General features: G+C 42.3%; 1 protein-coding gene and 1 long non-coding RNA gene across 4 annotated transcripts; one reads left to right on the top strand and one right to left on the bottom strand.

Annotated features, from left to right (window-relative positions):
* Positions 1-1,569: 1,569 nt before the first annotated feature.
* Positions 1,570-9,492, bottom strand: LOC121608485. Its single transcript, XR_006006915.1, has 4 exons — positions 9,391-9,492; positions 5,412-5,487; positions 4,802-5,015; positions 1,570-2,297 (listed from the first exon to the last, which is right to left on the bottom strand). It is a non-coding gene; the product is annotated as an uncharacterized LOC121608485 (long non-coding RNA).
* Positions 9,493-12,016: 2,524 nt separating this feature from the next.
* On the top strand, positions 12,017-54,724 carry trim44 (tripartite motif containing 44). Of its 3 annotated transcripts, XM_041939776.1 has the most exons (7): positions 12,288-12,522; positions 12,798-12,925; positions 13,292-13,968; positions 15,489-15,566; positions 24,482-24,772; positions 30,999-31,021; positions 53,316-54,724. In XM_041939776.1, the coding sequence occupies exons 3-7, from the start codon at positions 13,330-13,332 to the stop codon at positions 53,398-53,400; spliced, it is 1,116 nt and encodes a 371-aa protein (XP_041795710.1). In that variant the 5' UTR covers positions 12,288-12,522; positions 12,798-12,925; positions 13,292-13,329; the 3' UTR covers positions 53,401-54,724. The 3 variants fall into 3 exon arrangements, with proteins under 3 accessions (XP_041795711.1, XP_041795710.1, XP_041795709.1); XM_041939777.1 differs by lacking the exons at positions 12,288-12,522; positions 12,798-12,925 and adding an exon at positions 12,017-12,134; XM_041939775.1 differs by lacking the exon at positions 12,798-12,925.
* Positions 54,725-55,262: the final 538 nt, after the last annotated feature.

Below are 55,262 nucleotides of genomic sequence, written 5' to 3'. Positions count from 1 at the left end.
CCACAAGGCGTTTTTATCTTGGTTTTTGGCATTTGTACTTCTCTTTTATGGCCTCTGTTGTTTCTTTTCCCACTCATTTTGAGTTGCTCTGTGAGCAAACTGCGATAGACTTGGGAGCGCGGTTTCAATATGTGTCTAACTACTCCATCAGCTAACTGGAAGTTACAGGATTCTCATTTTTAAATGTTTCTGTGTTTAAACCAATTCATGACATTAGCTTAATTAGCTAGTTTGCTACAGCTGAATGGTAAATCTGTCACCGTTCATTGTAAAGTGCATATTTTCTGTATGAGAATGCAAAGCTAGAGATTGTGAAGGACATTTTTTTTCTATTTCTAACATTGTATAGACTACAAAACTGATTGATTACTCAAAAAAAGAAAGATTATTCAGTGATGAAAACAATAGTTGCAGCTCTACATTCGACACAAATCCATGTACAGCATATAGCAGAAGACTGAAAGTGAGCCAAGGACACACACCTGGTACACAGGTTGAAACAAACCTCTGCTCACACTGACAGAGAAACAAATGGAGGGCAATGCAGTGACACTGCCGCGGCAGGGACAGACAGTTGGGTGACTTTGAGCTCGCAGGCTTAAAGAATGTGAGCTTGCTGTGCAGGAACGACAGAGTCAAGCCGGGCCATGACTCAGCCATGTTGTGTTTTTATAACCCTCAGCCTTTTAAAAAACACCCCTCTCTCTGCCATTTCTTCCCAGCTGAACTTGCCGCCGGACTGTAGTACATGCTCATGCTCCCGTCTTGTAAAAACAATAGGTGTGTGTGGGAAAACAATAGGTGTGTGTGGGTGCGTGCATGCCGTCGGCGGGCTTGTATTCCATGCTTATTCCATGATTCAAAGGCATATTATCCACACCTAAGATAGCTGACCACCAGAACTAATCCATCAGCCTTGTTGGCTGTCAACATGTTGCCCTTCATAGGTATAAGGATGCCTGAACACCCCCCTTTCTCCCTCCCTGTCCCCCCCCCACCCCTCCCAGGTGTTCCCATAACTCACCGGGCCCCAAATTCCCACTCGGGCATTCCTGAACTTCAGAGGCACATCGGCAGATGAGAGCTTGGATTTATGGCTTGCTGACGGACAGTGGAGGGGGGAGCGGAGCAGGGGTGGGAAGGTGATAGGGGCCGCTTCAAAGAGGAGGAAGAGTTTGTTGTTGTTCTCTCCTACACTCACGGGTGCACACATATGCCCAGCTCTCTCTCCCCCTCTGTGCCTCTGACAGCTGGAGCGCTCACTCGCCGGTTTACACAGTCTCACACACACATATTTTAGCTCTAATTTTTTTGCGACCTGTGTGACCAGATATAAGTGGCGGTTTGCGTCTTTGAAGTTTGCCTCTACCGCTCTCACACACTGACAGACACACAGAACTTTACCGACATGATTTAGCCTTTCATTTTTCATAATATCAAAGGTGACTCTTCAAAGATTGCCTCCAAGCTTTTTTATTGCACCTGCATAAAATATTCATCTTATTCTTAAATGCCACCTCCTCCTCTGTGTGAGCTATTAGAATCTGTTTGTCCGACTTTGCATATAACATCGTAGGTCACAGACAAATGTGCGAGTGTGTGGACGTGTGCATTTGTCCATATTTGTATATGCGTGAGTGTGTTTGCATTTTTTCGTGTGTGAGCCGTTCTCAACCAGCCAGTGTTATGCTGCAGGGACCCGCAGCGTGTGAGGCTGATGGATGTGTGGAGTGGTGTCGTTTCTCTGAGCCGGATGTGTAATGAACCCTGCTTTGCTTCCGTTACATTTGGGCTGATTGATTACAAACAAAGGCCATTTAACATGCAGGGGTGCTGCCTCTTAACAATGCAACATAGCTTCATGGATGAGATTACAAGCATAGTATAGAAAAAACACCCTGCTTGCTGCTTGCTAAATTAAAGCTGCACTGTTATCAAGCATTCCCCCGCCCATATGAGAGTAACCACCCAAGATGAGAATACAGTGTTTAGACTACACTCACTACACGCACTTTTATAGAAAAGGGCATATGGGATTGGATTTGTTGCAGCTTTAAAATGTCCAAATGGCCTCTGTTTTATTTTATTTTCTCATCCCCTCCGCCCTTCTTTTTCTAGGATAACACTCACTAAGACTTTCCTATTAGAGGCGCCCAACTTTACTCTTTGTTAAGGTGGAAAGCTGATGTAACTCGTGGCTGTTATTCCCAGTAACCAGGGCGATCCAAAAGGCTCCGGTCCTCCCGCTGCTCAATCAGACCACTGTTTGTTCACTCTCCCTTTTCTCATGGTCTGTCCTGCCAACGAAAAACCAGCCAGGCATTAATGAAAAGCAAAATCCGCATCTTCTCTCACATGGGAGTTTCAGAGGAACTTTGAAACTAAACTTTCAATGCTTTCACAGACACGCAGTATCCATCTCTGTGTGTAAATATATAGATGCATTAAAAAAAAATCCCGCTCCCATTTTGTCTCTGTGTATGCCCTCACATTGCAGGGAGCCTTCCTAACCTGCCTCATTTCAGTCATTGCAGGAGAGCTGCAAAAGCTTGATGCTAGATGTGTGTGTGTGTGCGATGTGAGTGTTGTGCTGGCCCTGAAGTGACACAGTGAGGGTATAAATAGAGCAGGCCCACAGATCACTGTGCCAGACAGAATGTGGCATCTGCTGTGCTGGGAGTGCAAAGTGTTTGAGAGCCTCTAAACTCCTCTCCATTCCTCTTCCCTCCCCTCCCAGTCTCTCATCTTTCTTCCTACTCTGTAGTCATGTCTGTCAATTCCCTTCCTCTCTCTCTCTCTTTACCTTTGTCATTTGTCTCTTTTCCCCTTCTACTATTCCCTTCCCTCTCTCTGTCTCTGTCTCTTTCCTTCAGTCTTTCCCTCCCTCTGTCTCATTTTTCTTTTAACCCCCCCACCACACACAATGCCATACATCTGCTGCCATGTGTTGAGTGTTGTGGAGCAGTCCCATTTTCAATTTACGCTATAAGATCCGATTTCTAAACACGAAGAGGGAACCGGAGGGGGGATAGAAACAAAAGGGAGGCAGAAAAAGGAAAAGGATAGTTGGCCCTGCAGTGGTTATCATCAAAGCCCCCCTTTTCATATTTACCATGGTTTACAAATTCCTCTACTGTGATGCTACACATGTTCCATGTAAAAACAATTTAATCCCTTGGGATTATGTGGTGTACTTGCAAGGCAATTTTGAGTGGGACGGGCAACTCTGTGAGCACAGGAGATAAAAGCAAAGTCATTGTGATTCTCTGTAGGTTATTTCCCACCCAGAGCCGATTATCAATCCCACTGATTTAGCGATTCATTTCCCTGCTCTCAGTACAGCCATTACAAAGTGATGGTAACCCCTCTGCCCCCTCTGTCTCACACGAAGCAACATACTGCAGAATATTATACAGGAATGCAAAGCCAAACAACATGACTCACTCAGACCTCGCACCCACACTCCCCCCTCTGCATGCGCGCCACACAAAAGTTTCATTAAGAGTGATTTCCTTCTAGCGTCATTGTACTCAGTGCGTTCATTCAGCTCCCAGTTTTTTTATTTATTTCCCAGAAGCATACCACTTAATCTCATAATCTGCTTTTGCTGTGACTAGTGTTGTATTCCATCAAAGACAGGGGACAAACAGACCGCACAAGCACACATGCACACACGCGCACGCACACACACACAGACACACACACACATACCCAGTGTCAGCCAAATTAATAAGCAGCTTAACTGTCATTAGATTTCCATTTTTAAAATGATTCATCCGTTCTTTCTCCCCTCCCCTTTTCCTTTTCATCCTGTGTCCTTATCCTCAGCCTGCCTCCACGCTCTGTGACATGTACTCTTCCACGTTTGTTTGCTGACTCGGCGCTACGCTCAGCCCCTGGCAGCCCGGTAATTGTTTTAAGAGTTGATATTGGACACTGACAGTTGGAGACTTGCAGCAAGAGAGGGAGTCAGAGGGAGGGGCTACCATCAGGAAGATGGGGAACTGTCCAACCGTCAGTCACAGAGCAGCGCCCGGTCATCTTTTCATCCTTTTGTTTGCTCGCAGGCACTGTTCTCGTCTGTGAAGTCGAAATTCAATCTTCATCCTTTCATTTGCTGTTTTTCTCTCCCCTTCACATGCCCCTACGATTTCGCCCAAACTGTTCTCTGCTTCTATCCTCCCCTCTTACCCTACTCATCCTTTTTCTCACTCCTCTCTCTCTATCCTTGTCTTGTTCTTTCTCACCACTCTGTCAGTCGCATCAGCGACACACACACACACACACACACAAAAAAGATTCTCCTCCATTTTGTTGGCCTCGGGCGTACTTGTTTGAGTGAACATTGTGTGAATTTGCCTTTAAGTCTGTAATTACCTTGGGGATTATGCCAAATGCAGTCACACTCCCTCATTGCATCATCAAGGAATAAGGTTTATGTTGCCACCTTTTTGACTGAAAGACGTGGTGATACCTTGGCACCGACGTTAGAATGTGATCAGAAGACACAAATGAAAAGACTTAGAAGGTCAGCTTCAGCGTGAAGAGGTAATGAGAGGTTTGCTTTAAAGACCCGTAGTCAGGTTTCTGTGGGAAATGTGTTTCCTATTTCTTTTTCCAAACAAAAAGTTTGTGGAAACCCTTAAATCATCATCAGCACACTCAAAATTGTCAAAGCTTGGTTGGTGTGGAAGCCAAACACAGTTTTTCTTGCCTAGTTGGAACAGGCCAGTGTTTAAGTATTCAAAGCCTCCTCTTTCTTTTTCTCCCATGCTCTGCCTATCTCACTGAACACACTCACCTTAGAGCTGTCCCTCTTTCAGTATTTTGTTAAGCTGAGTCCCGGACAATCAAGCATGAGCCCCAGAGGACGCCATGCCGGGGTCTGGAGGGTTTGAAGGTCCCTGGCACGGCTATTCATCCTGAGAATTTTCCAGGGCACATCAGTGCCAGGATGCCATACGTCAGGGGGCACAGAGGAGCATTGTGACCCGCCGCCCACGTTTATGGGCCTGCTGAGAGGGACCACAGAGGAAAACACTGAATGTCATTGTTATATAGCACCAATAATGTCCTCTGCTATGATGTCACGGCAGACAGCGGCCAGCTGCAGCCAAGCACGCATGACTGTTGAAAGAGGCCATTAATCTCAAACATTGGGTGGACGCTTGTTTGAGTTTTCTTGCATCCAATCCATATTTGATGTTAATTTCACCATATTTTTATTTACACAACCTCTTCCTCAGTCTCAACGTTTCGGAGGCTGGTCACCTAAACATGTAAGTTGTGTGCTGTCTGAGTACACACTTGTTTGCTGCTGACGAGCACAGATGTAGCAGTAAAACGAGCACATCATGAGTAAAGCCAAGACAAAATAACCGTAGACAAACCACCCATTGTGTCCTACTTACTTTTTTCTTCCTCTGAGAGAAGGGAGCATCAATCTGGATCCAACAGATCTTAACCAGATTAGAGCGGGGCTACTTCCTGAAACAGAAGATCTCCTGTTAACTCAAGACGTAAAATCCAGATTAATTGGGCTACATTTATTTGAGAACATTCCCATGTGACAAGTTAAGTAAATTCTATTGTTCAGTGAACATTTAGCAAACAAACTAAACAAAGATTCAACTCAGCAGCAAAAAGGGTTTTTATTTGATACAGAGGCGCTATGTGCTGCTTTGTGCTATATAAAGCAAAGTTTCCTGAGGTGGAAAATGTTCTTCCCCTCGCCTCTGTCATATGATGTTTGGTTGGGTTTTTCCACACTGTTTTGCATAGTCTGCCTGCTTACACAGTAAGCACCTGTGCTCTGTACTATTCTTGCGACAGTTGGTGAAGGCCAGAAACAAGAATTCACCTTCAAAGGAGACATCACCTGACTGTAGCAGTTTATTTGTGCTACCATGTATTCATATTTGGACTGCTGCCCTCTATATTCACACCTGCGACTCCTATTCCTATTACACGCCGCACTGTTCTCACAGTCCATTACCAAAAGCTCTCTTTTGGACATAAATCCAACAGTAAGTTCAAGGAGATTGAGTTTACTTTGCTTCAGCCAACAGGCGACTCCCATTGAGGACTAGAACACAGAGAGGTGTTCCCTTCCTCCTGATGTTGTTCCCAGACATGATGACTGATTTCTAAAAATGTTTTCACATTCAACATTGTCAAGAGAATAGTCTAATCAGTTAACTAAATGTTAAATATGAGGGCCTATAGATAACTCTGCACCAGGTAACATCAGACACAGCGTGGACACAACGATCGACTGGACACATTTACTTTGTCAAAAAATGTATACGAATAAAAAACCTTAGATGATTAAAAACTATTCAAAATGGACATTTGATCTGTTTGATCTGATCGCGCAGGAGGCCACCACATTAGGGAGCTAGAAGTTATGTTGGTATCAGTTTTTGTGGGTTAAGAGAAATGGAAATAAGCAGCATGAACTGAGCGAGGAGTCATTCACTACGATGAGAAAAAGAAGACTTTCTTTTTTGAAATAATGAAATAAATGTGAAACAATTTGTTTTTCTCTGTATAAATCTATACAATTGTTGTTTGATACACAGCAGATATTGTACTTTCTCTTGTCTGGAAACGTGTGTGTGCAGCAGTGATTTACTTGTTCATTCACAGTCTTGTTCTTGAAAATGATGCCATGGACAGTTTTAATTGGATAAAACTTAAAAAATAAAGTTTTTTTTTTATAAAAGCAGGGGATGAGAAGGTGCAGGTGTTTCTTGTTACCCTTTACTCTTTACATCTCCCATCCTGCTCAAGCTCAGCTACAGAATAATATATGTTAAAAACAAATTTAAAAAATCCATCAATATCACCGGCAGTTCTCTCCCATGTGTATGCAATGAATGAAATACTACTGATGTATGATACATTTGCTTCAGGAATACAAGCCCAAGTTTAATTGCTTCCTCACACTGAACTGTGCAGTGAGAATTCAAAGTCATTATATTAGCTGTGCTGGATGTTTGATTCTGAACAACGTTATTACCCTCGTCCCCTGTCACCCAATTTCTGCAGCTCTGAGCAAAAGTGGACCGCGAACCCCGCAGGAAACTACAGGTTGCACATCACAGCTCTACGACTAGTAGTGTAAGACAGTTACCGTGGATACAGAGTGTGTGTAAGAGGATCATGCAGGCAGGCAGGGGTGGGGGATATATGCCGAGGCAGTGGATTCACCGGTTCTGCTTTACGTGTTTGGTCCTACTTCATGTCTGTGTGTCCATCTCACATCAAGCTTCAGTGTCTCAGGAAAGCCTTATAGCTATGAGTTTCACTTCACTGAGACTTGAAAAATACTCAAGTGCAAAGGAGAGACGTTATTCAAGAGATATACTGTATAAAAGGACAGTGAAAAAAAAACAATGTTAAGTGTAGCCTGCAAAATCATTTTCTTTGAGAATTTAATCGCTACCTCATCACAGAAAACTGCATATTGTTCCTTAATGGTCTTTCCGTATCATCCAAGCAAAAAAAGAAATCACCACTGATGCATTTGTGGTCAAACTTAAAGTGTCATTGATAAAAAAAACACAAATTCACAATGCGTCATAATTCCATATTTCAATATTACAATTCTCCAACTACTGATTCTGTCCATTTGCCTCTAATCTTGTCCAAGGTAGAATCTAGGCTTACAAAAATAGACATGAGGCAGTGCTCTCTAGGGATTATTGATTAAATGACTTATTGATGGAGGGCTGCAACCCCAGAGCTGGCTATTGATTCTATGTTTCTAGGGAATAGAGGCGAGGGCCATAAAGAGATTTTGCAACTTATAATAGCCTTACACAGGTTAACTGAAGATTGTGTATAATGTCGTACCATTATCTGTGACAGGCTATACTGCCTGTAATGTCAGAATTTTGGCAATGCATGCGCAAACACACACTCTCACCTTTTTTATCCTTATGAGGGACTTTGACTCTATTACCACCCTAACAATCGCAACTCACAAACCCAACCCACAAACCCCATCCAGCCCTTTGCAGAAGAAAGGAACAGCAAAATGTCCTCAATTTACAAAGAAAAATAAACATCTTCATCCCAAAGGTGGAAGTTTCAAGCATGCTACAAGTGTGAAACCACACACATTTCCAGTAGACACTTGAATTTTTCAAGTCTAAACTCAGATTCACCCGACAAACAATGTGGGAAGTGGCAGTGAGTATTTCTCTTTTCAAGAGGGAGCAAAATATGTTTTTCTCTTGCTCTATAAGAGAGACAGACAAGGAGGCGACAAAGAGAGAGAGAGATTTGTTGAGATATGCCTTGGGCAGTAGATAGTAATGAGTCAGAGTTTTGTGTGATACATATAGCAATGCAATCTGGACGCACTTATGATAGAGCGTCCATTCCAAAAAAAGTCAAATAGAAGCTGCAGTATGGTCATTTAAAAATGGACGACCTTAGTTCTATGACAGACATTACAGGGTGAGAATAGGTGGAGGAAAGTAGAAATAGGACCTTTTGAACTCTCCTAAAGTGTTAAATATAATAATAAACAAATATTAATAAATAAACAATATATATAATAAATATAAATCAGTGTGTATGTATCTACTCAGATAACCGAAGACTTTGCTCTTTTACATCTTACACTGAGGTTATTTGATTTTTTTTAAGGTCTAATTCATGACCGCTATAATCAACCAAGGGGGCTCAAACACACGCTGGGGTACATTCCAGTCATATGACCCCGATTAGGAATTGGCAGGAGGCAGAAAAGCAGGCAAAATTCTACAATTTGTACAAAATGTAAACCCACATTGTGCTTCCTGGACAGATGACATACCTTCTTTCAACATGGTTAATGCCAATCCTTTTATTATAGTGTTTTTTACAAAAGTGAATTACGTACCATATTTTTTGTTAAATAAGTAAAAACAAGGTATGTATGCAGAAAACTCTCCACCAGATTCTATTAAGGAGGTTAAAGTAAATATTTGAAACATCTAGATTGCATAGATTGCAACTGCACCACAAACTACAGCCTCTAAAATGACTTTGAAGTGGAATCAACACCTCTCTCAGTATCTCATTAGAATTAGCAGAGTAAACTTTAGCTAATGCGGTCTATAAAGTGGCAACTAAGTGCATTCTGATTGGCGGCAAGCACTCTTTGTAATAATAACAGTAATGATGACAACAATTATGTAAGCAATTTCCTTTGCAGATTGAAGCATATTCATTAACTGAATGAGCTTTGACTACATATTTGTTGTCTTGAGTTGAGAATATTGTCAAATCTTGATTTTACTGTGTCTTGGATGGCAAAATGGCAAGAAAATGCTGCTCAGTAACTGTCCTACATATGAGCTCTTCTAGCACAAACTGCTTTTTTCCTTCTTCCCTCACCTGTATCTCACCGCTCACTGCCTCTGATCAGTCTTGACAGCTGTCCTTCCCCTTCCTTGCCCTACAAACACTCACGCACACAGAGAGAGACAGACAATAAACATTACTGAGCAAGTGCAGCACCAGGGGCCTATCTCACAAAGCAGGATTACTAATCTAGCTGGTTATCTACACCTGAATAAAACCAAACACATCTCTCTTTACTTCAGTTCGTGTTCCAGCTCAGTTTTGAAGGTTTTATTCAGCAAAGTTTAGTGATCCTGTTTCATGAGGCAGGCTTCAGGAATCCACAAACAACCTTGCAAAACAGCACATTGATTCTGTGTGATGTGCACAGCTATGACAGTCTGAGGGACTTATGGAAAAGTCAAGAGCATCCAGAGAATGATCCAGAGGGCCAATGAGGAGCTGGGAGACAGAATAAAATATCAGCAGATAAATGCGCCGACTTACTGATGCTGAAGGACATTTCATCTTGAGTGCAACAGCTGACCTCATGCCGATAAGACAATGTTAAAACCGAGGCATTAGGAGTAAGTGTTTTCTGTCTGCTCTGCCGTCTGCCAAAGCTTCCCTCCTCACTCTTGGCTGTCATTTCTGAGAGTTTGATGTCCTTTGTGTTGCCAAATTCCATGCACAGGCTTTTCTGAACTGCAAATACACAATTTCGGTAAACAAATTTAGTCCTACTGCATGTCAGATGTCCCCAGGCATGTTTCACCACAATGCCTGGGGAGAGATAGGGCGAATCTCAGTTCCCTTCAGTAGCCTCATATTGTATTTATGTTGAGTGCTTTTTCTAATGAACTGCAAGTCAATGAGCCTTTTAATTGTTTTCATTTTTATGTAATCTGCAAAGTGATGGTGTCTCTTAATGTCCAGAGGACTTTAATGACGTGAAGGATTTTAAAATAAGTCAGGTGCACAATTAACTTCATGTTGACCATGTAGTGTATTACAACAATAAAAGATAATTTATGGTTGGATGTGATCTTTCTGTGACGTATATGGCAAGCAAATTAGCGCTCTCAATTCCAACTTCAACTCCAATCAGTATCTTACATCTGTTATGATGAACTGCCCTCTGAAAACACAGTTTCAGTATTAATCACCACATCCGTATGGCTAAAGAGAGTCTCAAGCCAAGGCAAATAAATTAGATTTTGCCAGTGAGATATGTTTTCATTGAGTCATCCCTTCTGTTTATCGTCTTGTAATAAATCTTTTGTGGTGACAATCTTTATGAGCAATCCTCTTCAAAAGAGCTCAAAAACTTTGGCAAAAACAGCATCATCATCCATATCGAGGGGGTGCCGGGGGCTTACTTGGAATGTGGTTTATGGTTATTTATGGTGTGCCATTCAAATCAGAGTAACAGCCAACAATGATTTGCCAAATACTGCTTGTGTGAAGCCCAGCTCAATAGCCTCTTTAGATCTCTCTACAGAGAACAGCTTGTTTTTCCTCATCTCTCTGTCTCCCTTTCCAGACCTCTAATCCTGCTCCATTGTCTCTCAGTGCTGGTTTATGGAGGGTGAGGACGTGAACAGAAGGGGAAAGCAGACATCATAATTAGAAACTCGCCATTAACATCGGTGTTGAAATTCACAATTTGTTTACTCTTCCAGCTGAACCCTTTCCTCTATTCAGATAATAAATACATCTTTGTTTAGCCTTGCAGCTGTCACTCACTTTCCTGTAATTTCTTATAAATGTATTCATGGCCAACAACATGTACTTCTTTTAACACCATTTAAACACTCGCTGGAAAAATAGGATTGCATTTTGTGATATAAGCAGCACATATTGCTTTCGCACATACTGCCTAATCCCCCAAGGAAACCACTAGTCTCATCCCCAGGTCCCAGATATTGCCATTATTGTTATTACAATTATTGTTATTATTGAATTGATGATTAGTTTGACTCACAGAGATAAATCTCTGTTTTTAAAGAGAGGACAAGGTTGGATATATGTCAGTCAAAGCATCATTATTTTAGGTCTGTGAGTACAGGCAATGCTCCTGCTGTTATGTTCTATGCATTATTGTTTGGTAAAAAGCTATTTTCTGTTTTTTTTTCACATACTGACAGCACGTTTGTTCAAAATTACAATAGGTATGCACTAATGTTAATAAAACCAACAAATAAAAAAACAACATATGACTTACCAGTGCACAACATCAAGATATGTAATGTAACATGTAATTATAAACAAAAGCAAACAAAGAAAGAAAAGAAAGAAAGAAAGAAAGAAAGAAAGAGACAAGCTTACAAATCTCATGCAACTGCACACTGAACTGAGTATTGTTGATATGGTAAATTATTAAGTATTTTTCAGTTGTTCACAGTTCAGAGAAGGTGTTGAAAGGAATGTCTCAGCCAAGGCTTCAATATTAGTCACATTAGCTAATAAGATACAAATATGACAATCAGGCACTGTCTCCATGTAGTTTCTGCTGGGTTTTGTATATAACCATGGCAAATCATGTTTTGTTTAGCTTTTGAAACACACAGTAAATGAAAGAAACTGCATCGTTTGTTCGGCGTCATTTGTTTTGAAACTCAAACTAGCGTAACTCACCTGACCTGCACCCTGATTGGCTGAATCAGTTAACGTTAGCAAACTGACATTTGAGCAGCAGGGGGTTAACTTCCAGTAGTTATTATATCACCAAAACTTTAAAATAAATAACTTCACAGTCGTTCATGACTTTACTACGTATTTACAATAACGCTACAACTGTGAGTATCTTTTTTTTCTCCCCGTCTACCTGCCTCCGGTTAGGAGTTTCACTGTCTTTGTTGTGCTTGTCAAACGGGGTTTCTCTCTCCTTCCTCTGTGTGTCTCTGCCGCTCTCCTACACACGGCACGCTACAAGCAGGAAGTAGAGAAAAGGCAGACAGTCGCTGATGAAAATAAGGAAGTAAACGTCGTCGGAGCGAAGCCGGAGCCCACCTTCTGCTGAAAAGTGAAAGTGGGATCACTCGACAGCTCTGTAATAGAATTCAAGGCACAACGGCTGTGCTAAGGAAGTTAGCCGTCAAGCTAATTCCTCCACTGACTCCACGTTATCTCAAAACAAGCACTAGACAGGAAAAAAAACAGAAGGGGGGAGGAAGACACATACGAGTAAGTACACTGCGGTGAGCTGCGAACTAGTAACCCCCAGAGGGTGAGGGAAAAAATGCCTGTGCGAATGTGTGAGTCAGATACAGAGAGATGGCAGGAGGAGGGGGGGGGGGTTCTGTGCATTACAGCACTTTTTCTACCGGTTGTTGTGTCAGCAGTGGAAAAGAGTGCACAAACACAGCTCAGGAGAGGAAGGCTCAGAGGAGAAAGAGAAGGGAAGAGAAAAATAAAAGATTTCTCTTTGTGTGTGTGTTTGTGTGTGTTCTGTGTACTAGGCATGCACAGTGGTCTCTCTTCGGTCTTTCATGTTCACTCCTGCAGAGTGGACTGAAAGGACAGGGAGAGGCCCTCATGACTAAAACAGCTCGTGAAGAGTTCAGGGCCTGGTGACATACAGAAGGAGGTGAGCATGTTTGGTCGTGCCGAGGGTACAGCCGTTCATATCAGCACTTCCTGCTTGTGCGTCAGTAAACAAAAGTGAGCATGTTTGCACTCGAAGACAGTTCAGTGGCTGCAGATGGGGTCCGCCTATGTATTGCCCTTGCAAAATTATGTATTTTTTTTTGTGTGTAGCTTGTGTGATAGCATTGCTGTGGATGTTGTTTTCTGTGGACTTTGGCTCTCTCCATACATCATCTGTTGTGGGAATATTATATCAGATGGGATTAGTGTTGAGGATCTTGGACTTTCCCCTGTGCAAATATGAGAGCTGTTCACAGAAGGTCACAGCTATTAATAACCTGTCCTCACTCTGTGTGTCTCCTATTAGACTTACTCCTCTTATCCCCGGAATTATTATCAGCCACCATGGACCACAAAGGGGAACTCCTCGGAGGAGCTATGGGGCTGAAACACGAGGAGCTGCCGCAGATGGACGGGTTGTGTGATGCGTGCGAGCCTGACGAGGCCCAACCAGCCACACAAGTGTGCCACTCCTGCAGCTTTGCCTTCTGCCCCGTCCACGCTGACAGACATGCCAGCAGCACACATCACCCGCTAATGCCTTATAACCAAGAGGAGACACAAGCTAATGGACTTGGCACCGACAGAGACTCTAGAGTTGGAGGAGGAGCTGAGGATGTTGCGGGGAGGGCGGCTGGAATGTGCGCGAATCAGGGGATGGCACCGCTTGCGGTGGCAATGGCTAACGCCGATGTGAGCGGTGACGCCGGGAGAAAAGAAGGAGCGCAGAATGGTCCGCAGCTGGAGGCTGAGCTGGGTGACGGAGCTGAGGGTGCAGAAGTGGGGCAGCAGGCCATGGCTGCTGGAGAGGATGGGAGGAGGGACACTGTGACAGTAGAGAGACTGCGCTGCAAGGAGCATGGACAGGAAGGCTCCCTCTACTGTAAACCAGATGAGAAGATCATCTGTGTGGTGTGTGCCGTGCAGGGTGAGCACCGTGAGCATGAGATCATCACCCTGCATGAGGCCTATGTGTGGCAGAAGGTGAGTCACACACTCAGAAGATGACAGGTTTATATATGGTAGAGCTGCTCTGTGATTTACTGTGTGCCCTTTACTGTACTTAATCACAATGGCATGCTCCACAACATCAGCAGCTCTGTAATGTATAACATAATGTATTCAAAGCGTTGCCTATCTGGTTTGCATTTCTAATTCAATATTAAGCAGTATGCCAATAGCTGTAGGCCCTGTAGTCTTTAAGTCAACTCACTGAGGCTCTTTAAGAGCTCTGCATAATATATTAAACATAACAATGTCTTCTGATCACCCGCATTACATCATTTATAAAGTGGCTCAATTACACAGCTACATCATTTCTGTGAAACAATGTGAAATGGAAATTCAACATTATGAATAATCCCAGTGTCCATTTGTCTTGGCGCCAATTACAGCTTCACCCCTCCTCTATTCCCCAGATGGCTTTTTGCTTCAGGTGGATTTAATAGGTCCAGGGAGCCACCATTCGTTCAGTGCAGCATTGCAGTTGGTCCAGTAAGCTGGGCTAATGCCTTACTGGATTTTGAGAGTAACTCCATCATTACTCCATCACTGTGGGCTCAGATCTGCGGTGCATAGTGTTTGTGATGATTATAGTACCGTTTAGAGTCGGATGTTATCAGCGCACTGAACACATTGAGACTGTGTTATTGCACAGAGGACCAATTAACAGGCTGTGATAGTATCAGAAATGAGGATTTAGCTTTGGATTAATATTTTGAACAGTCAAGGGTTTTGTTTGTGAACATTAAAATAAACTGAATCAGGAAATCTCAGCAAGAGCCTCATTTGAAAATCGTCACTCACAGCCGGTGCTACACTATTAATGACCCTCATGATGTGCTGGCCGCAATTTCCAGAGCAAGAGTTTTTCGTCCTGTGCCCTGTGGCTGTATGTCTGAAAAGTAGAGCAGCCCACTTCACAGGCTTACTCTTACATCATGGCCACATATGGATTGATGAGAGACAAAGGGGGTCGCACACACGCACACAGCCTAAGGCCACATTATTTACTCAAAACTTAATCTAGCTTTTATCCTGCTTTTTGTGTCAGTGTATTCATGTGAAAGAATCATTTATCACTGGGAATAGTGTTATGATTTATATGTAAAAGCGTAGCCTGTGATTGCCTGTTCAACTGACAAGAGGTTAACGCCACATTGCCGTAAAGTTGTGTCAGAAGTTGCATCAGAGTAGTTCTACGATTAAAATTCCGAGTACATGAGCACAGTATCGGACCTGATATCCAATACAGGTATTGTGTAAACATCTTTTCAAAGCATCACCCTAAACATATTGTCACATTATCAATGCTCAATACCAAGTTGTTCAATGTTGTAATGTTGTTTTTGTCAATGTACACTGTCTTTCTTTCTGTAGAGTTAAGTTAATTTGGTGCCCTTCCAAATGATTAACAGCATTATGATTAACTAATAACTAGCTAACTGTTTTAAGTAGTGGTGTACTCTGTTGTGTTAACTGTGTTTTGTTTGCTCCACCTGTAGAGCAGGCAGGGTTATGACTTGCTGGGGTGTACACAGCAGATGGCTGAGAAGATCAAGACCAAGTGGACCAACCCTGAGGTGAGTGCAAACTCCTGCATGCAGAACACGGAGTCAAGTCCTAACACAAGTTTTTAGAAAACTTCTCCCAAAAGATTTGCACTCAACCGTTCTCATTTAGTAAAGAGCTCTAGCCAACTCTTATCAAATGAAATTAGATTTTCTCTAAAGCAGTAAAAAGTGGATTTGACCTCCTTGCAAGGAATAACAGTGTACCATGTGAATATTGCATTGCTTCACACTATGTGATTGTGCCATGTCGTTTCATTGAATTTGCTGATTTTCCGGCAAAGATATCTGTCAGTGCAATGCAAAGATGTCATCATTCACTTTTGCCAAGAGTAGCAAATGTATGGTGTAGTTGTAATTATTTTTAAACAGCACACAACATAAATATAGAAGGTCCGTTTTGCTGTGGTCGTTCATGTTAAAGTTAATGCGTGTATGCGTGTTCTTTAAAATGTACAAAATAATCTGCAAACTTTGTTTAGTTTCATCATCATGTAATGATCCATCATTATACCATATACATTAGCTGCTTTGAATTTGAATTTGAATTTGTTGCTATGGATTCTAGAGCTTCCTCCAAGGAACATGTTAGTCTACTTTCTTATCTCTTACATAATTAGGCCGAGCAGTCTCAGTCAGCCTATCAAATTAACATTGCAGGCCCTGCAGACCCATTTTTATATTTTAAATGCAAGCCTATATTTCATTTGCCCCGGTCAATAAGTTTCCTAACTAAAAAGTTCAATTTGGATCACGGCTCACAATCTGATTTGAAGACCATGAAGGTGTGATTATTATTTTTGTCATGTCTGTAGCATAATTATAAAAAGCTAGACAAGTATTTTTTATCAAATAGGTCATCTCTTTAGGATTATAGCATTAGTTCTGCAGGTTTCTGGCAAGGTTTTAAAAAAAACCTTGGGTTTAACCTGGTTTCAAACCATGGGGAGCCATAACAGAGCACAAAAATGAGCCATTACTCATTTCTAATTCAGTGGGTACAGCAGTAAGCACTGCAGCAGTATAGACACTGCAGCGGTGGAGGCACAGCAGTCTAGAATGAGATAAAGAGGGATTAGAAAGAGATTATGTCATAAAGGCATTGGGTAGTAAACATGAGAGACAATTATTTCAATCCATATGTTTATCAGCCTGCTCCATTCACAGGTCGCAGATCAGGCCCCTTTGGTTTCTTCAGATATAATTCTACATCATGTGTCATTACTGAGTCATGTTACTTTCAGCTTCAGTTGATGGCACTTTTCTGGACTCTGTACTTAATCAGAGCTTGTAAATGGATTGTGAGTTTAGCTTTTTGTCTTAGGCTTATCAATATCAATATCATTTACATACATATATGTGTACATATGTAAGTACATATGTATACATATATACACACACACACATATATATGTGTATATATATACATGTATGTGTGTGTATATATATATATACACACGCACACACACACACACACACACACACACACACACATATACATTATTTGCCTTTGATATGTGCAAGCGGGACACCTCATCCCTGAGGAAACACACACATGGACAGCTGCAGGGGTGCATATGCTGTGCCAATACTTTTTTGAGAAAACACAACTCTCAGGCCACCAAAATGAGAGGGCAAGGAGGCCATAACCCAGTTAGTGGTAAAATTTGTGTGCCGGGACGTCAGATGTTTGAAACTGTGTGTGGTCGTGGAGTGAACTGGCACAGGGCTTGATTGACAGCGTTGCCCTAGCTAACCGTGTGGACACTCAGAAGCTTTTTCCTGTTCTGAGAACTGCATCTCACAAACTGACAAAATATGCAGAGGATGTTTGACAAAACATCATTCTGGAGCCGAGGATGCAGCTGACTGATAGCAACAGGGAAGTTACTTCGGATATGTGGACAGATTATTACCACAGAATCGGTTATCTCTGTGTCACTTTGCATTATATCAACAAGAAGTGGGAGCTGATTGAGGGAGTGCTTTGTACATCTGAGTGGGACAGTACATTATGCAAAGTGGCAGATAACCTCAGACCAGCCACACTACGCAAATACGCTTTGATTAGTCGTTCTCCAAACTGGTGTATGTGATTGACAGGTGCAAACATAGTTGCGCCCTCCACACTGTACCAAATTCAAACTGCGTCTCCTGCACAAGCTTGCAGTGTTTTTGCCTCCCAAACCGAAAAGCCTGAAGTTGCTTACAGACCAGGGTGAAGTCTTGTTAAAGGTACTACATTATGCCAGTAAGAATATTTATATCAATCTCTCAAATTATTGTGTTCAGTATATACTCATTTTGCTAAAGGAGTAATTTCAAATCTCAATCTCGACCTTCTTTATAGGCTATCTAAGGGCAAAAAATCACAATGTACAGTTTAGAAGGCATTTCTTTTGTGACTGACACTTGTCGGCATCATCAAGAGTTCAACGTAGTCATAGATAGGCCTAAATATATTTAATTAAGCTAAAATTGAATTTGTGTTTCTACATTTTCCAATTGTGCTGGTAAAAACGAAGCACTTTAAAGTGAGTGACTGAGGAGCCTGTGTGTTTAATCACAGATCGGATCGCAGGACTTATAATGTGATTGGCTGTTTGTTAGTAAAATGCATCTTCAGACAGGTCTGCATTTGTCTTAGAGGTGATTGCGGGTAACAGGTCGGTCACCTATACCTCAGCAAGGGGTTTTTACCTCCTTATGTAAACAAATGAGGTGGACCAATTTAGACACCTTTCAATATAATGTATCCCTATATAACACCAACACTCAATACACCTTCATAAATGACCATGTATTTGACTGCATCTCGGCGTGCAGGTATTTCACTTTTTCTTTTCACCCCTAGATTCTTTTCATACACACATACGCACCTTTATGTGTGTCACAGGCTGCAATAGTGATGCTAACCTTATTTCAGCCTTTTTTGTCCAGCCTTCACCGGGTTGCCATCTGAAAAAGCAGGGTGCCAAGTGCATTTCACACACGATCACCTTTCTCTTGATATCAACCAAAACAAAAGCTGCAAACTGAATTTTCATGACAAGTCAACCTTGAAAGCAGTGGCTGTATTTTCATTACAGATGCCACAGTGGGGGCCTGTTCTGCCACAGACAGTTATGTGTTATGCAGTGAGAGATGTAATAGTGAGCGGCAGGGATCAGGGATGTATGGCTATGGTCTCAACATCGACAGCAGCTGCACCTGCTCTCTCAACCACCGCTGCAATGGCCATACTGCCTTACGCTCTGCTTATAGTAGAGTCTGAACCCATGGGAGAGCAGTGGCACACCGGAGTGTCACTCAGTACCTGCAGAGATGTGACCCAAGCACAGTGGCTTAATGTAAAAGGCTAATTTGACTGGCCTGTGAGAGGTCACAGTTTAAGTGGCAGCTGGCACCCCACCCGAGTTCACGTCTATTATCATACTGAAATATCAAGGCTGCCCCAAGGAATTCCTGGACATTTAGTCTTGTGCTGCCAGGTGAAAACCGCTTACCTGCTTACTCGCAGGGCACTGCGTTAGAGACTATTATGTGGATTTGTCGGTGGGTCCTCTCCGACTCTCAAATGTCAGCGTTTCTTATTCTGCATGACAGGCGACCATCAGAGTGACTGCTCCTGGTGAGGAAAGTTGAGCGTGTGTGTGTGTGTGTGCTTGAGAGATACAGGGGCAAAAAGGGAAAGTGATAGACAGAAGTTGGAGGAGGTGAAATTGCATGGTAAAGGACTTCAGAGGGGAAGAGGTGTGAGCGGCTGTCTGTGAGCCGGTGAAGGCTGAACGCAAAGATTTAACCCTTAGCTGGTGTTTGCTTATTAAATCTAGCCTGCTTAATTATGTGCTACGCTGCAGGTGTTGGGAGTTTAATCTCTCAAAGCTCATATCTCCATTCCCCACAGGGAAATGTAATGCAAAAAACAGTGAGGAGGCTACATACATATTAATGGAGGACCAGAGGCATAACGGAACATGAGGGGCTTAGATGGCTGTCGGTCATTCAGCAGTCAGCTTGCTCGTGAAAGAGCTGGAAATGATAGGTGAAGCATGTTGTGGCTTCAGACCAGGACAACAGGCAGTCAGCATATTTACACCTCTCTCATGTTTTATTTACTCATTTTCTGCCACTCAGGGTGTCGTCTAGGGCACACGCTGCCTGCGGAGCAGCTCTCTGCATCCTACAGAGAGAGTAGTCCGATATCTGGAAGCAGCACAGCAACATCAGCCCAGTCACAAATGTGTATGCGTGTGTGCAGCGGCTACATCCATTTTCCCTGCCTCATAAAATCTACAAGAGCAGCAGACACATTAAAGCTGTCTTAGGGAGCGGGAGCTGAGGAACAGACGGGAGAGGCATGAAAAGACTTGGCTGCTGCTGTTAGGTTTATTCATCCTGCTTTTTCTTGTCCTTCTCTACCTCACCCCCCCTCACTCTCTGCCCCCTCTCCCAGTGCTCTTTAAGGCTGTCATTCCCTCTCTATCTCTACTCACGGCATTTTAATTGAATTACTCGCTATCATTCCCCAGAAAGTTGCTTGGCTGACATTACTTCCCTCAAAACCAATAAAAAGGTGCTGGATATTTAAACTCTGCCGTTATGAAACCAAAGGCCCTCTGTCTGATTTTGCCTCTCCTTCCTTCAGCTTGTCTTGCCTCCCCACTTTGTATGACTTTCGAAGAAGACCCGGTGGTTTTCAGATCAACTTCCTCTGTATTGTTGTGTTGTTTCAGAGGCTAAATGGGAGAATCTAATTTCAGGAAGAGATAAAAGAGAGCATGAGAGAGAGAGAGAGAGAGAGACAGAGGGAGAGTATTCACTTGGAACAGGGCCACTATTGCCAAGGGCAAGGACAGTTCAAATCCATTCACTCCTAATGTTCTATTAATGCTTTTTAGGCCTTTTTAAAAAAGCATCACACAAAACAGACCGCTCTGATTCAGTAGCGAGGACATTCAAAGAAAGTTAACCATCAATTCTCCAAAAGCATCAAAGTTAGATCAAATATTTTTGTCTCTCTGCCAATTTCAAAACATAGATTCTGCTTCATTTTCCATCACTTTGCTGATGCGTGCCTGATGCTTGCCTGAATTGTGGGAAATATTCACATCCGAGATCGCACAATTTTTGTCCGCAACATCCTATCAACCACTTAGTTCTAGACATCTTGGGCTTCATTTTATCATCTAAATTCAAAAAACATGTTTGGTGTCTGTTGAAACTTTCAGATTTGACTATAAATTACAATGCTTTTGTGCTTTCTCCTGTAATGATGGACCCACTGAAGTGTCTGTGCGGTTGAAGAGGTGAAGATTTAACACTGAGGCTACTTTGATATTTGCTGTGAGCTGTTTTCACTTAACTTCTGTTTTCCATTGTATTGGTCCTGATGTCTCACCAAAGTAATGCGACAAACTGTTTTTTGTTGGGGTTTTTTTCCACTGATATTTTTTTTCAATCCCAAGGGCTTTGGTTCTTTTTCTGCAGTTTTTTTCATTGGAACTAATGAGTAGCACAACCTTTTTTGTAACCAGTCACACAAGTACACTTGTGTGTGAAGTTAATTTTATTTGAGTGTCTTGCTGCATTGTAATCACTTGAAGTGTTAGAGGAACGTCTGAGAAGGTTTCTAATTTTAGTAAGCCACAGATCACAGCTTCATGTCTCTGAAGAAACATTTTCAGTCATCTGGAGTTTTTTTTTTCAATATCATCCAGATATTGTTCATAAAGTAATCAAATCAAGGTTCAAGTTTGCAATTTTTCTTAAAAAGGCCATGTTGGTGAACAGACATGACTGCAGTTTATATTGCATGTATGGCGTCTGAGCTGACAAAGGGCTTTTTTAGTCCTGCATTTGCCTGCATTACCGTCAGTCCTGAATTTCTCAGATAGCAACAGTTCAGTAGTAATACAAATCATGTTGAAGACATGACTGAAAAGAATTTGGCTTTCCCTAATCTGCTTGCCTAATGTCCTGCCTTTTGCCTGAAAAAGAAATTAGCTTTCTTAATCTGCTAGCCAGATGTCCTGCCTCTGCCTGTGCTCCCTCTCTCATCCCGTCCTTACTCACACTCTGCCCTTGTAAGCAGTGTGCCGCTGGCTCTCCCGAGGCCTCATTTCGTGGCCTCAGCTTGCAGTAATGCAAATGAAGATTAGCATGCATGAATGCTCCTTCCTTGCTTGCTCTGTCACTGAGTGAAAGGTCCAAGGGCAGAGGGCTCCTGCGCCACAAACACAAAGAGCAGTGATCCAGGATCACGACTCCCATCTGCCACAGAGGCCACAGGGACTCGATGAGAGAGTTGGGGGCTCTGTGGAGGTCCTGGAGGCTGGGAGATATGGTGATGGAATGTGTCAGATTGATGGCAGATAAGATGCAGAAGACAATACGTTCTGCAATTCTGTCCACCCCACTCATGTTGTAGCTTTGCTCTTAGGTGGCATTGTTCTTCACAATTTATGCTAACTGCTCTCTCTCCATTCTCTGAAACTTGTCGTTAACGGTAAATGGACTGCATTCATATAGAGCTTTTCTAGTCGTACTGACCGGTCAAAGTGCTTCACAACACAAGCCCATTCACACATGCATTCATACAATGATGGCAGAAGCTACCATGCAAGGTGCCAACCTGCTCATCAGGGCGATAACCATTCACATGCACACACACACACACTCGGGAGCACAGGCCTTCTGATTGGTGGACATCCGCTCTACCTCCTGAGCCACAGGTGCTCCACTAAGGAGCAAAATATGCAGATATAAAATAATGACAGGCAAAGTGAAATGAAACTGAGACATTCATGCGCACTAATCTGTTCACAAATGTTGCACCACATATTTAACTTTTGCTGATCAGTGATCACTGTGGTCGGTCACAGCATTATGGTAAACCATGTAGAGAAGAGACGTAAAGTCAGCGAACTGATTCAGTATTACTCAGTTACATATGTAAGCTCTACTGATGTTAGGAAACATGTGCAACATTAGCTAACATTAGCCACCCAAAGCTACTGGTCATGAATTCCACTTTTGTTTGCGAGAGGTAGATTGTTCAGTTTCATACAAAGTCACATCATCTCACTTCAGGTCATTGATAGACTAACCTTATTAAAGAAATAGCTGAAATTTAACTCGTCATCAGTATTCATGATGACAACTGAATGCTAAAGCTACGTCTGACATGGAATGAACTAATAAAGTCATTACTGCTACTGTTAGCTGTTAATGGATTCACAGGTATCACTGAACATTTTGACAGACAGCTATATTCCATTTGCCTATCTGATAATAAATGGAAATGCCAAGCAGATGTCAAAGCTTTTAAAAATGTGAAAGGATTATGTAGATTTGCAGGGGAATTTGACTTGAATATTGAATATGTTGATCCATGATGGTGTCCGTGGAACCTCAATCAAAGCCAACTTTAGAGCAAGAAATCTGTGACACCAAAGCATTAGCAGCAGCTCAAACATTACATTTTTGTACCGCTACAAAATGAAGTAGTGCTGTAAATGCCTTGTCATTGATTAATGTGTTCTTTAAGTGCTCACTGCTCACGTTTAAAATGATGACTCCTCCAGAAGATTTAATCAGCCTATATTGTAATTTAGTAGGATTTATTGCATTTAAGCACTTCCCTGTATAGTTCTGTGTATTAACGTAGAAGAACTTTGAGAGGAGAATAACGATGCTTCATTCTCTCCAATCTCTCCTCATTTGCAGATGCATTTCACTTGAGCATCTGCACAAGGAATGGAGCATGTTGCTGGTCCAAGGCACTTGTAGTTAATTGTTCCTAATTCGTCAGACATGCATTCCAGACACTGACTTTGGTGAAGCAAGTTGCAGTTAGATGTTAACTAAATCTCTCCGTCTGGTTCAGAATGAACGATGTGCGTTTTTTTTTTCTCTGCTCTGCACATAAGTAAATTAAAACTGTTACTTTTTGCGCTTGGTTTAATGGCCAATTTGGAGAATCTGATTGCTTGGCAATCATGGCAAACACACAATAAAACTTCGAGCCCCTAGGGACGTGGCACTGCCAACCTCAGTAAAGACTGATGATTCCTTGCTTCACTGGAGAGAGGGAGGCTGAGGGGAAACAAGATAAAATAGATGGAAAGGAAGAGAGTGAAGTTCTGCTCAAGGGAAGAGGAGAGACTAAGCAGCTGATGTTCATAGATTGAAGCGATTATTGCATATTCAGGAGCAGAGATCATGACAAGGGACTTTGGGGTGTTATACCTTATGACAGCATCTGCGTTGGAGGTGGAGCCATCTCAGTGGGACGGATTGTAAGGAGGCGTCTGTTTATTGAGGTGTTTTAACGTAACGAGTCATAGCTAAAGAGAGCCTCATTGGGGGAAATGGGAAATGGATTGAAAAAGGTATCTCAGTGAGCAGTTCAGTTACCCTGAAAGCCAAACAGATGGCTTGCTGTGGTGGAAGGAGCCTCTGAGGTCTCTATCTACAGATGGGATGCATGGAGTTTGCCTCCAGGGGATCTGCTTCATGCTATCAATTAGCGACTGCATGAAAAAAAACAGTGGGCTAATTAAAATAATATTCGCATGTCAAAGTAAAAACCACAAGTCTCTGTCTGGCCCCATACTTTGGTCACTCCATTTGCATCTCTCTATCTCACCCCTGGATGTTCAGTTCACACCCGTACAATTTGTCATGTCATGTCGTCTGTGTTTTTACTTTCTTGTCTTTGAATTTGACATTTTTTTCTACCTCAGTTTCCCTGTTTTATGAGTTAATTTCAATGATTCAAACCTACGCTGAAGCAATTTGCTCAGGTTAATTTGAAATGGCAGCTCAGTGTCTCTTTCCATCATGGTATCTTATGGATTACCTCCTCTTACTTTGGCCCAGTTCATTCGTTCACTCATGTCCTGTACCTCATCTACATATCTTAGATGTCCACAGAGGAGCTGGAGGCCTATGTGAACAGCCAGTTTGATGAGCTCCGCAGGTTGGTGCGTCTGGAGGAGAAGAGGACCCTTCACCTGGTAGACCTCAAAGAGGCGTTCTTGACAGCTTCTGCTGCTGAGAAAATCGCAGAGATCAGCGTCCAAACTGAGCGTCTGCAGGAAGAGATGGCCAGCATCACTAACCAGCTGTGTCTGCTGGAACAGGCCGAGGCAGGAGGCCCTGCAGTAGTCGCAGAGGCCCTCATAGCGGGGCCCGGACCAGCCCACAGAATGCAGGTGAGAAGAACCTTCCTTCCTCATTATCCTCACTCCACAATCAGCATTGTGTGTCTCACTCACTTCACTGTACAGTCAAGTGCAGATAGAAAGAGCAAATTCCTAATGTTGTAGAAGCCCAGTTTGACTCTCAGTCAACATGTCATAATGAGGCTTTAAGTTTCAAGGCTTTGGCTTCTAAGAAACACACAATTTCTTCTTCCTGTCTTCATACTGTTCGCTGTAGTCAGTTCTGGCTGCAACATGGCAGCCAGAGCTGATCGTGCCATCCCAGACAGTGCTTGTGATTCCATCAGAAGCTTTGCAGTGCGTTTCAGAAATGTCCAAGAATGGCCCTCTGCTCCACTGAAAGAACATGCTTAGACTATTGTTGATGGGCGCCACGTCAAGCTGCACAGAGCAAATCAAGCCAACCAGGAAGTCAGACACAGGATCCCGTCAATTTTCATATTAAAACGCACTGTGCAAACTGCCAATCATATATCACCAATAAACACAATTAAAATAGAAACTGCTTAACTACATAGCCTACTTACCCATGGTAGAAGCATAAACATCAAGTTAAAATGACTAAATCAACAAAATCTGAGCCAATCAACAAAATCAGGCAGGCAAAATGCTCCTTTTCTGAAATCTTGATGGACGAAGCCACGTGCCTGAAGGAACAAAACCGCGTTGCAGCTGGGACACCACACAGCTGTGCCAGGTGGAATCAAGACATTATACAGTAAAGCTCACAGGTCTGATGTAGTCAAAGGTGTTGGCATTGCTCAAACATGGCCGCCTGAATCTAAGATGATTTCTTTGTGGAAGTAATTAACAGGATTTTTCATCCCAGTTACAATCTCTGTTTGAGGTCGGCAACTTTAACATTTCTACATATGTAGAACCAAACATAGCTGAAGCCACTTGATTCTGAGGTGGAAGTAAGTTGATCTAATACTGGCCAACAGGAATCTTAATTTACACACCAGTCTTAGCTTGTTGTTAACATCATATTTATTGAGACTTGAAAGTGATCACTAACATGAAGGAAAAACCAGTGCAGCCATCACTCATAATTAAGCAACATCATGTCACATCACAATGTCTGCTGAAAGCACTTCGAAAGAACCGAAGCAAACAGGGTCAATGATTAATTAATCTATACTTAAACATAGAGGTCCGGTGCCAAAGTTATTACCAAATGCAGCCTTGTAAAACTGTGTGCTATTGCTCACGTCAATAAACAATTACAAACAATGTGCCAGCCAGCACAAAGATGTTGCTGAATGATTATATGCAGCTGCCTTTACACTGTATGCTGTACATAGTTACTATTGATATTTTATAACATAGGATAGTCAGCCAGGCCCCTCAACCTGTCTTCATTTTGCTTGTGATGCAGCCTAACTTAAAAATGCTTGCAAGCATGGAGGCTTAATCCAAGACCTTCAACTTAAAGGATTATCTTTCTAATGACTTCAGCACCTTCTGCATACTCATTATGGTCAAATGAATATGGTAAACAGGTGCCACCATGCACAGCTTTGTTCCGAATGAAAGGAGAGCCTGGCTGTGTTTACCTGGCACGCGTTTTGTTCATGTGGAGAAATTCAGTTTTGCTTTCATACAGTCAGGTAGTGATACAGGTAGTAAGATTCAAATAAATCCTGAGCTGCTGGCTGATGAAGCGTACGTGTAACTACGTTTGGCCTCTGGCTGCAGTGTTTGTCAGTCATGAACACAGCAGCTGTTCGTTCTATTTTTATACGCCTTCCCCTTAGTCAAAGAAAGGTTCTCGTGCCAAAGTACTATTCACACCTGAGCATGTAGGCAGTCACAGTATATGATTTATACACGTACACATACATTAGCACAACCAGAAGGGCAAGCCATGTCACGTCAGATTCTGCAGTGCTTCACTCCCTCACCCCTCAATTGAACATCAAAGAGGAGGCTTTTACTGCTTATATGTGCCAAATGAAAATATCCCGTCGGTCCATTTGTCACTCTCCATACTTTAGTCACCAAAGTCAGGAATGGAGGCTTGAGTGTTCCCTGGCATTGCCGTGAGAAGTTAATCCATGGTGGGCCAAGTTCATTAAGGCCCTAATTGAATGCCAATGGTTGCCCTGTTTATTCTCATGTGTTTGTTATTGCTAGAGTGAGTAATGGGCAGTGTTATTTGGAAGTGTATGGTCACAGGAGATGTCTGTGTAGGTGGAGAGAGGGGGCTTATTCAGCAGTTTGCTCAGCTTGCAATGATGTGTGTATGTGGATGCACACAATTCGTTGCATCAGGTCCACCTGAGCTCACCAACGCCTGCAGCAGTTTTTGTCTACTGTGCTACACGTGTAGAGCCTCATGGATCCAAAGAATAACCGACTCAAACATTAATACTCTTACTTGCTCGTTCCCTCTTCCATTATTCATCTGTCTGCCTCATAGTGGCAGTGTCTCCAGATGGCACATTGAACTATTTGTTTTAATTATTATGCATCTGCCAGTGATTGTTTTGATTAGTTAGTTACGATAATTGTTTCAAATGTCAGAATGAGTCAGTCAAAAAAAAAAAAGTATGCAATGTCTTAATTTGTTGAATTGTTGAATCTGTTGTTTTAGCACAACAGCCCACTACCAGCAAAAACTGCACTAATGTATATTCTATTGTTAGTCCTGAACTGTTGTGAAGGATTTGACATCCATCAATGAAATCATGACAGAAGCTGACTTGGCACAAGAAAAAACAATCAAACGGCTGCACTGAAACAAAGTTATTACCTTAAGCTTTGTTCAGATGAAAATACATATTTAAATAAGCTGACCCTGTTTGTTGTTCTGTTTTTTGCTTATTTCTCCTCATTTAAATAGCAATCTAATCCTGTTTGTCAGAGCTGCAGTTATGGCCTCCAGCACTTTTTAGAAGTAGTGCCTTGTTTCCAGCTTTAGAGTAGCAGCTTCAGAGCCATGTCAGAAACACGGATTGCTTCTTAGTAAGACTATCACATACCGCAGCCATGTAACTGCAAGCCTGTGGAATGGAGCAACTAAAATATTTCTCACCTGTGTAAAACCCATCCTCTGAACTACTCCCCAAAGAATAGACCACCTAATTGAGGTGAGTCTTCGTGCCTAAGGTCAAACAAACAAATTATCACTAGCTCGCTTAATAATCTCCCGCCTTTCTTTTAATGCAGACACAGCAACGCAGGTGTAGACACACATGCACACGCAGTAAAGAATGAAGCCTGCAGGAATTGAATAAGCATTCCTAAAATTGACCAATCAGCGAGAGCCAGAGGGAGAATACATCAAAAGACTTTGTCTCAGCCTGAGTTCATTTATTATCAAAATTCTCAGTCTCCACATTTAAAAAGCGCCAGTAGGTACTCATTTGTACAACCGTGCAGTGTGTTTACTTGATCATTCCCTCATGACTATACAGTAATTAAAAAAACATCGATATGTCACTGGGCAGGAAGTGATCTTTCTGCATGACTGATACAAGCACAGAAAGATCCGTGTCATCTAAAACATTCATTTCACTAATTACATGATAGGCTTTTTTCCTACATTTTGAATATTTATGACTGAACTGATGAAATGTCAAATTAAATTTGTTTTTCACTCCAGAGCTAGGCATTCCTCGTACATCATTGCAGTGTATACTAAAAATAGATGAAGGTGGGCCTATTACAGATGCTAATTTCCCCTAATTTAATTATGAACAGCAGTTTTCCATGAAGCTGTTGAGGCTGTGCCCCAACAGATTCTTTGTGGTGGGAGTTAACAGCCCACTTTTGAAATAAAGATCGGCTTTCATTCAGAGCAGTTCAAGAACACATCGTTGAAGTTAATATAGTTTTGAATCATGAATGGAGCAGCTTCCACTCGCATCTATTGATGACATAAGCCTAGGCTGTGCTTTGCATTGAGAGACCGTTTTCTGTGTGAACTTATTGATTGAACTTCACTAGGTCATGTGAATAATATAAGAAATGCTGAATCTGGTATAATTCAACCCTGAAGGTTTGATTTCTTTATTCTGTTGCAAAGGTAATTACAGTAAAAAAAAAGCTCTATAGCCATCAGCTAACAGCATATTTCTTTCAATTTTGTGGACAGTGGCACTAAAAAACTCTTTAAAAAGGATCAAATGAAAACAAAACACAAAACTGGGACTATACCAACATTCCATTTGTATTGGCATGATATAATGTACACAAAGCAAATATCAGAGAAATACAGTATGCATTACTAACTCAACACTGTCAGCACCAGTTTCAACATATCTTCTCATTCAGTGGTTTATTATTTTATTTTTGTTGTTTTCTACATTTAAGAATAATACTGAAGATATCAAAACTATGAAAGAACATATGGAATTATGCAGTAAACAAAAAAGTAGAAATTTGTTTTATACTTTAGATTCTTCAAAATTGGCTGCTTGGCTTTTTGAAGGCTTCGCACCCTTTTGGTATTCTCTCAGCTTCATGTAGTAGTTACCTCAGATGGTTTTCAATTAACAGGTGTGCCTTGTCCGGAGTCATTAGTGGAATTTCTTGAATTTCAGTCGTGTTGCGCAGAGGTGGTGTTGGTATGCAGTAAACCCTATTCAGCTGCTGTAGTAATCCATGTTATGGCAAGAACATTACTCTGCATTATTACTCTGCATTGTCAGACAATCTGGAAAATTTCAAGAACTTTGAACATATCTTAAAGAGCAGGCAGCTGTGATGAAACTGGCTCTCATGAGAACCGCTCAGTGAAAAGAAGACCAGGAGTTACCTCTGCTGCAGAGGATAAGTTCATTACAGTTACCAGCCTCAGAAAACTTAAATTAACAGCACCAACAGATTGGAGCCCACTTAAATGCTTCACAGAGCTCAAGTAGCAGGAACATCTCAACATCAACTGTTCAGAGGAGACTGTATGGATCAGGCCTTCATGGTTGAATTGCTGAAAAGAACTGAGGGAGGCCAACAAGAAGATTGATGGAGTGCTGCATCACCTTTTGTCTTAACGTGTGTTTAATGCATAAAGCAACATGGATTTGCCATCAAAATTTAAAGCTTAAAACTTAGATTTTTCTACGTCTTCTTCACTTTGTCTTAAAATCTGCCACTGTTAGCTAGAAAATAATGATAGGTGAGTTAACCAAACAAGCAGTGGAGAAACAGAAAGACATTTGCAAATGTGTACTTTTTGTAGAGGCTTACAGCAACCAGTCAAGAGCTTCTTTGATGAATGTCAGTTTTTCACTCTGATTTCACAAATTGACATTTGAGTCTATTGAAGTGTTTGACAAGATAAACCAAGAAAAAATCCCACAGTTCCAATATTTGCAACTACGTATTTGTCCAGATCTGGAGCTAATTAAATTTAGAGCGAATCTTAGTCAGTGAGGCAGTCAGTGCTCCACATCCTCCACTCATCAGCTCTCCTCTCATCTGCTGCGCTGCCAAGGAGACACTGCCTTCAAGACGCCGTTAGTTTCACAGTGTCAAAATCCTTTTCTGGCACAGCCATCTTAGCACTGATAGTCAAGGTCCAGTGCTACAGTACAATCAGTGCCAGGCAGAATTTTAATGGCAGCAAAAGTGGCCGTCTTGTGCTCAAGGTCCTCTTGACTGAAAATAAACCAATTGAGCTCAAGAGTGGTATAACGAGTACTTTGCTGTAGTACATGACAGTTATTCCAAGTGTGGTGTATGCATGCTGGAGCTGTGTGTTTGGGATGATAAATATTGAGTGTAGCATAGATTCATAGTAATAATTTAGATGTTATGGGTAATGTGAAATAATGCATTTACATTTTTCTGGAAATTGACAGAATCTGAAACATTATTCCATTATTCATTTCACTCATAAATAAACCTTCTGCTGGCAATGTTTGTGTAACCATCACGTACTGACAGACAACAAGTCACACCCATTGTTTTGACATTGAAAAATCTTTTAAGCCCCAATCAGAATTAAAGGCACGTGTTTGCGGCTCGCTAAGTACTTTGTTCCAGACTGCTCCTTTAAAAGCTCCTGCATATGCATGAGCACAACTGGTGGATGAAAGCAAAAATTAATTGGTCAGATTTAGAGCCACGCCAGCTGTGGACCAAGATGATGTAAATTATGTTGTTTCTGTTTTATTTGTTGTTATCCACAACACCTGTGCAAAGATTTTAAATATGTTTTATTTTCTCTCTCTCTTTCTGTCTCTCTCTCTCTCTCTCTCATTGTTCTCAGCGCGACATTGAGGCCAGGCCCAGGTAAGACTGCCAGTGTGATTCATGTTCACCTTTTCATAACTGGATGTCTTAACGGGCACTTAGGACATTTTAGAACCTAGAAGGTCCTCGTGCCATCAACCGCCATGAGACCGACGGGTACTCATCTTGCATAATTACATACACACACAGACACACAAACACACACCCTCCAAGTCTTTTCCCTCTTAGAACTCCACCTTTTAGTGACTCACTCAAACAGCTCATTCACTACAGACTCAGAGTCACCTATGAACATAAGCCCTCGAATGGCTCCAAAGCTGGCCGCTCACATGCGAGTCACGTCTCTGCCCCAGCAAGGCAATTAGTAGCTCTCATCTGTGTGTGCCCACTGAAATCAAAAGAGGTGACAATCCGCCTGGTCCAATAAGAGGGCCATGGGCAGTTGGGTGACAGGCTTTAGCCATACACGGGCTCACGTGCGTGTTTATATGCATATACATGCATGTTGTGTCATTAGTGAGGTCAAGTCTGGCCCTCTGGCCTTCTACTCCAGTAGCAGTTATGTGAGAGGGGGAATGAGAAACTGCACTGGACAGATGGACCCGTATAATTTTTCCGCTGCTTTTACAGTTTGTTTGTGTCGCCTTTTTTTTTTTTTCTTACTTCGACTGCATATTTCGCCTTTTATCTCTGTCTGTGTCAGACAATCTGAAATGGATAGTCCTCTCCCAGTCCCACACTTATTGATCTGTTGACACGAAAACCTCTCTGCCTCCTTCATTGGAGCAGGAGCGCTCCTAGCACCACCTGCTGTCTCTGCCTCTCCGCCTGGCTGTCTCTCTGGGCTTTCATCTCAAAGTACTTCTCCCCTCGACAGACACACACACACACACTGATTCAAGACACCTTCTGCAAATGCCGGCACATCCGTCCTCAGAGACAAGAGCCTTATTTTCTCTAAGACTTTATTTGAAATGAAGGCTGAATACGGAAATAGTCTTGCATGCCACAAAGTACACTTTTGATGGACAACATGCTTGTTTTCTGCAAACAGAAATTTAATTTTTAATTTCAATTTGGGTACTGTTGATATTACGGCACTGCTTGCTTGTGAGAAATGTGCTATATATCCTCTCTGGAGTGTATTGTGCCTTGCTTTTAATGAGCAAAGAAAGCTCTGACCATGGCTGGCGCACAGTGCCAACATGTAATATGTTATTGATTGGTCAGCCAGTATTATGACCCCTAAGTTCTGGAGCAGATGGCAGCAAGCTTGGACCCAAGGGTGAGATGGAGCTAATGGTTTGCCCTTAGTCAAGGTTAACCTCCACATCTCTACGCACACACATACACACACCCATTCCCTGATATAATTACTCCCAAAGTCCCCTGTATTGCCCTAAAATGCAGTGGGTGCAGAATCTGCTGTGGCAAATGGAAAGCGGCACGCATTGTAGAGAGAAATACTGGGAGAGGGGACATTGTGGAGAGGTTAGTAGGAGAAAAAAAGGTGAAAAGTGAATTCTGCTTTATGTGTGAGTTTGTTGTAGCGGTTTGAACGTTAGAGATTGAACATCTTAAGGTTTGAAGGTGAAACAAACAAAGACGTGAGCAGACGAAAGAGAGATTAAGTGAAATTGGTGGGGGGAGAAAGAAGGAGAGATTTTGCAGGATCAAGCGAGGAGGGGATGTTTAGGGTTATGTGCTATGGGATCCAGACAGCAAATTGATTATGGAGCAGAAACACTAATCCGCTGTCTGAGCCCCATATCTCTGCTGTAGACAGTGCTTTCCCCCAGGACCACAATCCTGCACCCACACGCATCTTTCCTGGACTTCCTCATCAATATGATCCCCCGTCTCTCTTAACATAGGTACTCCATGTCTGCCAAGATTTGTCCTCTTCTGAATATAAATCTTACTTAACTCCCCTCAGCCCAACCTTCTCCCTGTTGTCTCTACATTGTCGCGTTGCAAATTTAACCAGCGTTCCTTGGCTTCCCTCTCACCTCTCTTGCAACCGCTGTCCCTGACCTGCATGTGCATATGTTTATATGTATTTGTATCCTAAATCATGTTCCTAAATCAGACCTGTATTTATCATGTGGATCTAATCTAATCTGTTGCAGTCTAAATCATATTTGTGTGTGTCTAAATGCAAGTAAAAATGTGTGAACATGCAGGTTATGCAAGTATCGTATGATGTATTTTGACATTTAGTGCATCTGTTCTGCACATTAAATTTGAGCAAGAGCAATTAGGTTCATTACTAAATTCTATTCCTCCCTTATATCCTACACATAACCTACTTTCTTTCCTAAGTCCTAATGCACCATTAATATACTTTCACATTTTTTAGTGTGAGCCCTCTGTGCTCACACAGTCGCCATGGTGCACCAGGAGTCACAATGCCACTGATCAATAGTGGAGACAAGAGAGTCTGTAGCTGTCTTCACACACACACACACACACACACAAAGGAAGGATGGGGAGAAAGGGCTTATTGCTGCAGTAACGCTTTAATTCCAGAAAGCCACTTTTATGTTGTCCCCTGAGATGCGTGCTTAAGAGAGAAACAGATACAAAGACAGTGAGACAGTCAATGAGAGAAAAAGAGATATACACTAAGGAATTCCACTCGTTAGACTTAAATTTGCTGTTCTGTTGGGACTTTGGAAGATTTATTTTTAGTAGACATGTTGAAGTATTTCTGTGCCTCTTGGCTGCTGCTAACTTCTAAGTTTTTAGCTGAGGAGTTTTGGATGTTTAGTCACCAAGGAGTCATTAGGGCGCTCCTCAAACGGGTGTCTTTCATCCTTATCTGTATGATTTTAACAATACAAGTAACAGTCAATTATGGTCACTCAGTTATTGTTCTCTGATTCACCAAATCAGCCAACACAGATCACATCAGACTGACTTTTAAGGGATAGTTGTGCATACATTAAAGCTTATTACACTTGAGCTTCTATACAGATTAATGCTCCAGCACAAATGTTAGTATGCCGACATATTAGCTTTGTGCACATAGCTTAGTTGGGGGCATAGCTCTCTTGGGAGTTGCATTTTTTACCTGCTTTATTTGTATAATCTATATAAATGCAGCCAATGGTCAACATTGCTTTACATCCACCAATAAAGCAGTAATTCTAAGTACTTTTGGAAGCAATGTCATTTTTAAGTTGTTTGAGATGCAGTTGGCCTCCCACTGTGAGGCTTCCCTTGTGTTTGTGCACCCTGTCATTCTGAGCATATAAAGAATAGCAATGAAAATGAGTGGGCTTAAAGAGGAGATGCTTCCTGGGAAAACAGAAAATAACTGTTTTCACTGTACACTTGGTGGTTGTCACTGATTGGCCAGCAGTTCAGTTATAATATAAGTCGTTTTCAGATGGATTTTCAAAGAAATGCTTTGAAAAAACACTTGTCTATAATAATTAAACCTTACTTTTACAACTTTCTCCTTCTTTGCCATGCAGATGGAAATATGTACTATATATAAAAAACACCTGTTTGGAACATTCCACAGGTAAACAGGTTGATTGGTAACAGGTGATAGTATCATGATTGGGTATGAAAGGAGCATCCTGGAAAGGCTCAGTCGTTCACAAGCGAGGATGGAGCGAGCTGCACCACTTTGTGAACACATGATTGTCTGTTGTATGTTACTACATGGGCTCAGGAACACTTTGTAAAACTGTTGTCGGTAAACACAGTTTCTTTGCAAATCTTATTGCAAAAATATTTATGTTTTACAGAGCGTTCCAACTTTTTTGGAATCAGAGTTGTACAAGTCTGTGAAACCTCAGGGGTTACTGTATAAAACCATGGCCTCACCCTGAAGGGTATATTGGAGAATGGTTAAAAACACAGCAATATGCAACCGTGATGCAAGGAAAGAAGCATTTCAGCAACTTTATCTGATGTCATTAAAAATACCTGCCATAAAATTCAATAATTTCAGCTGATGATGTGGTTTGTTTCTGAAATCAGCTTCAGTCAAATCCCCTTCATGATCAGTGAGACTAGAAAAAAAAACAACATCTGAATTCCGAAAAGTTAAAGCTTTGCGACATGTGGCAAATTTGTTAATTTGGTGAGCAAGAGCGATGGAGGCCTTCTCAGCATGTAAATCAAACAGTATAATCACGCTAAAATGTTAAAGCCCGCTGGGAATCGTTGCTCTTCTAATTACAATGTGAGGTTCCCCATTCACTGCTGCAATCTCTCACGTCTCTGCTATATCTCAGGAGGTCCTGTTCCCTGCTTCGCTCACTTTATCATGCATGCATGGCCCAGAACACAGACACACACACACACACACACATACACACACACACAGCAGGAAAGTGAGCAGATTCTCTTTCTTCATTTCTTTCCCTATTCTTTATGCTTATACAGATTTTCCCTTACATGCATCCACACGTATACTGTGGATGGCCTACATTAATTTACACCTAGACATAAATAATGCGATCCACGCTTTCCTCTCTGTGTGTATCGGCTTTGAAGAACCTCTCTGACTGACTAGTTATGTAATCTTTTTCTTTTGCAATGCATTAAACCAGAGGCCACCTAAGTACCACTACATTGTAAATGGAACAGAATAATGCATGAACATTTACAATACAAACCTCTAAAAGGAATTGAATGACTAATTAAATCAAAGCTCATGCATTAACAGTAAATGATACATAGTCACATTAATAGTGTAAATCCAGGAATGGGAATGATTAAAGATGCTATTAATGATTTTCTGCGTAATTATAATTGATCAATTATTATTTTTGTAAATGTATATACATTTCCCTTTAACCGCTCTCTTGAATTGAACATACTGGCACTGACAGACCTGATGGAAGTTTGTTGTGCCCGTCATCCAGAAACTGCACTGTGATCTCAACAGTGGAAACAGGGATCAGCAGTCATGTCACATATTGTAAAATGTGGTGTTTTTCTGCCCAGGAAGTTTTGAGGTCTGGTTCCTATTTCCAGTGCTTAACTAACTTATCTCAACCAGGCAACAGATCTGTTTTTGAATGAGTTGTGTACATCCTGTCCTCCATCCTCCATTTTGAATTTTCTTAGAGCCCTGCTTGTGATCAGTGGCAGTGCTCGGTGACAGAGGAGAGCAATGGGGCAAATCGCTCAGTGTCTCACTAAGTGAAGGCCTTAGACCGCCCTCAATCATGGCCCACATTCACGTGAACACACAAACCAAGGGAAAAGGGGGCTCGAAGGGAAGCAGACTTAGCTGCTTGCCCTTGGCTGGACACAGGACAGAGCTCAGAGATGAGCATCGGAGCTGCATTCCCTCTAATGAAAAATGTATGTGTGTGCATGCATGTGTGTGTGTCAACATGCCCTTATTTAATAATTGAAAATGTTTCAGCTAGATGCGTCTGTATCTAGGAGTGTGTATGTATGTGTGTGCAAGGCCCAGCTGCTTAAGACTGTACTAAAACCTCTTCATTAATACCACCATTTTTCACTCGTCTTCTCTCTCTCTCTCTCTCTCTCTCTCTCTCTCTCTCTATCCCTCCCCCTCCCTCTCTCTCTTGGCCATCGCCATTCCACTGGGGTGGATTGGAGGTCCCAAATGAATGCAAAGCACACACAAACCAAACTGACAAATACAGAGACATGCATTTAGATGACAAGAGACTATAAGCATGCATAATTCATGCCACATGCACTAGTTTTTTTTCTTTTTTATATCATTCACTTGTGTTTGTGTGTGTGTGTGTGTGTGTGTGGGCCTGTTTCATGGAAACTGTCGGCGCTAGCATGACTCACATCAAACGTTTTTTTTTTTTTGAGACGCAAGCAGACGGGTGTGTGCAGAGGTGTTTAAGTAGATAAGAGCGTGTGCGCGTGTGAGCCTCTGTTAGCTTTGTCTTTTGTGATGACTAATGGCAGTTATTTGTTTCTCCTGAAACTTTTCCTGAATACAAATGAGGTAATTTACCAAGAAAAAGAACGTCTCTGATTTTGAGTTGTGGTTGCTTTAGCACCACGCACCCATTTCACCTCAGATTCCAGATCCCATCCAAAGCTTCCGGTGCAGTATAATGGTTCAATGAGCTAGCGCCTAATTGAATATCCTGTTGAAATGGCAAGTGTGAATCACTACTGTGTACCAACTGTCAAAATGCAAAAAAGAGCAGACAGCTCAGAATGTATATTCGTTAAACAGACATGACAGGTAGGAATGTATTTTCAAACAGAAGCGGCTTCTTTTGATATCGGACCTGACTGCAGTGGGGATTGCCACCTGATAAGTTTGATGTACTGCAGGATTTTGAATTTTGCCAGAGCTGGCACTGCTACTGGATTTATTAGTTGTTCATTTTCGACAGTATAGGCCTGCGAGGGACTGTGACACAGCGTATAGAGCTTTTACCAGAGCTTTAAGAGTGCTTCTAGTATTGATCGGCTGGGTAGACAGATACGAGTGCTCTGGCGAGTGCTGTGTGTGCCGTCTGTGATCCCACAGTGCAAAGAGTCGGTGGTTAGAGCGTGTGATGCGTCCGAGGCTATAGTGTGGCAGAATCGGGTTGCTGCTGTGTTTGTGTTGATGCTCTGAGCCTGTTGTGACTATGAATAATAGATTGTTAATCCATGTGTGTAAAACACGTCTCTCTCTCACACACCTTTCCCCTCCTTCACACTGCTGTTCTCGCCGTACGTGTGCAAAGGTGGGCTTGCACTCGCACTTATATTGTATTCTGTGTGTGTGCTCATGTGTTTGTGTGCGCTGAAGTGCTTTTCTTCAGAGATCAGTGTCAGCATAGTGACTTTATACCTTGAGAAAAGGAAGGATTGTCAGTTCTATTCTGCTGACATTTAAAAGCTGGTACGCGAGACTCATTTAACAATTCAACAAGGGGTACCACAGTACTCTTTAAATATTCATATTTGTTGAACTTTGCCTGGGAGTATGAAAAAAGACTAGATTAACAAAGTATTGGGCTGAAAACCTTTGCAATTCATACACCACGTATCAGGCTGATGCTCTTGTGTGAAGGGACTTTGACTAATGAAGACATGCAAGGAACAAAATGATGCAAAGAAAGAATGTGAGTGAACTGTAAATGAATAGCATTTGCAGTGGAAATCAAACTGAGCACAGTTATGGTGTGACCAGGCTGAGACAAGATGAGCACGAGGGCTGTAGACATATATTTGAACCCCACCAAGGAAGCCTTTGGTTGACTGCTGAAGAGGACAGGGAAAGAGGGGCGGGGGTGGTGCTGAAAGCAGCCAACTTAAAGGAAGCTTTCCAAGAAGGGTGCTAATGCAGAATGGAAAGGCATGAAAAATGAAAGAGAGCGTGGCAAATAATATATCAGAAGGCTTCAGAGCACAAGACAGCAACAATAGGTCGGTCCGTGACGGTAAACTTCACCAAGCTTCCTGGTATGAGCTTTTTATCTCTTCCAGTGGTCCATATTTTGTGATATCTGCTTCAGCAAATACCCCTCCTGATAACCTTGTGCTACCTAATATGTAGCCCAGTGTTGAACATCCCTGAGTCACTGAGAAACCATAGTCTTTGTTGTTTTTTTTTTCCGTCATGCATCCTTTACGGTCTCCACAACAGTAAATTGAGGCGGAATATGTCGTGTTTATGTCACATCGTAAAATGCGTTGATGTGTTATTATCTCCTTCATTATTTATGTATTCAGAATAGTGTGTGTGTGTGTGTGTGTGTGTGCTGCACTCCTTCTCTCCCAGCCTGTCTTTTTAATTCCTTTTCCCTGCACCTGCTCATTAGATTTCTTGCAAAGAAGTCTCTAGCTGTCCCATCTAATAATCACATTGTCATGTGGAAGGTTCTGCAGTTTGTGTTCTGTGAAGGGGAAGGCTTATTAGTACCCAAAAAATAAAAATAAATCCAAATGTGTTAATTACAGCTCACTTTCCCCCTCGGAAAACAGATACTTCTGGTGTGAGCCCACGTGTGTTTTATGTGTGTGGTAGTGTGTGGGTGTCTGTGTGTATTTATGCATGCATGCAATTATTTGCAAAGAAGAAAGGGACGAGACAAAAAGAAGTGAGACAAAAGTGGCTGAGGAAGTGCAATGAAGAAGAAAGTTGGCAGACGACAGGAGCTGGATCGCTACATCGAAGGCACAGATGTGATTTCCTCTTTTCTGATCTCCATCACATGTCAGAGCACATCTGGTGGTATGCAGCTCTACTGCGGCAATGATGAAATGACCTCGTCGTAAGACCTCATAGTAGCTTGCTTTTTTTGTCGTCGTCAGACTGTAAAGCGTGCCATATGTGGCTGTAGCACACAGTTGTAAAGTAAAAAATAAAGACATATCTTAAATGCTTTAATTTTCAGCAGTAATTACGCGTGCACAGCCATGCTAGCAGCTCTGTGAGGATGCACAGCGGTGCTTTGAGCTAAATGCAAAAACAAGAATGCTAATATGCTCACATTGGCAATACTAAATTAAACCAAATTGACCACTTTAGATTAAGCATGTTAGCATGCTAGCATTTGCTAATTAGCACTACTTGCAAAGTACAGTTCGCAGGCACTTTGTCACAAAACAAATAAGTGGAAATAGTACGATTCTTGATTACGGCTCCATACAAGAATTAAGTGAAATTTATTAATTCTAAATGTCTATTCCAAATTTTATTGCAATAGTTGTTGTGATATTTTATTTAAAATCGCAAATGTCAGCTTCTTGGTGGTATGGGAGGAATTGTCAGGGCATCGTCAAAGTTATTAGAAGTCATGGAGACCATGAATGTCTGTACATGACAATTCATCCAACAGTCCATCAAAGTGGTGGATGGAGAGACTGACATTGCCGCCTCAAGAGCCAAACTGCTAGCTTGGCTAAAAAATAGTATTAGTATAAATAATATTGTTTTCAGACAGCCATATTCTCATTTAAACAATATGTCCAGTCACTTTTTTTGAGTGTTTTTGAACATCTTATCTGATCTGAACATTTAGCAGCTGCACTGTATGATCAGCAGTATGTCAGTGTTGTCAACTGAAATCACCATGTCGGCTCAGTCAGTCAGCTGTTAATTGGTCTGAGCATGGATCATGCTGTAGGCAATCTACCAGTGCTTGTGAGTTTTGTTTACATTTGAGAGTAACATTATTTGGCTTGGAAAAGGCTGATAGGGCACACTGTATGGGAAGTGGACTAGGCAATTAGATCTTGCCTCTTCTCCTGTCTTGTATCTGTCAGGGAATTCTACCCATTTACAAACAACAAAAATAGGTTCACTGTTCAAACTCTTTGCATATTCTCTCACCTTCCCTTACATTTCCTCTCTCTGTCTGTCCCTCTCTCTCACACACACACTCACACACACACACTTCTGCTCGCAGAATTCTATCCATAAGGCAGATTGTCATAGTGGATCTGTAGACACTTTGCCTTCCACCCTATCATGCATGCAGTGCTCACACACACACACACACACACACAAGTAAAAGCACTCAAAAGATGTCGCACTGTGTAGAAACATTCATTATTCATTCTAAAAGCACACATAAACACAACACACAGACACACACACTCATACACGCATTCGCAAGGTTACCATGGGTAATTAGTGGAAAGATGGAATGAAAAAGGCAACCGTCTCAGACAGAAAGATGCTTTCATACAAAGATGATTTCCTCACACTCTCACCTACTGTGTCCCCTTTAACCACACACACACAGACACGCACACATGCACATCACAGTGTGTTAGCCTTGGGGTGGAATTACAGGTCTGATTTCAGCTCGGTGGAGATGAAGGAGGACGATAGTGGCAGGCTGAACCAGGGGGCAATGAATCAGTGCCTTATCAAACCTCTGCCCCTAGGTATGAACTGTCAACACAGAAACAGCAGTCACACATGCACGCACGCACGCACACACACACACACACACACACACACACAACATTACCAAACATCTCCTTTCCACAGTTGGACACAGCAACAACGTCACAGCAGGTGTGTGACGGCTCAGTGGGGCAGCTGTCAGGACACTCGTCCCTTTTCCCAGTCCATAGTCTGTCCCTCTGCTCAGTTATACTCCTGGCGAGGGAAGGACGAGTGAGCAGAGGCTTGGCATGTTTAATTCAGCAGCCTCGCGACAAGCCCCGTCACCATGTAGATTTATAGTATTGGCTAGAGAGGAATGAGGAGATGGTGGGGATTTAACTACCTCAGGATTCTAATGGGAGATTTAGCGTGCACTTTGCAAAATCACCTTAATCCAGCGTTGTTCTGTGAAGGGAGGGAAGTGAACGAAAAATTAATGGCTTTTTCTGACGAGGCTCTCTCTTGCACGTCCGTGTTTCACTTTTGAACCAGACAATTGCACACTGGTTGTTGTTTTTTTATTTTCATATAGAAATGAATGTCATTGCTTTTCATTTTTGTAAATTTTGTCCAGACACAGAGAGACATGATGTTGTTTTAAATAGAAATTATGTCTGGTATTCACATGTGATTACTGATAAAGATCCAATGACCAAGGAAGGCAGTGCCTCTCGATTTCAAAACAAAAAACTCTAAAATTGCTTCCAGTCTCCTGATGATGAAATATTCGATAAGGGCATGTCACCTTCAGGGGAAGGTAGGCTTTCATGACTGATGTTTTACAGGATGCATTAGTACACATAAAAGTTTATTAGTCAGGCAGCACTGGGGAGCTGTCAAGCCCCATGACTGTATTTCACTGTGTTGCAATGCTGCATCTAACTACATTGCTTCTGCAGGAACAAAAGAACAAATTTCACAAACTAATAGCGCCCAAACTAGTCTTTGTGCAGTGGCATCTGTGCAATGCTGATACATTTGCATTATGGCACAGGATCTGCATTTGCAGCTTTTCTTTACAGTTGGTTTCAAAATCATAACTGTTAATCTCTTGGTTTGTTGCAAGAGGAAGATCTTTGTGCTTTGCCCTGAGGGAAGTCCTTTATTCACACAGTGTGTTTAACATTCTGCAGAGGAAAAAGTGGGGAGGGATGGATGAGGCATATGAGACTTTTATCAGGCGAGATGAGAGCTGTGACAGCCTGGAGCCCAGGTTTTCTGGGCTGTCTGTCTGGGTGTCCTTCACACTGAGGGCTTGGATGACGGGGCTTGGACGCAGGGGAGGGGGAGTTCTCATGTGACAGAAGGCTTTGCCTAATAGCCAGTCTGTTCTCCAGCGCTTTTTTTTTTCTCTGTCTCATAGACACTTGTTTTTTTTTCCTCCTCCTCCTCTTCTCTGGCCATATGGGCCACTGACATCCCTCCATCTCTATGATAGAGCAGAGTGCAGACAGAGGAGGTGTCAGTAGCATTTCTCCAAGTGTGGTGTAAACAGGCTTTTAATTTTAAAATCTCTCCAGAGCAATCCAGACTCTGGGACAGCTCATCCAGGCACCTGGGCAGTTCACTGATTAAGGTGGCGCCGGCGCTCTGCTGTTAGAGAAGGGGTTTGTTTGGAAGAGGCAACAGGGGGCAGCTCTGCCAGCCTGCCAAGTGTGTGGGCGCTGCTGTGAGTCAGTCAGTCAGTCTTCATAATGGCTGTCTGGCCCTGGGACAGAGCCAGCTCGGTGGTCACATGACTGACTGTGCAGATCAGGCGAGGAAGGACTCCCTTCAGTTACCCTGGATCAATGGTGCCTATGGAGACGACAAAGGACAGAAAGGGGAGGGTATTACGGCTGTGGGCGAATGAAGAGAGAGATGGGAAGGAAAAAGGAAAGAATGGTTGAGAAATGGATATGGGACATAATGAATGACAGAGACTGGACCAAGACATAAAGTTACAGTCAAGTTAAAGCCACAAAGGAGAGAATAGGAAAGGAGGAATGTAATTCTTAAGTTAAAAAGGAGAGTGGGGATGGCATAGGTGCTCACTATTCATTACCTATAAGCTGATGCTGTGTGCTTTCTGAAGGACAGATAAAACTTTATCTCTCCAGTGTGTTTTTCTCTCCCGTTCTCACTGTTGTGGGCTTGAGATTTAAACTTCAAAGGAGTATTAGGTACTGGAGAAATTTCAATTTAAGCCAAAGACATAGTCTGCATTTTAAAAAAAATTGGTTTAAACACACACACACACAAACACACACACACACACACACACACACACACACACACACACACACACACACACACACACACACACAAGAAAAAGAAGTTTTGCTCTGCTTGGCAAGTATCAGATATCCCCAGACCTGGGACCTGTATAATGAAGCAAGATCAACCTGGCTTTGCCTGAGATATGTGGGTTCAGTAGGCCTGTATTAGTGGTCTGAGATAACTGGTGTGACAAAGCAGGTTATCAGCTTTAATCAGAGAGGGTTGTCTGATCCTGCGATAGCCATTTACACATTTAAGAGGCAGCAATTCAATTCATAAACACATGCAACAGGAACAGATAGAATTTATTTGCGTGGAGAAACGGGCATTAGAACAGCAAAAATAACAGCATTTACCTATAATACAAAACCATTAGAAATGCTCTGGAGTGTGGAAGTGGGGAAATAACAATTCAGTTGTGCTTTAATAGTTTCATGACATGTTGACCACAGTAACAATGGTATCACAATAGAGATTTGCTAAACCCCTCCTTTGAACAGCAACTGTCCAATCATAGCTTAGTGACTGTAACTAGGCACCTGCAGGCCTGTCAGGCTTTGCCGTTATCTTCATGGTGATGCAGTGTCCATGATGCTCTAAGAAGAGAGATACTCGATATCTCCAGACTTTGGAGGGTGGTTTGTAAAACAAAAGAGCAAACATTTGAGGAATGGATTAAGCTTCGTCTTTATCCTCTCTAGCATAAACTGCAAATGTTAGCATATCAAGCTAAGTAGCTTGCTACCTACAGTAGTAACAAAGCATTATATCCAAAGGCAATGGCCGTGTTTTTAGATTTTGACATTATTTAGTGGGGTTACAGGTCGCATTAGAAAAATATCCGTTTAGGACTGACACATCCACTGTTTGTGGCTTTGTCAATCTATGAGCCAACTATGAAGAAGCTCACACTCCAGTCAAACTTGTGTTAGATGCCACTACATCTGCCAAACTTTACTCATTTTTTTACTTGTTGGACTTTTGTGAGGTTTAGCTTTGGTGTTTTCAGTGAAATAATAATTTTCTTTTCTTCACAAACTGTTCCTGTTCTTTGTTTAGGTCCATTTCAGTTATTAAACCATCAGTTAAGCATTTATCAGTGTTGTAGAGCCATGCTGACCCTTTGGTAACCAGTATTTTGTGCCGGCTTTTTACACGCAGCATCCTGTTACTTCTAAACAGGTGTGTAAACTGTGCCATATCAGTCCCTCTCACAGTCAGCAACACCAAACAATAACATTTACTTTGTACCACCAGAGTAGGCCACAGTGAGCCATTTATCCTGTTCCATCAACACTCATTGGGTTTCTTTATGGATCTGAGTTTAACTGTGTTGAACAGCTGTGTATTTGTATTTGTCAATTGAATAACACCAGGTAATGACACAGTATAACCTCCTGAAGATCAAACCTCCAGTTAAGAGACTGCATCCAATGTGTCTGTCCTTTCTCACTTCTCTCTTTGTTATACAGTGGGGAACCATTAAGGTGATTCCATTATCTCCTCCTTGCTCTCCTCTAAGGAATCTTCTTAACGTCATTCATTGCCATTTAATTTGTGATGAGGAGCGTAATGGCTCTGGAAAATTGGAAGGCACAGTCCTGTGCCGACACGGGGGTGTGCCATTCAGGGTAATTGTTGATTGTCAGATCGCATCTCGGTGAAGAGGGCCTTTGAAGGAGGTGCCGTGGTGTGTTTTCCCCTCCTGATTGTCCACACGCAGTCATATACCTAAAGCAAGTGACAACAAGCATGCTCGTCATCATGTTCAGGTCAGCTTTAATTTTGCACTCACACTAATTAGCGGTTGTCTTTTTGTGGGCTACATGGATGGGATTGCTGCAGTTCTCCTCAATTAATTCCTAAATTGCCCCTGTGGCCAGAGAAATTGCAAAATCGCTAAATGAGCCAATGTAAGATTGAGTCTTTACAGTTGTTTAATGCTCTTATCTGAATGGCTACGCATTAATTCCTCTGCATGATTAACAGAAGGTACCTGAGTCAAAGTGAGCGAGAAATGAGTTCATGGAGGGATAACGCTCCTCATCCAACTCCTCACACCTGCTGCAGCACACACAAACCTGCGTGATTATTCTGATTGGCTGAGCATTTGGTTCCACTTCCCTGACCTTTCCGGCTCACTGTTCACAGCCTGTTCGCAGGAGACGGCGTCCTCAGCATAATACATGCATCATGTAGTGCGTTGACTGCACGCAATTTCTAGGTTGGAGCGGTACACCCCGTACTTTGTGATGCACATTCTAAAATAATGGCATGCATGAACATGAGTTTGAATGGGGTCTACTTGAGGCAATACATCTGGTGGATGATGAGATGGATTTATCCTCGCCTCTGCCATTTTGCTCTGATGAATAAGCTGCGGTGCACACAAAGGGTCATATTAAACAGCCTCTAGCTCTCTGCCCTCTGTACCATGATGCATTGCCTGTTGTTGTGCCTTGTCTCTTCACTTCCTCTGTGAACTGATTAAGTCTTTGGAGCAGCATGGAAACACCACAGGGTGTTGCATTGTTTTTCAGGGGGAAGACAATCCCAGTGAACAGTATGAACAGACCAGTGACTCTGAAAGAGGCAGACTGTCACTGTTTGTAGCAATTATTCAGTGTGCTCAGAACCAGGCCCGTAGCTACCATTGAGGACACTGAGGTCATGCCCTGGCTGTTTTTTTCTGAGTCTTTTTACATTTTTGAATGTATATATATTTCTCCCTGATCAGAACTTAACCTTATAGCAGTTTGTTTCACTCTCTTTCACTGATTTTGGGGCATTAAGATACAGTCAATAAATCATGTCATGTCAATGTGGCTTTAAGTTGTAGGAGTTTCATCCAAGAATGAAATGTAATTACAAAAAAGACTTACTCCATAATTGATATGATAAAAGATAACCCTTTTCCCGGCTTGATCAAGCTGTCGTTTCAGATATGAAATTTGAACCGTTTGCTGTGGTCATTTCCTCTGGAAAAGAAATGCCTCAGTCCAATCAATCACTATGTAAACAGAGCCAATACTCTGACTGTGGCTCAGTAGAGGTTGCTGCACAGACGCAGGCTAGAGAGAAATTTTACAGATTCATCACCAGAAGGCCGGTGGAGTTTTGACACACGTGTAGATTATTCTCCCCTCTCATGGAGGGAGAACAGTGTCGCAGTTGTTGTTGTCTCGAGGCAGATCACTAACATCATGAATCCCTGTGCCTGCTGAGGAGAGTATGTGCGCGTGCTTATTATTCCATCAGAGAGCATCAGATGTGGCTACTATTTTTGCTTAAGAAGAAAATGTGTGTGACCAACATAAATCTGAGCAAACCAACCTAATGTCATAGTACCAGAATGTTCAACTTCAAGGACCAGTTGATTTCCTTCCCTGTCGTTTCATCTGTGCAGCCTCGGGTTGAAAATCTGATTTAGACCTGTTTTTTATATAGCTTTGGTATTTTTTTAATATCATTGAATGCATAATAAATGGACATGAACATGTGTTATATAAAAAGTAAAAATAATCTTAAACTAAACCAAAACCCTGCAGCATGTCACCTCTTTGTGCATCACTATACGACACTTACTGTCACATAATCCAACTGAATGGCATATTTATGCATTTCCGTATATTCCTGTGCATCAGTTGATCAAACGGGCGTCCAATATAGATCCTGTGTGTCAGTGGCTTAAAATCAAAACAGTGAAACAGTCATAAAATCCAAGCTGTGAGCCATCCTTTCTGCCACACCTGCACAGCTGGCAGCACCTGTGCCCTCATAGCAGCACCACAGAATCTTAATGGAGCCCTCATTCCTCCATAGCTGCTGTCACACCCGCTGACGTTTTCTCTTTTAGCCATGACGGCACTGGCTTGACTCTGTTTCCACAGGAAGACGATGAATTATACATGTTGATGTTTTAAAATATAAGATTCGTAAATAGAGGACTGGATACAAAGAAAAGAAATAAAGGAAAGTCATTAAATCATTGTAGATGTCCACAGATTGAAAAAAAATCTTTATAAAAATTTACTCTCGTGATTTCTTCAGGTGTGTTATTCTGAACTCTCAAGGCCTTGCGATCAGATCATGTAACCTTTAGCCTTCAGTCTGCTGTCTGAAAATCACACAGATCTCATGTAAAGATCACAGTCTGTGCAACTCATATGCAGTCAAAAGGTGGGTGATGTAGCATGGGGTTGTTTTGAAAGTACATTTTAAAAGAGTCGAGTGTACAGAGGAGATTCTTTTTAGCAGTGAAAACCTGAGCAGCTGCATTTTGAATGAGCTGGAGTGATGCAAGACAGTTGTTTATCAGTGGTACAAACAAGACAAGATGCAGCTAAGAATGGCACGTTCAATGTCAGCCAAGGGCAAATTTTAGTCTTTGTAAGAGTAGAGTTGAAATAAACAATGTTTGGCTTTTAGCTTTAAAATGTTTTGAATCACACTATGTTCTAAAGAACAGATAGAAAGCATCACATTCAGGTCACATGTTATGTATATACTGTATGTGTGTGTATACAGTGTCCATGCATAGAACAGTGAAAACAGGGAAGAATTTGAATAGGGGGGGAAAAACAGACCTAGAAAAACCCAATGTGGTGCCCCCAGGAAGCATCTTTGTGCCGCAAAGCCACTAGTCTGCAATACTAACACTTGAAGTCTGTATTGAAGATGAGATTAAAACCAGTTTAAGCTCCTTAAGAGATTCGGACCCAACGTTTATAACACTAAGGAAGGAAAGCATAATCAGCTCTTTAAAGTGTTGCCAATTTTCCTGATCTTGATCGGTTGGTAAATATCAAGTGTGTGTGATTTAGGGGGGATCTATTGGCAGAAGGTGGTAGGAACAGAATATGATATTCTTAATTATGTTTTCATTTGTGCATTATCACCTGAAAATGAGAAATGTTGTGGTTTTGTTGCTTTAAAATATGCTCTTTGTAGCTACAGAGGGAGCGTGCATCTTGTTTCTAAAGCAGCCCAGAACAGACAAACCAGGAGCTCTAGACAGGACGTTTTGTGTTTTCCGCTGCCACTGTAGGGGAGGTTGAGGTGAGGGCTATTCAGTTGGTCTGCATACTCACAGCTAGATGCCACTAAATGCTCCGCACTAGTCCTTTAGTAATTATTATTTTAGGCAGAGTTTCAGCACTGTGTGTTTATTAACCCCAACTGACACTTCTAAAATAGGCAATTTGTGTTTTTTTAAAGTAATCAGCTGGAAAAGGCTTCTGTTTCTTGGGCTGTCAGAAATCAAATGTTTTTAAGATTCAATCATTACCCACTTTCTTTTATTTACTTCCAAAATCCGCTCTGCTACTTTTTGTTCAAATATATTCGCAAAGGAAACCGGTTTGTAATGTGATGTTTTTATGCAGTTTAAATTACACAGGAGCAGCAGATGGTGACAGCTCTTCATTGTCTTCTTTGTTACTTCTGCTCTCTAACTTTAGAAATTGCAAGTTCTTAAACTCTGAGCTGCATGTCAAAAAGGCTGTTGATGATTGTGTTCCTGGCGGTGCTCGCAAGTGCCCTTTGTATTAGAGCATGAGAAAAAAATCCCCTTATCTGATCATGGCCTGAGTAACCTGTGACAAGGGAACCTTAATAGAAACTCCTGAAAAATGTATTCGCCGTGGCTCCCACACTTACACATCACCTCTCCCTTTCTTGTCTCTGAGCCTGAGCAGCAAGCTCCGATCAAGATGTTGTCACTTCCTGCCAGCCCTGTGGCTGTCCTCCCTTTGTTCTCTGATCTTCACCTCTCTGAGGCTCTGATAAATTGTCTTTTCCTTCCTTAAGTCCTCCTCCACCTTTCTGTGTCTCTCCTTTGCCCTCCTCGGTTTTTCCATCACATTTCTCCTCATTAGGATCCAACCATATCTCAAATTCAAGCAGGCATGATCATCGCGGTGCAAAGCGTTAGCAAGATCTCAGGGGTGCTCTTAATGAAAGGTGTGCACAGGGGCTATTTCTAAATTACACACCCTTAGACAGGGCTGTCAGATGAAAGGAAATAACATGGATCCATGGGGAGAAGAGAGGAGGTTGGCAGACAAGATGGCCAGAGAGAGAGAGCAAAGGATGTAAACCTTCCCAGGACAATGGCCAATTAGATCCAGCAGAGCATTAGCGCATAGAAGCTAAATTACTCATAATAGCCTACAGTATGTCTTTTCTTTTTCTTTTTTTGAAGATTATATTGCCATATACAAATCGATAGCTACTTTTTTAACATTTACTTTCCCCTCCTCCTGTCAGTAACGCTCTACACTCCCTTCTTTCACTCTGTTATTTGAGCTTTTTTTTCCATATCACAGTCTTGTATCAGCGCTGTTTGCAGTGTTAAATCATCCCGTAGAAGTGACAAGATTTACTTCATTAGGTAGTGGCGGTGTGCACTGCTTCGCTGGAGAGTAAGGGTAAGAGTCTGTCCTCGTGGGCTCTATCAATAACCATTAAGGATCCTCTCTCATTAGACTAAACCTCATAGGGCTCCAGGACTTGAGCAATGGGTCCTGCTGGCTTATGTGATGGAGTACGCTGAGATGGCATTACCAGTGTTTGGAAACGCAAATTGCAATGGTTATTTTCCCCAGAGGATGATTGCCACCAGCGCCTTATTCTCGTTCAACCTCTTTGCTTAATCATGAAGAACGTCACTACCCCGATCAGCAGCCTCCACTTTGCTCCTGAGCTCCCCCTCTCTCCATCTTTTACACATACACATACCTCAAACCCATTAAAGCCACTGCAGTATGATTATTCATATGGCAATGAGGCTGGATCAAGCTGGCAAGGCTGCCACGGTGTGATGGGAGTGTTTCCGGATGATGACTTAGGAGTCCTGCAGCTTCTCTGCCAAGAGCAGGGAATTCAAACTTAATCAGGGCGAGGACCCCTCCCTCCCTCTTTCTCCCAGAGAGCTCCGCGGGGTTGAGGCCAAAACAGGAATAGGATGAGAGAGACAAAAGTCTAGGCAACATCATATGCGCTCCCTCCATCTGTTTTCCTCGCAGGGAGCCAGAGGTTTTTCCCATGAGCGATGGGTTCATTTTAGGTTCTACTGGAAAAACTTGTTTCAGTCAGAGAGGAGACATTAGTAAGATTAGCTTTGTTCTATCAGTCTCATCGAAAACTCTTATCTTTCTGTCACACACGCACTTACGCTCAATGTCCCAAATTTCCACACACCAAGCTATCCATCCATCACCCAGGAGCCACAGCCGATATGTTTCCCTGAAGCCCGGACAGCGAGCCCTGTAGCAGCCCCCCAGTCCTTGGCTCACCCTGTCCGAAGGCCACGGTCACACCAAGGGGAGGAGGCAATGATCGGTCCTGATCAATAATACATCGACTGCATTAAAGCTTATGAATAAGTCATGGACGGAAAGAGCCAGTCGTCAGGACACACTCTCTCTCACACTCACACACAGCCAATGATCATTTCCTAGCCAGAGCAGATGAACAGACCGAAAAGAGACCAAAGCAAGGGCTTTAACTTGTAGGGAATTTATCATCCACCCACTGACATTTTGTTGCATGTTGAAGCTCCACTCTGTCTTTTCTTTCTGCCACCCATCCCATTCACTGCCTCTCTCTCCCCCTCTCTCTCTCCCTTTCTCAAGTAATGGCCTTTCTCCTGTGGGTGGAATAAATAAGTTATTACATCCATGTGTCCTAAGGCTTAGCAAGGACCGTTTGAATATAAATAGTTCATTTGGCTCCATAGTGGAGGTCTCTTATACGTAAATATATTTGTAATTACTTTTTTGTATGGTTGTTTGTTGTGGTTTGTTTGTGGGTTTTTTCCATACGAAGAACAGGGTGACTGTTTTGGTTGACTGAAGATGTAAGATGAAATTGCCTTACACAAATAAGTCTGCCGACGTTCTACCCCAGACACCATCTCTCTCTGTGTGAGAGCGCTGGAATCGGCTCAATGCAGAGTTTTGTGTGCTGTGCTGCGCTGACAGTAAAGAGTGAACAGCCTGTGATCCTGGAGACAATTTGAGTAAACTCGGTGTGGTAGAAAGGACAAGCGGTAACTTTGTCAAGAATTTGAATTGCAGCGGTGCTTTTGAAAACTTAATGTCTCGAATGTATATGCTTATTCTTATACACTCTGTCCAACATTATTATTTCATTTGGCAGTCAGTACGTTGGCACTTGATGCCAAAGCAGATGCCAAGTCCATATTCATATTGTTCCTGCTATGTTAAAAACCTAAGTATTGTTTATGACTTGACTATAAAGCATTTTGGAGTTCCTGCATTAAATTTGTAAGGCCAGCAGGTCGTCAAAGCGCTTTTATTGCATCGCTTAGAGGTGTACACATGTGCGCTAGCATGCGCTCATGTGTACACACATTCGCCGCGGCTCTTTGATGAGGTGCCCTGTTGTGAGTTTGTGTTGCGGGGATGTGCTCCTGGGGGAGGCGCAGGAAGGGAAAGGAAGCGGCTCTTTGTTTCTGCCAACAGAAGTATGTCAGACAGGAATACTCAGGGAGCAGCACTCAGAAAGATATCGCTGCCTATTAACCCAAGGGTACTTTCTCCTCAAAGATGGTGCTGCGTGCAGCATGGGCAGGAAAACGGAGGCGGCGGAGGTGGAACAGTGTTTGGAGCAAGTGAGGGAGAGAAGCAGAGATGGAGGAAATGTGTCCTTGACAGAGTAATAAAAGATTTTCTAATATAATAAAAGTTTATACAGACTTAATTAATTAGGTGCATGTTTTAAGATTGTCCCCGTATTAATGATTCTGTACTAAAAGGCTTTATTCTGGACAACATGACATTGCTTAATTCAGATATGGCATGATAGATAAACAAGTTCTAAGCATTGGTGAAGGAGGTGAAAGCCTGCACGGTCAGATTTAGCCTTAGTGAAGTTGAACAACACTGAAATCTGAAAACTCTTTCATCCTTGAATAATAGCATGCATCATGCATCTCTGTGGTGACCCTGACCTGTGGCAAACCACATTCAACCATTATTTATTTTAAATAAACAGCATGCCAACTGTTCCATATTGTTGCTTCACAGGCAGCCCTTTTCTCTCATTTGATACCAATTATCTGTTACAAGGTTTTAGATACTGGACTTACTCATTATACTAATAATTGCAGACCTTTGCTGTTGCCCCTTTGTATTTGTTTGATTGAAATAACAGAATCACAAACACACAATGGTGGCGGGGTTTTCCTTTTCATCTTTAGCTCTGGATACTTTTTGATAATGATGGAAAACGGTCACATCACATTGAATATACTTTCCAACTGACTGTCTCATCCTCTCTCTACAGCTAAAGCAAATTCTATGTATTTATTTTTGGCAGTGCTCACTTAACCACTTGTGTGATCACCACATAGGTTCATGCAAATATTTTTTCATCCAACCGTTCTGACTTTGAACTTGAAATGTCAGTTATATCGTTCTAAACCAAAAAAGTGCACAGTCAGTCAGGCCTCTACTCCAGCTCGTGGCCTAAAAAGCTGTACGTCAGCATGACATCAGGGCATCTTTGTTGATTCCTGCTCGGATAGGTGACGGTAAATTCACAAATATAAATGCAAACTGTCCAAGGTCAGAGGAAGCGATTGTTTTAAAATAAACATTTGAGCAGTGAAATTAGATGGCATAGCTCTAAAGTGCATTGAATCTCATTGAATTAAACAGCACCTCCATCCACTAAGTGTGTGTTAGAAAAACATGCTGACACATAGTCTTTTGGAAATGGATGTGGGTAGCACAGATGTAGGGGGGAAAAATCATAATAAGAACGATGGATGGTGGAGTGTGACAAGTTTCAGGAGAGAGTTGCTGCTCGGGAGGAGCAGCGTTCTATCACCCTTACGACATTGTCCAATTAGAGCATATGATTAGTGTAGACTGTCTCCAGTGAAATTGAATCTATCAGCCAGGCTCGGATTGCTACAGGTCCCTGCAATTTAGGTATCACTTTGTCTCTGTCACCGCAGAGCTGCTAATGTAAAACCGACAGAATGGATGATTTCTACTTAAGGCGTAGCTTGATTGAAGCTGATTACATTTCACAAAGGTTTATTATATTTCCATAATATGTGCACATGGTGGAGGTTGTGTGTGGGTGGGGTGTGTGTTTGTGTGGCTGCATGCAGGTGTTTGTGAAAGATAGGAGAGAGAGTTGGAGGACTCGCTGTTGTCTTATTTGTCGCTGTGTTTATTTCCCCAGGCTACCAGAGCCGAGGGCGAACCCCATGGACCCACGGGACTTTGAAGACAATGATTCCGGACCTTCCATGGACCACGCCCCCTGATATCAGCAGACCAGACTCTTGCGACATCCACCTGTCCTTCAATGTCTACTTCAGCCAGCCATCAGCCCTGCTGAGCTGTCAGGCTGGCCCTCCCTCTGTCAGCCGCCTCCCTTTTACCCTGCTCCCCTCCCCTCCCCTCCCCCCTCGGTGCCTGCTGGCAGTGGACTGACCTTGAGAAAGGCTGCTGTGACAAATATGGATGGCCACGTCTTTTCTGCTCTCAAACTTTTTTAATTCCTCACTGGCTACTAACTTTCTTTAATTGAGGCAAGCAAGTTATGTGCAATCAATTACCATCAGACTCAATTTCCACAGCCAGTCAGATCCTTGGCTTACTCGCGAGCCTGGCTGATTCCAAGAGGAGCCTGGCTAGGCAGCCGAGCAGAGCATCTGTTAAGCCCAACACCGGTCAGGAATGGGAAATTCTCTGACATGGTGAGCTTCACGCTTCGATATTTCCTAATATATTTTTGGTTGTGTCGTTTTGACAAACATTCTGGACACTGTCAGACATAGAGAGGGAACACTGTCAGATGCCACAATGCCTTACGTCGCTCAAGAGATATATTAGAGTGCAAATTGTTCTGGGTGGCATTCTTTGATTGGAAACAGGAGAAAAGGAAAACCTTGTAAAATGCTGCCTCTTGTACTTGCTATCACCCTGTTGCCTTGACCCCTCCTTTCCCTCCACCCTCTGCCCCACCTGCTCATTTCTTCACGCTTGTAGATTTGTGCGCACTTCCTTGTGTGCTTGTCAGATCTCTTATCGCGAGCAGGGGACATTTTGACACCTATTGATCGGTGAATGCTGCTGAGTCTTTGTTAGGTGAAAATCGAACTGTAATTTGACTGTGCAAAATAGCACTCCCGCAGTATCAGCTTCCTATGTACTGTAATGTAAAGGCTCATTGCTCCAGGCCAATCTGCAGCGTGTGACGGATTACAGTCCTGACAAGCCTACGCACTCTCTACCTTGACCCGCTCAGCCACGGCTCTCATTCGTGATGTACCGCCGCACGTCTGTCTGTATCAGCAGTTTGTTTTTAATATGATTGATTGTGTCGCCTTAAATTCAAAATTGTAAGCGGCGTCACCCACAATATGTTTGACAACAGCATGACTTCACTACTGTCACGCTGTACTAAGATGCACTGAGAGGTGTACACCCACCCAAGGGAGCGGTTGTTGTGTCAGCAGCCTATTGAAATGACTCATTCTTTATTCTAGTGTATCAACAGACAGGAATCTGACTGATGTTTCATCTTGTTTTTATTTGTCTATTTTTGTCTTAAAGCTATAAATAAACAGTCTTTCTTAGATTGGATGTAAAGATGACATTCATATTTCCACTTTAGGAACACTTCCTGCATAATTTATCTCCTGCAAAACACTACAAACACCTGAAAACCGTCAGTCATCCAAGGCAGTAGTATTTTCAGGAAACCTGACAGGCTTGTGCCGATAGATGGAGACTGGAGGAGAGGTGCAATGCTGCAAAGGGAGAATTCAGGAAGGGGAGGATTTTTAGCTTTCCTTCATCGAAATTCAAAGCAGCAAGCCATCCAGATAGGACTGGGAATTGGAGGTTTTGGAACAAAGGAGGGTGATGGAGCAGGAGAGCTCTTTAGGGTCTCTTCTTCTCCACAGATGCATTTAAATGCAGACTAGCTTCATGCCTACGGACCCAGACAAGCCAGAACCCGCTTTCATCAGCTCACAGCCTCAATCAGAAAGCCTTTGTCTCTCCGCTGCTCATTTTCCTGACTCGCTTTCCTTCTCTTACCCTCCCAGAGCCTCGCCATGCAGCCCTCATTGGCTTCACACCTGCCTTTCGACCACAGCTCCTTCTTCATCAATCCAAG

Source organism: Chelmon rostratus, chromosome 6 (assembly GCF_017976325.1).
Source record: "Chelmon rostratus isolate fCheRos1 chromosome 6, fCheRos1.pri, whole genome shotgun sequence".
Classification (NCBI taxonomy): Eukaryota; Metazoa; Chordata; class Actinopteri; order Chaetodontiformes; family Chaetodontidae; genus Chelmon; species Chelmon rostratus.
Note: the sequence above shows the minus strand (reverse complement) of the source record. Positions and strands in the feature narration are given on the sequence as shown.

Bases quoted from the DNA above. Each gene is read 5' to 3' on its own strand.
- trim44 (XM_041939777.1), top strand. From the start codon at position 13,330: ATGGACCACAAAGGGGAACTCCTCGGAGGAGCTATGGGGCTGAAACAC. The intron at 13,969-15,488 runs GTGAGTCACACA...CTCCACCTGTAG, and splicing joins AGGCCTATGTGTGGCAGAAG to AGCAGGCAGGGTTATGACTT. The intron at 31,022-53,315 runs GTAAGACTGCCA...TTATTTCCCCAG, and splicing joins GACATTGAGGCCAGGCCCAG to GCTACCAGAGCCGAGGGCGA.